General features: G+C 45.6%; 1 protein-coding gene across 10 annotated transcripts; it reads right to left on the bottom strand.

Moving 5' to 3' along the window:
* Positions 1–1,866: 1,866 nt before the first annotated feature.
* LOC129463118 (uncharacterized) lies at positions 1,867–12,291 on the bottom strand. 10 transcript variants are annotated; one of them, XM_063616681.1, is made up of 4 exons: positions 11,221–11,405; positions 8,877–11,105; positions 8,523–8,613; positions 1,867–8,138 (listed from the first exon to the last, which is right to left on the bottom strand). In XM_063616681.1, the coding sequence occupies exon 4, from the start codon at positions 2,976–2,978 to the stop codon at positions 2,037–2,039; it is 942 nt and encodes a 313-aa protein (XP_063472751.1). In that variant the 5' UTR covers positions 2,979–8,138; positions 8,523–8,613; positions 8,877–11,105; positions 11,221–11,405; the 3' UTR covers positions 1,867–2,036. The 10 variants fall into 10 exon arrangements, 9 of the variants coding, with proteins under 9 accessions (XP_063472751.1, XP_063472754.1, XP_063472755.1 ...); XM_063616687.1 differs by having other exon boundaries at positions 7,438–8,138; positions 9,113–9,188; positions 10,946–11,405; XM_063616684.1 differs by lacking the exon at positions 11,221–11,405 and adding an exon at positions 11,414–12,291 and having other exon boundaries at positions 8,523–11,105.
* Between the last annotated feature and the right edge of the window lie 48,657 nt (positions 12,292–60,948).

The following is a 60,948-nucleotide window of genomic DNA, read 5'->3' as shown; positions in this document are numbered from 1 at the left end:
AAATGGATGCAACAAGTATTGGCACTGGATGCAGACTTGAAATTAATTATTTAAAAGGTGGACCTGATTGTTTTTTTAAGGCAGAAAGACAGAAATTAAAGAATTTTCTTCTTTCATGAAATGCACGTGGCTGGCTGCAACGATTAGAGCAGATGCTACGTTTCAGTGATAACCTAATACCTGACTGTGCTCAGACATCTACGTTGGGAAAGGGAGTGGTAATAAGTGTTGGGAGTTTGAGGTTATCAGTGACCCAGAAGCAAGGTGATGTGAAAAAAGAAGAGTTGTGCTAGACTGAAGAAAAAAACTTAGATGATCTATAAAATGACTGAGTGGAGAAGCCCTTTGTCCTAGTCCAGCTACTAACAGCATAAGCAATCAGCACAGGTGTTGTCGTTGTTGTTGCTGCTGCTGCTGTTGTTGTTGTTAAGAGTGATGCATTTGAGAAGTGTGGGGCAACCTCTCAGGCTCTCCAAGTTCTGTAGGTCGGTTGGTCATCTCAGCTCCTCAGGGCTGCTGGTCTGAGGGCCTGAAGTTCACCCATGTGACCTCCTGGGTGCGGGATCCCCACAGTAGGCTTGACGTTGATTTCAATAAGGAAAGCAGAAGGCTCTGCGTTTGCATCCTGAACTTTGCAGCCTAGGACAGGAAATAGTGCGCAGGCTGGGGGAGCTGGGGGTGGGGGCAGCGGAGATAGCAGGAGGGGTACTTGTGTAATCAGATTCTTTGATTTTGTTAGCCTGGCTCATGGCCTATTAATTAGATTACTCTCTCTTTCATTCTTGATTTCACATCCGTGTTTGTTCCTGTATCCTAAAATGTGGGCGCGAGCTTGGCGAGCAGGAGCCTATGATGTCACTGCCGGCCAGAGGCGGCCGCCTGGCCTTCTGGCGGGCTGTGGGCTGCGTTCTTGATGAGTCCGGTCTTCCTCAAGGAAGAGTTGGCTCTGGAAGTGACCTTAGAGGGGTCTGGGAAGAGGGTAACAGTCATTCTCGTGGCGGCACGATGTGTGCGCTAGTGTGTGCGCGCACGTGCCGTGTGCATATGGGTGCGCGTGAGGGGAGGGGGAAGCGGAAATTCGCAGTCTGGACCCCGAAGCCCTAGGGGTACAGGCGACTGGGTCAGGTGTAAGGCCTGCCTCCGGTGAAAACCCCGGATCAGAAGAGGCGGAGGGGGAGGGGACCCGAGGCAGCCGGGCGTCCAAAGCTCGCTTCTCTCCGGGAGGGAGGGCAGGGCTGGGCGCGGAGGTGGGGCGGTGGCGGTCGCGGTGGGGCGGCCGGGTCCCTGCTCGGCCCGGCACGGCCGGGCGGCCAGACTGTGGCAGCTGCTGCGGGTCCCACAAGTTGTTTTCCTCGTGGCGACCATTCAGCAAAACGCACGAACCTTTCTCAAAGATTTAAATTTCGCGGATGAATTACCATACACCGGTTGCTTAGCAACTAAATTCAAGCAGGGCTGAGAATATGCAAGCTTTTTGTATTCTCATTAATAAAAATGCCACTCTGACACAGCAACCCGACTTTGGATCACTGCAACTTCTGTAAAAGCCGTAGGAGAATACAAACCGATCCTGCCTTTCAATTACAGATCAAAATGGCTTGAAACGCGATGTTTTGTTCATCTATCTTCCTAAAAAGCGATGTAAAAAATAACGGCTTTCAAGAGCAATAGTAAATTCTTCTTTTTTTTTTAATGGAGTTGTCTATCGGGGTTACTGATAATTGTCAACTGAACCCTTTTGAAGCACAGGTTTAAATAAACCTTTCCATAAACATTTCCACTCTCTCCCTCAGTCCCTTCAACCCTCTGATCCTGTTCTTCCCCAGCCTCATAATAACAATTATTATTATTATTATTATTATTATTATTCTGGAAACACTCAGGCCTGTGGAGCCCTAGAGACTAAACGGCAGTCAGCAGAGTAATGAGCAAACCTGGGGGCTGGAGAAAGTCCAAGGAATTGAGGAGCGAAGGAAAGGGAAACTTCTGAAAGTTTCCCTGGAAGGTTGAGGGAGTTGCTGGAGGCTGGATTCGGATCAGGTTCCAGAGGTTCTGGCGATAACTTTCTGGAGGGCTTGTGGAGGGAAAGGTAGAAATGCCTGTGGGTCTCTGCGCGACGTTTGCGGATTTTCCGTTCTGGGGGTGCAGCCTCCTCGCGGGAGAATTGAGTTGCCGCCCCCGCTGCTGACAGTGGAGTTCAGAGGGGCTGAGTTCAAGGCCTGGCTGACCAGGGCTTTCTCTGAAATCCACCTCTCTGCCGTCCAGGGCCCTGGAGCCCTGGAGCGGAGGACAAAGTAAAGACGGATCTGGACCCGTGACCCCTTGGGTCTTCCAGGACTGTGGCCCAGCCCACAGACCAGGGCCTGAAATTGACGTGGGGGGCGTACTCTGTCTTCCCGAAGGATGCTGCGCGTGGAAGGAGATGCGCTGACTTGTTCTAACCCGTAACCTTTGGCTCGGGTCCCCATGTGCGGGCAGAAGTCAGAGCGGAACAGCCTAGTGCACTGGCAGGGCTCGTTGTGTGGGAAGACACCGAAGTCTAGGCAGCTGGGACTGCGGAGTGGAGGCAAGGCCGGAGGCGGCCGGCGGCTTTGTGAAAGTTTCGCGCCGCCAGGCCCTGCGCGCCTCACTGGGCGGTGGAGTTTTTGGGCAGCCCCCGGCGCTTGGCCCACGCCTCCGCTTCCCGCGTGTGGGAAACTCGAGCACCCTACAGGCACCAGGGTAGACTGCCTGTGCCTGGCCTGCTGACGGTCGCTCCCCCAGGCCCCGTCTCGGCCCGAGAACTGCAGGCCTAGGCCTACGGGGAGATCCTGAGACCGCGGTGTGCGGGCGCCGGCAGCAGGGCAAGGCAGGGACTGTGTCCAGTCCGCCCGCCAAGGAGATCGCGCGCCGGCTTCTCTTCTGAAGCTGCAGACGGAGGTCGTGGTGAGCCTTAGAAAGATCCCGGGACAAAGGCGAAACCCCAGATTAATCCCCATAAGATTCCTAGGGAGCCATTCCCCCTTCCCCCCGCACTTCGGCAAACATGAGAACTTTAGAGGTGCCGCGTCCCCAAGTCAGCCTGGACGCTTAAACCCCACAATTGACTCCATTTAACCCGATTTCTTTCTAGTGAGTACCAAGAAACAGTGGAACTTAAACCGTAAGTGGAAGTATTTGCTGTATTATAACACGCTCAGAGGCATTAGAGTTCGTTTTTTTTTCCAGTAAAACATACATAATAAACAGGGAGCCATTTATTTACAAATACAAATGTCCTAGACAAGCCACATTCCACGTATGTAATTCATTAATGGAATTTGTTCCTTTTTCTTCCTTTGGAAACAGAAATTTTTGCTTTTAAAAATGGCTTGGTCTTGGGGAGGGGCTGGGTAGGAGAGTAGTTTACCTGTTCTTTGAAAAGGGAGAAGTGTCCAGCCAATTCCTGTTTCGAAAGAATGCTAAACAATATAAAATAACCTTTTAAAATAGATGGAGAGGCTTTTGTTTTCTTTTTTACTCTTCAGAAAAGAAGTTTGTTAATTGTAGCTGCTGTCACCAGAATTGCCCAGTGGAAATGGACTGTTAATATCACCCTAGTTGACACGTGCGTGTGTGTATGTGTGCACGCACATGCGTGTGAACAAAATTGCATTTTAAGTGCCTTAAGCTGGATGGGAATATATCAAAATTGTGTCTGTAAAATGTACTCAGTTGCCACAGTTTTAGAAATGTCTGTGGAAATGTGCCCACCAGCCTGCCTCCTTCCTGAGAGTTTATATCTAGGTAGAGTGTTAGGTGATGACTTCCTAGTCACCGGTATGGCCAGGATCAGTTACCTGGTGAAACTGAGTCTGGTCTTTAATTCAATAAGTTTTCTCTAAGTGAATCTCCTTTCCCTATAAGTTGATAGAGGGGTGTTGTTTGAGGGAGAGTTGTCCAGAGGAAGGTGGAATCAAGTGTGAATTATCTGTGTGACCCAGTGAGCAGTGAACAGATATGAAAAGTGCAGAATACACCTGAGGTATGTCTGGGGCTTTGTAAGGTCCTAACACTAGACATGAGTACATAGGACAAAAAGAATGATCACTACTGTCCATGTTTCATTATTGTAGCTAAAAAATAATGGAATGGACATTGAGAGGGAAGCAAAAACTTTTTTAATTTTTTTTTTTTTTTAAAGAAAAGGGACAAGAGGTGTTCTGATGAGCTTCCTGGGAGACCACACATTAGCTCTGTCCTCCAGGACTGCCTCTCCACATAAGGCAAGCCCATTAAGTCTGCTGGAACATTGCACACTGAAGTAGTATAGACGTTCATTTCAAAGAATTTTCCTTGAGCCAGCAATAAAATAAAAGGTGTCAAAACCCACCACCCTCATTGTACCCAGGTTTAGACAGGGATACTTCCAGGTGTGAGTGGTGATAGCCAGATTTGTTCCTTTCTGCCCCTATCAAGGTCTCACAAGGAGGGTGATTCTGTGTTTCACTTACATTTCCAAGGTTGAAAACTCTCCTGCAGAATTAAAAAATAAATTAAATAGGTCTAATCAGAAAGCATAGTATCACCCAGAAACTAACCAAATGAAAACAAATGTCTTAGTAGCTTGGTCTTCAGAATCCTTAGGTGACAATAGTGAAAAAGCCATCATAGAACAAAACAACATCTACGAACTATTTTAAATTACCATTTCATGGGGAGAAATCTTTCAAATTTCAAAATCGCTCAGGCAAGTCTACTGATTCTACTTTGTACGCCTTAAAGACTTCTGCCAAGCACAGCTTTAAAAACGTTTCACTCCTGAAAGAAGGTCTTTTAACTCTTCCAAGAACTATTTAATAGTTGTCCTGAATGTTTTTAACAAGAGAAGGATGTTAAGTGAGTGGCCTTGAGTCCCAAGCAGTCTGAGGGAATAGAAGTGGTGGACACTCAAAGGCACGGAGCAGCCTGCACCTGAAACGGGCTTTCTGCTTTTCAGTGAGGAGGGCTGGCCGAGCTCAGCAGTATTTACATATGTATCTGATCCCACGGGCTTTCCTCTATTTATCAAAGAGGAGGGCCTGCAGGTGAAGGGGTGGAAGTGAGGGGAGAGAAAGACCAAAAGAGAGATCAGTTACCTTTCCCCTTTGTTCCTGGGCCTTGAACTGGGGCTTCAAGGGGAGGAATAAAAGCCCCCAGGGAATGAAGCTTCCACCTCCATTTGCATCATCCTGACGCCCCCGCCAGAAAACCAAGTGCTGGCTGATTTGGGGCAAAATGGTAACTTGAGGAATCCCAGTGTGAGTGTGTTACATAACATACAGAATCCTCTGTGGGGAGAGGTGCACTCACTTGATTTTCTCCAAATGACTGTGTGCAGGCAGAAAGCCCTAGAAAGGAGGAATGAAGACAAGTCCAATAGGAAGACTGTGGGGAAATGGGGAAACGTGTAGCCATATATGACAGGGCACATGTAAGCTTGTGTGCAGGTAAAGTCATACCTGCACCCTCTGTGTGCCAGAGCATCCTTCAGAGATCCTGCCTAGAGCTGCACCTTGGCTAAGCAGGAGTCCATACTTTACAATGGTGGTATGGTGGGGGCAGTGGTACCCAAGACTACTGGGATCTGGTTGCCCTGTGGGGTGGTAGGAGCCAGGTTAGTTCACAACTGTGTCATCCTCAACCAGCTCTTTTTGTCAGAACCCTCAAATCCTTAGCCTGGGCGGGCAGATTACCCCCTCCTCTGTGCGCCCTGTTGTGCCCACCGCAGTCGCCCTGCGGTGGCAGGAGAGCTACTCATTCAGCAGTAGCAGTATTGCGCCGCTGCAGCATCCCGAGGTCACATTCAGAAAGCCCGTTCTTCCAGGACAGCATTGCCCCAATACTGCAGGCAGGGCGACCCGTGTTTATCTGCCCTAGGCACGGAGGGGAGATTGTAACCAACGGAAAAGAATCTCGCAGAAGGGGAGCTGGAAGAGGGCAGTTGATCCTGGGCAGATCCTCTGCGCCAGGCCCTCTCCGCTGGGGGCGAGCCCGGAGGGAACCGAGGGGCCCGGGAGGGGGAGCTGCTGAAGGCGCGCAGGCTGACAAAGCTGTAACAAAGGCTCCCTACAAAACTAGTACTAAGGATCTTTAAAGGATCACACACCTTGCAGGCGTGTCCCCAGCTCCCGGGACGCAGAGCCCGCTGATTGTTCCCCCGGGCTCCGCAGACGTGCCCGGGTTGTCAGAGGTATGGGGCTGGAAGTCCAGCGTCTCGGCCTCGGCCCCTGCGCTCCCACAGGCCTGCGCGGGTAGGGGTAGGTGCCCGCGCCTGGGCCCGCGGAGCTTTGGTCATGGCTGTTTCCCGGGAGGCTCAGTTAGGCGGCAGCCTTGCTGGGCAACATGCCTCGCCCTTGGTTGATCCGGGAAGGTCGCGGGCTGCAATCTGGCCTGACGAGGCAGGCCCTGAAGTCTCCCCGCTGGGCGAGCAGAAGAGCGTTCGAGAAGCCGGGAGCTGATGGGGTTGGCGGGGCGTCTGAGTCACCCGAGCTGCAGAACGGACGCCCCCACGACGCGCTGTGGGCACTCACAGCAGCTAGTTGGGCATTTCCCAGCAGCCAAGGCTGCGCACTCCGCCCCCGCTGAGGTCCCCTTTGGTTCCCGAGGACCCAGCTCCTCCCGCCCCTCTACTTGGCGCCCCCTGCCACCATAGAACTCTGGGGCGACCCTAGGCCCCGACCTCCAGCTGGTGGGTAGGAATTGGTGGGAAAGGATTGGCGCCCCAGCACCGGGAGACTGGAAAAGTTGAAATCAACGCAGGAGAACAATTGGGAAAAAGTTAAGAAAAAATCACGCGGAGGACCTCCAACTTCACCCCCACACCCCCACGGGGTTCTGAAGGCTCCGGCACAGCTCCTACAGGCGTCTAGGAGTTGGTGGGAGAGGCGCTGCTCTGGCACCTCGCGGTCTCAGGAGTGGGGCTCAGCGCAGAGCAGGCGGCAGTGAGGAGCTCAGGGCCCGAGTTCAGGGCTGGGAACAGGTGCAGGAACCGATCAGGCAGGAGTGTTTCTCCTCCCCTGACAAAGTGGGTGGTGAGAACACAACTCCGGGAAAGGGGTAGGCGTGGATGTAAAATATAGTCAGTGACTGTTCCCCTACTTCTTGGTGTCCCCTTTCTTGAACTCAACCCAGGAGAAGCTCAGAAGCATCGCTGCAGACCTCCAACTTCCAGCTGCGGGCACCAACCGGCCAAGCCTCCCAGAGCCCAGGTCTGCCAAAGCTGGTCCAAGCCCTCAGGCCAGACCTCCAGACACCTTCTCTATCCACCCCCCACCCCCGCTGGCCTGGGGTAGGCTAGGGCTTCCACTTCCCAAATGGCTGCTGCCTTGGGGCCTGCTCTGAAATTCCAGCCTGCTGGTCTGGCTTGGGCAGAGGAGGGGGAGGCAATGAGTGACACAAGCCCCCACCCCTGGTTACAAACAGTGCAAATGAGATGCATTTAGGCTGATCACGCTACTGTATTTTATGCAACTTAATGTGTCTATGTCTTGTCAACTCTTCTAGTCAGGAAGAATAGCAGAAAAAAATCTTCAAAGATTTTCTATGTGTGTGTGGTTTCCAACTATAATTCCAAATAGGACAGTGGGGTGAGGGTGGGGCAGGGAGACTTGCTGACATGAACAACATTATATAAACCCTCCTAAAATGCAATCTTAAGCCACAAAGAAAGAACGGAAAACAGGTGGGGATGGTGGTGGTATTACCTTAGACACCTAGGGGTTCAAAAAGCTCAGTGAAATGAAATGGGCCTGGGGTATTCTCCCTTTGGTGCCTCCCTAGGGACAAGCCCCTTTGGCCTGGGTTATGGCTGCTAGCAAGAGACCTTGATGAAATTAGGTGGATTCCGGCTGGGAAAAGTTCAAGGCTGTAATATTTCTTTTAAAGAAATAAACTCATTTATATTTATTTGGGTACAGGGGACAGGTCCTGAACAATGTGTACACCCACCTAGGGGAGTGTCAAGGGTGCCCTAGGAGGGGATAGGTTTTGTGACACAAAGGAGGCCCTGAAGGGGCGATGGAGTGTCTGTTCTCCTCTTTATGTCCATTTTCAAACAAGTTGTAAGTAGAGGAAGTCTGCCTCCAACTCTCACCAGACTCTCCCACCAGATGTCCTGGGAACTGAGTGATGTGGGTCTCCTGTAAGGTAAGTGGAGGGGGTGCCAGGTTCTAGGAGACAAATAGCTTCTGGTATTGTGCCCCAGTCCTACTTGTGCAGTTCCCCATGCACTTTGGGAGAGCTCTGGAACTCCCTGTAGGACAGCTGGACAGGATCACAGAGTCAATAAACCCAGAGCCAGCACCACCGCCAGCCCTTCAGGCTTCTTTGCCTCTGACACCAGAAAAGGGAACAACTGATTGTCTTTTCCCTGTTCAGGGACTCTGCCTCTCCACCGCACCCCCCACCCCACCCCCCTGCACCCACTCCGAGCCAGGCTTAGTGGTGGGCAGATCCCAAGCTGAACTTGTTTGCTGGGAGTCCTTGCTGGAAGTTATAAGACGAGCCTTGTGGCAGCCTCTTACCCCCTCTTTCAAGGGGTGTCCAGGGTCAGCAGAGAATTTGCTTGAGGGGAGCCTGTGGGTCCTCTGAGTTCTCAGGGTGCCTCTTGGTGCCCTGGAACAGAAAAGAAATTGTTGTGGACACCTCAGGCTCTCCTCTTTAGAACTGCCTCTGGGGTCAACTGTCCATTTACAGAAAGTGACTAGCTGCACCTTCAGGACTCAGGGCCATGATATATAAGCTGCCCACAGTCTAGGCCAGGCCAAAGAGGCTTGTCCCTAGGGAGGCACCAAAGGGAGAATACCCCAGGCCCATTTCATTCCACTGAGGTTTTTGAACCCCTGGTTGTCTGAGGTAATACCACGCCATCCTGTTACCTGTGCAGGATTCCTTCCCTGCTGTATTTCTTGGCACTGCCTGAGGTGTGAGCTGCCCCACTGCAGGGCAATTAACTCTGACAAATAGAAATGGGGAGGGGGGATCATGTGCTTCACATCAACAGAAGAGGCCACCCAGTGCTCAAACAGTATCGAAACTTTTTGCTGCTTAGCAGAGGAGTGTGCTTGTCACTAGCAGCTCAGGTTTCTGCCATGCACCCTGGGCATTTCCATACCAGCCTGGTAAACACATCAGAACCAGATGCTGCTGCTGCTGCTGCTGCTGCTGCTGCTGCTGCTGTAGGCTTCCACCTAGGAGGGAGGTGAAGGGGAAATACTCCAAGCCAGGGACTTGAAGTTCATTGTTCCAAAACCTGCTTGTGTCCTGAAGAGCTAAACTACGGGACAATGAGCAGAGATGACTTACACCAAGATGAACTGCTGGCTCCTCCAAGTGCCCAGCTGCCTAGCCTGCCTGCTTCATAGCGACTAAAGAATCCCTACTAACTGCCCCCTCCTTTCTGCTCATGGACTCCAGCAGAAATTTATTCCCTTCCTCCCTCCAGGCCTCCTCCTCCTATCCCAGAATGAACAGGGACTTCCATTTGGGATAAGAAGGGGTGTCAATCAAGAGGCAAGGAGGGTTGGCAAATCATCTTCAGTAATAAATAAACCCAGCTACACAGTAGCCTTTACACCAATATACTGTTCTCAGTAACCTTTTCAGTCACTTAGCCTATGACAAGCTAAAGGCATTTCAACCCATGAGCAAAAACAAAATTCAAAACATAGGCCTAATTCCTTCTTTCTCTTTGCTGTCTGAGTTCCCCATTCTTCATTTCCTCACCTTCCAAACATCCCAATAGCCATTACCCCATCTGAAGAATTGAAACACTTGTTCCTTAAAATCTTCTAGGGTCTGCCGGATTATCAGAGTAATTGAAGAGAGAAAGCACCCCTGCTCCACCCCAATTCTGCATCCAAACTAAGTACCATGTATTGTGTAACCACCATCATCAATTACACTTTGCGTAACTTGGCAAAGCCGGAAAGGAAGACTCCATTATTTACCAGCAGTAGCAATAAACTTTACTGAGAAAAGTAAGTTCAACACTGACCATGAATACCTACTGGAGAACTTTTTGAAAACATAACCTCTGTTTTTTTTAACCTCCTATTTTGGGGAAGGAGTGCGGTAAAAATGTTAGGTAGCAGAATTTTAAAACAGCTTGATTACGTCAATCGGGTTTGGAGTTCTCAACTCCAGTCATTAGTAATAAAGTCATTAATAGTCATAATTGGTATTTAATTGCTTGATCTGATTGGTGTTTTATTCCTGATTCCATTTAGTTTCATGGAGAGGTACAGGTGGTGCAGTCAGTAAACGGAAGCCAGCCATTTGCAGGCAACTTTTCAAGCATAAGGGAAAGTACTTTTGTTATATTTGCAGACATGTGTCTCACACATTTCCCCCCTGCTTTTGGTAAACTATCTAAGAATAAACATTACAGATCTGGGTTTTAATTTCTCCAGATGGGATCATAAAGTACCTAGGAAGTGTGTGTGTATATAGATATGATATAGAATTGAGGTCACATGGCTGCTGTTCACACTGCAAGTCAAAAAGAAACTCAATGCTCAATGCGAACGCAGAAAGAACTGAACAACTGAACCGCCAGTGGAATCCAGTATCTGGGCAAGTTCACTTTATTCCTTCGCAGGAAGAGGGTCAGCGGCGGCCAGCCAATGTTTCCCCCGCTGTTTGAAGAGGGAGGTGAGGAGACTTGCCAGACCTTCCCACGCGCGGGCCGCCTGGGTTCTGGGGCTTTCGTGACGTCTTCCCTCATCGCGCTCCCCACCCCCGAACACACACACACACACACACACACACACACACACACACACACACACACAATCTTCCTTGCTAAGGAAACTTGGTTTCAACCTGGCTCCCCCTTTCAAAACCCCCCGGAGAACTTCCCCTGCATGGATGCCCTGCGCCCGCCGGCTGCGCCCTCTCTCTCCTCAGCCCTGCGCCTCCTGTCCGCTCCCGGGCGCTCTGGACTCACCCGGCACGGTCCTTCCATTCCACGTACAGACAGGAAAACGGCCTCTTCGGGACAACATTTGAAACCACATTTTATCAACATCATCAAAGACCAGAGCACGCACTTCGGGCTCTGAGCTCCGGAGCCCGCTTCTTGCAGAAGACCGGGTATGGGGGAAGGGCTGCAGGGGCGAGAAATCCTGCTTCCAACTGCGATTTCAGCTTTCTTATGGAAATGAACGCGACGGCTCGTTCGCCCCGAGCCCCCCTCCCGTTCCCAGCCCCTCTTCAGCTTACCCTTTCCTCCCGCTAACCCCCGCCCTCCCGGTCCCCGAGTTCCCGCGGCGGCCAGGCTGGTGGGGACGCACTCTCTCTGCGCCCGGGTCTCGGCGCGCGCGGAAACCCGGGCCGTGGTCTCCCCTCCGCCCCGCCGGCCCGCGCACCGCATTAAATATTCATAGGGATGCTACTTTCTTAAAGGAGAACCTACCGCGCGGGAAAGTTCACAGCCAAGGAGAGGCACAAAAGGTCTCCGCGCTGGTTCTCGAGGGCGAGGAGACGCATCCCTTCTTGACAGTGCGCCTCCAGACTGGCATTAAGGAGAGGACTAGGGGATGGGATCACCTATCGTCAAGTGACTTATTTTAGAGGGGGTGGGAGAAGAGGTGAACTTGGTGGTGGAGAGAAAGCGCGCTCCCTAATCACCTGTTAAATAGTTATTTTAAAATTAGCTATCGCATCTGACGCCCTAGGGTCCCCAAGGGCCTTTTCATAGGGGAGTCTGTTTAACTTCACTGGCTTTGGGAGCGAGAAAGTTTGCCCTTTGTTTCTGGAAACACGCCCACTCAGTATGCTTAGGAAACCTTACATTGAACAATTTCCTTGGAGCGGCTAAAACCGCAACAACCAAACTTGCACCTGCCCTATTCTCTTAAAAACAGAGCAGCGGCTGTGAGCGCTGGGGCGGTAAGTAAGGGCAGAGAAAGGGGCTGTCGTCTGCGTTCCAGCTCTCCTACCCGCACGTCCGGGACGTCTTTCCGCCCGCGCACCGCGGTCACTTGCAGCCGGCGCTGGCTGCTTGAGCCCGCGGCCGGGTCGCCCGGCTTCTCTCCGGGAGAGTGGCCAGGGCCTAGGCGCGAGCTCAAGAGGGAGAGAGAAGGGAAAAGAAGAAAGTTCTCCGCCGGCCGCGCGCAGCTCCTCCCGTGAGCGCGCCCCAGCCCTGGGCCGGCCCGACCCGCGATGGGGCCACGCGTAGTGCCAGGCGACTCCCGTGCCCTGTGGCCAGCCCCGCGCGCGCACTCGCACTCACACACACACATACTCACACCCCACGGTTCTTTTTGTTCCGGGCCAGGAGCACTTTCACAAGTGGTTAGAAAGTCTTGGGCGCCATCTAACGGGAGCAGCAAAAAGCTGACGCTGGGTGGAGGTTAGGACCGACAGGAGCCCAGGATGGGCGGAGGACGTCCTGTCTCCCACTCTCTGCGCTCCTGGGTCTTGACCCCCTGCCTCCCAATTACCAGCACCAAAAACATACACACACACTCGAGAACTGCGAAGCCTCCGGAAACCTCCTTGCCCAGGGCCTGAGGGCAGCTCTGATTGCCTGCTCAGGGACCCTCCCCTGAGCCCCAGCCTTGCCTGCCTTCGGGCGTTCCCTAAGGCGCACAGAAGAGGAAGGATCGTTTTGCGCCTGTCTTAATACGGCCCTGGTGCCCTGCAAGCTCTTGCTGGTTTTCCTTTGGCCTGTGATGGAAAGTCCGAAGAAGCCCGAGGCAGGCGCACCTGCTTTTGGAAAGGAACAGCCACGCAATTAAGGCGTTTGCAGCCAGAGGGGCTTTCAGAGGAGAGAGAGGGAGTTCAAAGAGGACAATGGCAAGGAAGCAATTGAGGACTTGGTCTAGCAGTGGCCCCAGGAGAGCTGAAACCTGCGGGTCTCCTGGGAGGAAGGGGTGGTGTCCTGAAGAGCTGTCCTGGGAATTGGGAGCTGCTGTTTGGAAGAGCATGACCAGTGGTGAAGCCCAGGAGGGACCTCTGGAGAGGACAAAGGAAGCTGGACACAGGACAGAGGCACCGGAGGGACTCGCCCATCCAGAGGGGCTGGAGCTTGAGGAGGCGCAGGCCTCCCCGCCAGGGTTCCCAGCCACACCGTGAGGGCCAGTGGTCATGGGAGATAATCGGGAACATGCACTCCTGTTGGGTCAGGAGAACTGGGTGGAGTCTGAGAAGCTAGCAGAATGGGAGTGCCCCTGGCCAGATGTGAAAGCAGGAGAAGGGAAGAGAGGTGCCAGTAAGGCCCAAACCTCTTCTCCTCGGAACCCACAGCTACCACTGGCCCTGGAGTTGAACAGTGTGAGGGACCTATCTTTATGCCTTCAAGCAAAGGGTGAGGCATCCGGAGGTAGCTGGGCAGGTGGCTGATTCCCAGGGAAGATGATAGATCTCACCAGTCCAGGCTCAAAGCTGTTAGAGGACTGAGGCCTTCTATCTGTCTTCCTGTGTTTATACGCAGATTAGAATACCTATTCTTCCTCTGTCACAAATGTTACGGAGGTAGAACACGATGTCAGATGTTCAAAACACTTTTTTATAGTAGTAAAATACGTATGACATATAGTTTACCATTTTTACCCTTTCACGTGCATAGTTCAGGGGCATCAAGTACATTTACACTGTTGTGCAACCATCACCATCATCCGTCTCCAGAACATTTTTTATCTTATAGATCTGAAACTCACTACTCATTAACTAATAATTATAATTCCTATTTTCCCCTGCCCCCAGCCCTTGGCAACCACCATTCTACTTTCTGTCTCTATGAATCTGACTACTCTAGGGACCCCCTATTAGTGGAATCACACAATACTCATCTTTTTGTGACTGGCTTCTTTCACTTAACATCTTCCAGGTTCATCCATGTTGTAGCATGTAGCAGAATTTCCTTCCCTTTCAAGGCTGAATAAGACCCCATTGTGTGTATTTACTACATTTGGTTTACCCATTCATCTGTCCATGGACACTTGAGTTACTTCCACCTTTTGGCCATTGTGAATGATGCCGCTGTGAATATGGGAGTGCAAATATCTCTTGAAGTTCTTGCTTTCCATTCTTTTCAGCATATACCCAGAAGTAGAACTGCTGAATCATAAGGTAATTTTCTTTTTTGTTTTTTGAGGAACTTCCATAGTTTCCCCCAGAAGCAGCACCATTTTTCATTACCATCAGCTATGCACAGAAGTTTTAATTTCTCCACATTTTCACCAACACTTGTTATTTTTTATTTCTTTAGTAACAGCCATCCCAGTTGGTGTGAAGTGATATCTCATTGTGGTTTTGAAACATTTTTTTTTAAAGAGCAAATATTCAAATACAATGAAATAAGACTTGGCAAATTAGCTACAAGTTTTAGCAAGAATGGAAATATCCCAATACTTATTTTAAATCTCTTTTAACTTTCATTTTGTTGTGTTGTGTTTTTGTTTTGTTTTGTTTTTTGTTTTTTGTTTTTTGTTTTTTTGAGATGGAATTTCGCTCTGTCGCCCAGGCTGGAGTGCATTGGTGCAATCTCGGCTCATTGCAACCTCTGCCTCCCAGGTTCAAGTGATTCTCCTGCCTCAGCCTCCCAAGTAGCAGGGACTACAGGCATGCACCACCATGCCCAGCTAATTTTTTGTATTTTTAGTAGAGATGGGGTTTCACTATGTTGGCCAGGCTGGTCTGGAACTCCTGACCTCAGGTGATCCGCCCACCTCAGCCTCCTAAAGTGCTGGGATTACAGGCATGAGCCACCATGCCCAGCCTCTTTTAACTTTTGAATCTAGCTTTAGAAACAGGAAGAAGAGAAATGACAAAAATGGAGAGGTACACAGAACGAACACTATTGGATGATTATGTTTAGGCCCCTGGTTCTAATCAGAAGCTGGAAGCTCAAAGGGCTATATTATTAGTGAGTGCTCTTCCTTTCTTTATTTCTAGAAAGTAACCAGAGATTCACCCTCTCTTAAGTGTAGAAGACAGAAAAAAAATGTTCCTTGTCTTCTTCCTGGATTCCTTGCTGTATTCAAATTGAAATGGAAAGAAATACTAGTGCCTTAGACATTGGCCATGTGGGTGATTGGTGGAAATCTTTGAAGTCCTTTTTCCTAGAAAAGGGCCAAGTAATAGCCACTGTGCAAGCAGGAAGGCTGTCATTCCACGCCTGGAATTCCCTGGTTTTGGAGCTCTCTCAGGGACAAAGTGCCCCTCTATCTCCTCACATGGCTGTATTTGCCATTACCCCACGCCAGGCTTACTTAGGATTTATGTGTAGTGTATCTACAAAATGCTCTATGATCCTTTTTTCCCCTTTTTTATATTAGTCATTCCTTTTTATAGCCTGGGGAGACAGGTTTGTGTTTTTATTTCCCACATTTTAAGTGAAAGTATCCAGAGTGGGCACAAAATAATAAATGTAAACGACTGTGGAGACAGGGTCGTGGCTGCGGCTCCCAGCCTGAGCTTTGACTTGGCGCATCGAACCACACTGTTTCTTTCATCTGACAGGACGATTGGCACAGACCAGAGATGAGAGAAACCAGAGCAGCAAGCCTTGGCAGAGACCTCGACCTCCCTTCTGCCACCAGGCCAGCTTTGCCACTTGCTGAACCGCTAGAGCTCTATGCTGCCTTCACTCTTCAGGGTTCAGGGGGCTTGAAGGAAGGGGATTGGGAACACCCAGCATCTCAGTCTGGCTCTCCCCTGTAATTGCTGCAACTGCCCCCAAGGGAGAAGGGTGAACTGCACATCAGGAATGCCATAACTTAAGACAAAAGGAAAAATCATGACTGTGGTATACACACACACACACAGACACACACACACACACAGAGAGTCATTGCCTCTTCCCTTGTTAAAGCTACTTCCACAAGAAAGAGAACCACACAAAAGGGTTACATTTGGGGGTGCTGGGACCCGGAGACCCTCTCAGCTTTCTGAAAGGGCTTTGTAGTGCTTGGATCCAAGCCATTTGTTTCTAGAGTGAATCACCGTGGGTAGGAGCTTGCTTTTTCCATTTGCAATGGCTTATTAAGTATAAGCATCTCTCTTCTCTCTGTTTACTGAGCGATTAGCTCTCCCTCCAACTGACCCTGCCAGGGGAGATAGCCAAAGTGTATCCTTAACACACAGTTACCCTGCAAAATGCCCTTTCCGTAAACCCAGAGATCACAGGCAGGACTCTGCAGTTCATTTTGGTGTCTTGTTTTTATATCAGTGGAGGATCTCCACTGATGGTGGAGTGTGCACTAATGCCACCCATATTTACACAGCTCCATTCTAGTCACAGTGCAGAGAGAGTGGGACCTAGCTGAGACACAGCCAAGAGAGTGATGTGCGCAGTGTGTGTGGCCTGGCTGGGAGGCCACAGTCTCTGGGCTCAGTTGCCATCACTGATTCTTTTATTTTCTTATTCTTTTTTCTTTTTTTTCTTTTCTTTTTTTTTTTTTTTTTTTTTTTTTTTTGAGATGGAGTCTCACTCTGTCGCCAGGCTGGAGTGCAGTGGCACAATCCCGGCCCACTGCAACCTCTGACTCCCTGATTCCAGGGATTCTTCTGCATCAGCCTCCTGAGTAGCTGGGATTACAGGCACACACCACCATGCCCAGCTAATTTTTTTATTTTTAGTAGAGACGGGGTTTCACCATGTTGTCCAGGATGGTCTCAATCTCCTGACCTCGTGATCCATCCGCCTCGGCCTCCCAAAGTGTTGGGATTACAGGCATGAGCCACCGCGCCCGGCCACTGATTCTTTTCTAAGTTGTACAGTGATCCTTCTTCCCACAGAATACTGTCCTTCCTGTCCTCATGGGAAGGACAGGTTCCTTCACCCCCCTGGATGCTGGCAGTTAAGTAATCTGGGAACTTGTAAGCAGTACAGATTAACCAGAAACTGGCTGATTAGTAGCTGGTTGCCTGGCTGAACTGGCTGGTTTCTAGTAGGTCAGCTTGGTGGAAGGACAGATCCGCTGTGCTAGCAGACCCAGCCTTAATCAGCCAGATTCCAAAGGTCAGAGTGGAAACAAAATCACGCAATTTACCCAAATTTTAGAGGCTGAATTCAATTGTAGAGTTTGGTCTGGAAATAAGAATGAATTATTTCCAATGGAGTGGATCCTTTTATCCTCCCTGCCAGTTTCTCTACTATGCTATAGAGAAAGCCTAAGATATAGCATTGATATTGTTATGTAAATATTGTCTACCTGCATGGACTACAGTATAGGCTGTAATGAAATAATTAAATTGAACTACTTTTAACCTCTGCGTATTCTCAGTAGAAGCTTGGTGCTTTTATTCCACATTACGCTTTTGTGTAAAGGCTGCACTCTTACTATTCTAGTTAGAATTACTGTGTGACTGTTATATTTATTGTATGAATTTAGTGTTATTTAACACTTGGTAGACTACAAGGCTGAGGCAAATCCTGCATATAGAAGTTGGCATCTTGCCTGAGGGTTGGGATTATTTAATCTTCCAGTCACTCCATCCTTACCACCTCCTGGTGAAGAATAAACTCCGGTGGAATTACTGAGGGTGGTGTTTCTGGGTGGGTGGCAAAGATAGGTTTGGTCCTGAGAGTCACTGCACTATGTCCAGATTTGTGTATGTGTGTCTCACACAATACACAGCACACAACCCAGCACACAAATGCAACACACACACAGCACACAACACACAACATGCACAAGCACACAAATGCAACACACGAATACAACACATAGCACACTCACACAACACGGCACACACAACACACAACATACACAACACAAAACATATACAGCAGACACAACATATACATACAACCCACATACAACACACAGCACACCCAGCACACACTATACACACACACCACACAGAGCACACAACACACTCAAAATACTCATAATCTTCAGTACACACTCACACAATACACACATGGCACACAACACATGCATACAACGTATGCAGTACACACACCACATACATATAGATGGAGAGAGAGAGAGAAGAAACCGAGAGACGAGCCTGTGTCTTAATCCGTGATTGAGCTCTGACCACAGTTCGTTCTCGGGGTGTCCGGGAGACCAGCCCTGGCAGGGGTACGTGAGCTGGTGCTGGGTAAAACAGCTGCACAGCCTTGCAGTCATCTGAGGTAATGTGTGGCTGTCACAGGGGAGGGTACATGGAAAGGGAAGAAAGCTGGTTTTTTATTTTCTTTGTACTTGTTTTCCTATTTCTCTTTATTTTTTTCCCAATTTCTTTGAGAAAAAAAATTACCTGTCTCAGCTAGGTTAAGAGAAACCACCAGAAGTAAGTTGTTTCCACATTTGGGCTGGGGTGTGTAAAGGTGGCTGGTGATTGAGTCCTCTGTTGAGCAGAACGGGGTGGCCCTGAAGTGGGGTGCCCTGAGGGGCAGGGCGCTGGCTGCATTTATCTCCCCTCTTTCCTTGCTGTGTGACCTCCTTCTGCCCCTGTGGCCTCTCTCTTTGTTTCAGGAGCAGAACTCCTGTTCCCTAGCTGTGCTTGTGAAATTCATACCTACCAAGAGGTGCAGGGGATGTATCCAGGTTGCAGAAACCAAGTCACAGAACAAGTGTAGGGTGTCTTCCTGTCTTCCTGGAGCATCTCTTTACCACGTGGTTCTTTGGGGAACAAGCTAAGTAACTTAACTGAGAACTTCAAACTATACATTTATATTAAAACAATCACAGATCTACTATACAATAGAATACAAAATCATCATACCATTTAAAAACAAAAGCTAAGACTTCAAATGCATTTTGTGACTATAGAGGGTGGCTTTGGGCCAATACCTGCTCCTTCTTATTCAAGCATAAGCAGTTTCTTCTGATATTTCGGTGGAAATTTTTGGGAGTGATACCTTAGAGCTTATTCTTTCTCCTTTATGTGGTTCAAATTTAAGTTTCAGGACATTATATTTTCAGATTCATCCTCTCCCTACCCGCCTCCGCCCCCAACCACATAGACAGATTTGGGGCCACCTGTTCACTCCACAGCCAGGAGGATGGAAAGATTCCTCGTGCCAGATTCTCCTTCATTCACGTAGTCTACAACAATGCCCTCTCCAACGTTAGTGGAGGATAAAACCCTCCCTTGGCTCCACTTCCAGCTTCTGTGCTTGGACAGAGTGCAGTCTGTACAAAGATGAGCTCAGCTGGGGCCAGTTGGAGTGGAGACGGTGAGACCTGTTCTTCTAGGGGAGCAGCCTAGGGGACCCCAACATGCTCACAAATCCTACCTGATCCCAGACCTGCCCTGTGCCCAACCATGCTGCAGTGGAGATCCTTGGCCGCATCTGCAAGTGTTGCTGGTGACTGCCTCCCTGCAAGTGTCCATGTCAGTCCACACTTATTTTCTCAAGTCCATTCTGATTTGTTTGTCTTTCCATGCCAACGGATAGGTGCCAGAGCACAGAAAAGAGAAACACCTCTTCACTCCATTTTCCTCTTTTGTCCTAAAGGTCAGGGTGTGTTTGTTGGCCCAGTCCTCTGGGGGTTCTATGCTGTCCCTGTGTTCTCTCAGCAATGCCCGAGAGCACCACGTCACGTCTTCTGTGGGCCAAGAGCTTGGGACAGGTTTTCTTTATCCTGGGCAGGAATGGGTTAGGAATGGTGGGCTATTCCACTAGATAAACCCATTGAAGGCTGCCCTGTACCCCTAGGCAGAGATTGTGGAATTAGACTCAACTTATCACCTAAATGCTCTAAAGAGTCCATAAGACAGTGTATCAAAAATAACTTATTACATTCATAAAGTGAACATATTTCTTATAGACTTTAGACCCTTAGAGGGATGAATAACATACAGTTTATCTCACATATAACCTTCTATTCATATATATTTCTTTCTTCTTTTCTTTCTTTCTTTCTTTCTTTCTTTCTTTCTTTCTTTCTTTCTTTCTTTCTTTCTTTCTTTCTTTCTTTTCTTCTTTCTTGAGAGATAAGGTCACTCTCTGTTGCCCAGGCTGGAGGGAGTGGTGCAATCGTGGCTCACTGCAGCTTTGAACTCCTGTGCTCAAGCAATCCTCTTACCTCCACCCCCTGAGTGACTGGGACCTCAGGTGTACACCACCACACTCACCTAACTAAAACAAGATTTTATTTTTTGTAGAGATGGGGGTATCACTGAGTTGCCTGGGCTGTTCTTGAACTCCTGGCCTCAAGCAGTCCTCTTGCCTCAGCCTCCCAAAGTGTTGGGATTACAGGCATGAGCCCCCACACCCATCCTAATCTTTTTCATATGCAATGGTTACACAGATGTTCAATGCATCCTCTCTCTTTCTGTCCTCTCTCTTTCTCTCTCTTGCTGTCTCTCTGTCTCCGTTTCTCTCCCTCTCTCTCTACACACATACGCACACATAGGTATTCTTTCAAATTGGCTTTTCAATGGCTTTTCTTGATTTTCATTAGACATAGACATAGGTGTATCTATAAAAACTAATACGTTTACCTAAATTCAGGAAAATAATCTTGATTAAAGTTTTAAACGATGGTGATTTGTTGGGAGGGTTCTGATGGAGGGTTTCGTGTGGCTCACCGGAACCCATGTGCTTTCCTGCAGCTTGAGCTGGTGCTGCATGAACACGTAGCGGGCTGAGAACTGTCCCTCGGCCTCAGACATGGGCGATCCAACTCTTCTATCTGGATGTCTGTCAATAGATGATTATCATTGTTCCCACTCCACCGCATCTCTTGGTTGCTCTTCTTTTCTTCTGTCTTTGAAAATGGAGAAAGAAGGATGAGTAAAACCTGGACTTTAAAGAAAATAATGAAGCAAGTTGTTATTTTGCTTATTGCCTAGTTGGTAGAGTTATTGACTCACTAAAAGATTATTACAGCAGATAAAATCTGTTAAGGAATAGGTTTCTAAAAATATATACAGAGTATTTCAAAGTGAAAGGTTGTTTATATGTTTTTTAAGTCTTATCTGAGTTTAAAATTTCAGGTATTGGCCTGACAAAATCAGCTTTCTGATTGGAAAAATCTTTCTGGTTGGAAAGAAAACCTGGATTTTTTTTTTTTTTTTTTTTTTTTTTTTTGAGATGGAGTCTCACTCTGTTGCACAGGCTGGAGTGCAGTGGCATGATCTCGGCTCACTGCGACCTTCACCTCCTGGGTTCAAGCAATTTCTCCTGTCTCAGCCTCCTGAGTAGCTGGGACTATAGGCGCCTACCACCATGCCCAGCTAATTTTTGTAATTTTAGTAGAGACGGGCTTTCACCTTGTGGGTCAGGCTGGTCTCAAACACCTGAGCTCAGGTGATCCACTGGCCTCAGCCTCCAAAAGTGCTGGGATTACAGGCGTGAGCCACCGCGCCCTGGATATTTTTAACTGCGCTTTTCTTCCTTCAGCCTCACCTAGGCTCTCCAGAGAGTGGATGTTGGAATTAAATAAATATCCACAGAGTGAATATTGGAATTAAACGCTGTCCTGACTTTTAAGATCTCAAACATTGATGGTCAGAGTAATCCATGAATTCTATCATCTTCGTATCTGACACTGTGTGACTAAAACACTTGAAATCTGAATTCAGAAACAAATTCACACTCTTAAGTGTTCGAGAGTTATGTACACCTTCCCACATGATTATTTTCTTTCCTCTTTAAATTTTAATTTAACTTTCTTCATCTAAAAAGAACCAAGAAATATCACAGAACAAAGCGGAAGCTTTGCAAAGAGTATTAGGATTAGAATTCAATACCAGAACAACAGGTGAAAATGACAGGTGGTAGTAAGAGAAATATTGAGTATGAGAAAGTAATAGCCATCTAAATGTAATTCTGCACCTAGATAGGTCCTGGGGGAAAGTCATTCCCCAGCAGTTTGCAAGGCAAACTCTCCTGGCAGAGAGAGATGACCAGCTTGGTTTTCTTGTGGAAAACTAGTCTTTGCTATGGAGAGTTGCTGGGATTAAGGAGAAGTACTGCAGAAAAGGAGCCTGCATTTCTGATCTGTGTTCAGGGAGAAGCCCACTACAAGTGCCCAGGGCCATTAGCAGGGCAGAGTCATCCTGGTGGGTAACACAGCAGCACAGCATCATGTGTGAGCTACACCCCTCCCCCAGACACATCGCAGCCTTGACCTTGGGGCTTCATGAAACAGCTTAAGACTCTGGATTCGCTTTGGGCAATAGAAGCCGCACAATTACAGTCTTGGTTTTGTTTTGTTTTTTCCCCCCTTCTTCTTCAAATTGGCCATGCACACACGTTGGTCTCTCATTAGACAGGGCTGAAACCAGCAGGTCTTTCCTCTGTAGGAGCTCTGTGCACAATGTGCTATCATACATGGAGGAGCTGGCCGAGGAAGAGTCGGAGAGATTACACAGCAGCTTTGGACTCTGTCCAGCTCACCATTCTCAGCCCATTTCTCTTCTTTTAGCACCTGGGAGACTCTAACAAGTGCAATTCCCTACTCCCAGTACAGAGGGGGAAACATATTTCTAGGACTCTCCCATAGCTGTTGGTGTGTTTAATGTCAGAAAATCAGCATGTTGTGTTCCAAAGTTGCAAACATCCAGAATAAATATTATTATGGTTCTGAATGCTGGGAGGCTATAGAGGATAGGAGTGAGGGGATGTTTGTAAAAGGCTCCTTCACTGGTAGGAAGTCAGCATGTGCTTGGGGTAGTGGGAAGGTTGGTTCCTAGAGAGATCCCTTCTCAGAATGGCTGAGCTTGCCAGTAGCTTATGGACAGAACTGGGAAAGGGCAGGAAATGGGAGGAAGATGGAAAAAAGAACGTTTCTGTAACTCTCACTTCCCTAGGTGAGTTCCAGTGGTCCCTTTCAAATTGTTGCAGATGAGGTAGAATTGCTCTTACCTGTGGGGACTGATGAGACTAGAGACCACGCTCATTAAGTTACAGATGACACTAATCTGGCATGATCTGTAGAGTGGACTATGGAAGGGGTGACAGGGAAGAGTGTGACTCTACCAGATAGAATGTGATTAGAATTCAGAATTACTTTGGAGTAGTGGTGAAATTCAAACACATTTGGTATCAAAAGAAGTCTTTCAGAACAAACACAGGGTAATATCAGAGGTTAGATGCACCCAGCAGCAGAAGATGTCTGGTCCAGTGTAGGATGAGAATTTGTGGAACTGGAGCTACTGGCAGAGGAGCCCTTCCCTCAGCCCTGCACTGATTCTCTAAGAAGGCTGGGCTCACATGGACACCGCAGGGGACCACTGTGATCTCCCCAGGCATCCAACTAATGGCTGTATATCAATTTAAGAAAAGCTTCTCAGTGAATCTCAAGCCAACTCAAGAAGAAACCTGGAAGCTGGTTTTCTGAGGAAGCCAGAATGCACCACTCCACTTCAACACATCTGGCACTGCAGCTAACAGGGATAATTGCAGGGCACCCATGTCTCAGCTGAATTAGGCAAAACCCTGTAGCCCTGTAAAAACCCACAAAGGGTGTCGTGTTGTAAACTTATAAGGACTCTTCTCTAACTCAGAAGGGCCAATAGCAGTCAGCCATGTAGTCTTGTATTGTGGCAGAAACACCAAGCCCCATCGTGGGATGAGTTGGGCTTGCAGGTTGGATGTCTTAGTGATCCTTTTATTGGGGAGGGACTTCTGTTTTGGAAAACCTAGGTGTTCCAAGGGACAAATAAGGAGAGAAGGAGAGGTTATTTCATAGGGAATGTGGAAGTGTGGGGTCATTGAAAACAGAGCCACTCAAGGTGTCTGATATGGCTCCTCACAAACTTAGTGTGCACTGAGACCTGTTTGGTGGGATGGGCAAGGGGCAGGAGGGCAGCATGTTTACACAAAATGTAGGACACACATCCCAGTCTGTGACAAAAAAACATGATCGTCCATTCCTTAACCAGGGTAGGAAGGGGGAAATTGACTTAAACATTAAGCATATGGATTTTAGGTTAAACTCTGTGTTACTGAAAAAATGTCTGTCCAATGATCTCAACAGTAGAATACTCTCAGCTGTGCAATCAATTCAAGCATTTTTTTGTGAATACCACATTTTATGTGACTGAAAAATGTCTGCCGACTTTCCTTCCTGCTACTAATGGTATAAACAGTTGTCAGAGGTGTTTGAACCAGAGTGACTCCATCTTGAATACAGGCTGGGTAAAGTAAGGCTGAGACCTACACTGCTGCATTCCCAGAAGGTTAGACATTCTAGGTCACAAGATGAGATAGGAGATCAGCACAAGGTACAAGTCACAAAGACCTTGCTGATAAATGATGCAGTAAAGAAGCCAGCCCAAACCTGCCAAAACCAATATGGCGATGAAAGTGACCTCTGGTCCTCCTCACTACCCGCTATACAGTAATTATAATGCATTCACATGCTAAAAGGCACTCCCACCAGCACCATGATGGTTTACAAATGCCATGGAAATGCAAGGAAGTTACCTATATGGTGTAAAATGAGAAGGAACCCTCAGTTCTGGGCTCACCGCTCTCCTGGAAAACTCATGAATGATCCACCCCTTGTTTAGCATATAATCAAGAAATAACCACAAAAATAGCCAACCAGCAGCCCTCAGGGCTGCTCTGCCTACGAATTGGCCATTCTTTCCTTTTTTTTTTTGGTGGGGTGGGGGCGAAGTCTCACTGTTGTCCCCCAGGCTGGAGTGCAATGTTGCAATCTCTGATCACTGCAACCTCTGCCTCCCAGGTTCAAGCGATTCTCCTGCCTTGGCTCCGCAGGTAGTTGGGATTACAGTCTCCTGCCACCACGCCTGGCTAATTTTTGTATTTTTAGTTGAGACGGGGTTTCACCATGTTGACCAGGCTGGTCTCGAACTCCAGACCTCAGTTGATCCACCCACCTTGGCTTCCCAAAGTGTTGGGATTACAGGCATGAGCCACTGCGCCCAGCCTGTTCCTTTACTTTCTTAATAAACTTGCTTTCACTTTACTCTAAGGACTCACCCTGAATTCTTTCTTGCACGATGTCCAAGAATCCTCTCTTGGGGTCTGGATCGGGACCCCTTTCCGGTAACACAGTCATGTGCTGCGTAACAACATTTTGGTCAATGTCAGGCCACAAATACAATAGTGATTGTATAAGATTATAGTATATCTTTATGGTACTTTTTCTGTGTTTCGATATCTGTAGATAAACCCTTTTGTTACTATGGCCTACAGTATTCAGTACAGTGACATGTCATACAGGTCTGCAGCCTAGGAGCAACAGGCCATTCCATAGAGCCTAGGTGTGTAACAGGCTATACCATCTAGGTTTGTGTAAGTCCACTCTGTGATGTTTGCACAAAAAGAAAATCACATAACTGTTACAGGAAAGGGGTCCCGATCCAGACCCCAAGAGAGAGTTCTTGGGTCTCATGCAAGAAAGAATTCAGGGCAAGTTTGTAAAGTGAAAGCAAGTTTATGAAAAAAGTTAAGAAACAGGCCGGGCACAGTGGCTCACACCTGTAATCCCAGCACTTTTGGAGGCTGAGGTAGGTGGATCACCTGAGGTCAGGAGTTCGAGATCAGCCTGGCCAACACGGTGAAACCCCATTTCGACTAAAAAATACAAAATTAGCTGGACGTGGTGGTGCATGCCTGTAATCCCAGGTACTCTGGAGGCTGAGGCAGGAGAATCACTTGAACCTGGGAGGCAGAGGTTGCGGTGAGCTGAGATCACGCTATTGCACTCCAGACTGGTTGACAAGAGTGCAACTCCGTCCCAAAAAATAAAAAAAGAAAAAATTTTAAAAATTTTTAAAAAAAGAAAGCAAAGGAAAAAAATGGCTACTCTATAGACAGAGCAGCCCCAAGGGCTGCTGGTTTCCCATTTTCATGGTTGTTTCTTGATGATATGCTAAACGAGGCATGGATTATCTGTGCTTTCCCTTTTTAGACCATATAGGGTAACTTCCTGACATTGCCATGGCATTTGTAAATTGTCATGGCACTGGTGGGAGTGTAGCAGCGAGGGTGGACAGAGGTCACTCTCATCACCATCTTGGTTTTGGTGGGTTTTAGCTGGCTTCTTTACTGCAACTTGTTTTTTTTTTTTTTTTTTTGAGACGGAGCCTTGCTCTGTCGCCCAGGCTGGAGTGCAGTGGCGCAATCTCGGCTCACTGCAAGCTCCGCCTCCCGGGTTCATGCCATTCTCCTGCCTCAGCCTCTCCGAGTAGCTGGGACTACAGGCGCCCGCCACCACGCCCGGCTAATTTTTTTTGTATTTTTAGTAGAGAGGGGGTTTCACCGTGGTCTCGATCTCCTGACCTCATGATCCGCCCGCCTCGGCCTCCCAAAGTGCTGGGATTACAAGCATGAGCCACCGCGCCCGGCCAACTGCAACTTGTTTTATCAGCAAGATCTTTATGACCTATATCTTGTGCCAACCTTCTATCTCATCCTGTGACGTAAAACACCTTAACTGTCTGGGAATGCAGCCCAGTAGGTTTCAGCCTAATTTTACCCAGCCCTTACTCAAGATGGAGTTGTTCTGGTTTACATGCCTCTGACATAACGACACATGTCTTAGAATGCATCTCCATCATTTGATCAAGACATGACTTTAGTTGCGTAGATAAGACTTAAAGGAAGAATCATGGAATAGTGCAGGATCTCTGGAAACTTTCTTCCGAGAGGACTTTAAACTTACCCTGGTGTCTACCAGTGTGGGATGATTTTAGATGTGGAATTGCTCGTTGTCCCCAGCTCAGAGCAGGGGACACATGGATGGAATGGATCTACCTCCCAAAAAGACTTTAAATTTCTAAAGTTTGGGCAGAAAATCTCATTCATTTGTGACCTCTAGAGAGCCGTGAAGCATGCTAGCTCATAAGGCCTTGCCTAGTCCCAGGTGCATTCCAAGGAGAGTAGTGCAAGCTGTGCTCCAGAGCCCATGCCCAGCCACAAGGATGGATGGGTCCATGGTCCATGAACTTACAGCAACCCATTCACATGCAAAAGCATTTTATTTTCAGGCTTTAAATGGAGGTACTAAAAACAGTGTTAAAAGCGGAGAACACTTAAGAAGTGCACCTTTTATTCTGAATGACAATTAGGAGCAGTTAGGTATTTAAATCATCTAAAATTTTTCTTTTGTAGGAACACTGCAAATGCTATACAGCACGTGCTTTTAAGAAGAGTGATGGGTGGGTACCAACAATAAGGAAGTGCTATCATTCAGTATCTTTCAAGAGTGCATCCATTTCAGATATAATGCGCCTGTAGTAACAATGCTGCACTTTAAAAAGACATCTTTCATCTGAAAAACACACACCTCGCTCTTTCTGTAGGCTGCCTTGCTCTGTGTGCGAAATGGACATATTTTTACAGGTTCTTGCGGGGCAAACATTAGATGCTCTTTAAAGGGTTAACGTTTATTACAAAGGTCTAACAGATTAGTTTCTGTTGTGCAAGAAATAGAGAAGCTAGTGTGGGTTTTGAAAAGGGTGCATGTGAAGCTCCGTGTGGTGAGATGAAAACATTTCTGGATAAAAGGGCAGCTGGGACCCCAGGCTGGTGGTAGGGTTTGCCATCTCCTCGTTCTTCATTCTGCCATGCTTTGGAAGGCTTTCAGAACATGGTGAGGACATTTTCTGTTGTTGTTGATCGAGGATCTCTGAATCTTGGAAGGTACCAGCCTTGATTATGGGCAGAAAAAGTGAAATGTCTTTCAAGGCATGGTTTTGTTATCTGGACTCAAGAAAATGCTTATGTAAATCCCACCCCCATGAGAAGGAAGGAAACTTGAGGGAGTATCTGTTAAGATGCATCATATGGAGTCCTTGGTTTCGGGCCTGATTTTGCCACTCCTACCCCACCCATCCACCCACCCACTTCCTTCCCCACTCTCAGGAGAGTCACAGTAACCAATTTGAGGTTTGTATTTAACACCTGCAAATCTTGGCTAACAGGCCTCCCTCTTTTCTCCTTCACCACCAACCTCCCTCTCATCGATCCAAACACTTTAGTCAGTGCTTCCCAAATCATACCACTGAAAAGAGGGGAAACCCTTTTTGCATCCATACTGCAAAGATCTAAAATATTTGTTTTCAGCTGTCCTGCTTGTAACCTTTCATAGAATCTTGATGATGCTTTTTAAAATAAGCTGAACCTAGCCTCTCACAAATGTGTTGAGGCCTTGCTCTGCCACGCATGAGCGGAATTCCATGTAGAAGGCCCATCTCCTTAGCTGTAATAACAATGAGAGCCTACTAGGAGCCAGAGGCTGCGCTACTGAATGTTTTCCACGATGCGATTTAATCTTCAAATGTACTCGCAAAAAAGAGACAGTATTGTAGGATTTTCTCCTTAGTTCAGCTAAGAGCTGGGTCCTTGCCACATGGCCATGAAATATTAGGCTCACAGACACTTTGAAGGGTGAGAATAATGAAATTTACAGAGCAGAAAAGAAAAAAGGGAAACAGGGACTCTCTGCAATGCCAAGGTCCTGCTAGTGAGGCTTCCCGCCTCGCAGATTGAATGCCAGGTTCCACCCAAGAAGAGAAGGGGCCAGGTTCCTCCCAGCTGCAAACGGGGAACTTCCCCATGCTCCACCCCAGTGTGCATTCCTCCCAGTGTGCAGGTCGGTTGCAGGTTCTGCCACGGAGCCCCTCCTACCTGGTTGTCTCAGTAGTATTTATATACTTTACAAATGGGAACACCAAAGGTCAGAGGAACTGAGTAACCCAGCCAAGGTCCCGGAGCTGTCCAGCACCTCCAGAGCCTACTCTTCCCCTCTGATAAGGGCCACCTCTTTAAGATGACACAGAATGTCCAACCCTGAGACCCACAGTAGAAGGGGCACTATCGTAGTTAAATTGTCAGGTAACTGTTCTTCATGTTCCTACCTGGCATCGTTCAAGAAGGCACATGGCAAGTGCCAGGCAAACGCTTGTTAACTTGAATGGGTTTACAACTTTCATAAACATTATGAAGTCTGGCATGAGGAAGAAGTTCAACATGCCTAATTAACAGCTGTTTCTGATATATAGCAAATCTATTTTTAAATAATGTTTCTTGTAAGTTTTTGTTTTTACTCATTGGCTTATCAGAACCCAAAGGGCAAGGAATAAATTGAACCTGGGTGTCCTGCCTGGATGACAGGAAGGCAGCGCATGGCAGTGCTTTTCCTCCCTCACCCTGCAGCTGGCAACCTCAAGGTTTAACCCTTGGTGTCTTACTGTGGCTGACTGTCACGGGACTCTCAGGCCTCAAGTGAGATAGCCAAGTAAAAAGGGCTCCCCGGAGAATCTCTGACCAGCGTGCACACCAGGAGGACAGGGTGGAGCCATGAGAAGTTTGCACCGTTTGCAGTGGGGAGGAGCCCGGCCTCTCATGTTCCTGGCTGGGGACCTGGGATTCAGTCTGTGAGGTGCAGAGCCTGTTAGCAGGACTCCATCTCACTCTGCTGAATTGTTTTTCCTTTTTCCTTTTTGCCCAATAAATTCTACTCCTCACCTTTCTAGGTGTCCGCGAGCCTGATCTTTCTTGGTTGTGTGACAAGAACCTGACTTTTTCTGCAACACAAGGTTTGTCCTTCCTTTATTCTCTTTCCTCTTCATGGCCACAATAACATCTCAGAGGAGAGCGACCTCATTAGCTCAACTCCCTGTGCGAGGAGCAGCCTGCGTCTAATAAGAGAGGGGAAGTGGCATCAAGCATTCTTGTGCACAAGAAAAAATGCCACCCCGTGAATGTTTCCAAGTATATAACTGTTTGGTGAAAAACACCTGGGTTGTTCACTCCGCCTTCTCTCTGGCTATCCTGGGTCTCCTGGCCCCTGAGTCAGTGCTTTTCAATTACGGTGGGAGGTGAGGGTCCTATCATGTCAAACCTGCTGTGCCTTAGCAGGCATGCAAGGGCATAGTCAGCCCATCCGATATGTTCCTCCACACTTGGGTAAAAGAGGCAGAAAGATTCCTACCCCACCTGTTCCACCACGGGCCACATGGGTGCATGTTCATCACGGACTTTTGGAGTTCTGCTTTCTAATCTTGCCGAGTGCACACAGTGGTAGAATTTTCCAGGCAGAGTCGGGATGACTACTGGAACCCTGTAAGGGAGCAGGTTCGAGGGAGCAAAAAGGGGTGAAGCCACGGCCTATGGAACCAGACTGGCATAGATTAACTTTCAAGCTGCTCTGGCTACTAGCTGTGCAGCCCTGAGCGAGTTCCCTCACTTATCTGAAACTTGAGGCTTCCTATCTGTAAGTTGGAGAAAGTAGGCTCTACCCCCTGGGTTTCTGTGAAGATTAAATGAGATCGTTTAGGAAGCAACCAGCACCACACCTAGCACCTACTTCATATTCAGTAAATAGTAGCTCCTCTTTCCATCCAGGGTCTTGTAGCTCTTTGAATCAGATCATTTTACTTACCTATATATATTAGCCTTGAGGGATATCATTCAATTCAATATATTTTACATTCTTAATTATACATTCATTTTATCAATATTTTATTACTATATAACATATAGTAATTATATGGTAATATTTTAGTATATTAAAATTAATAAATATTTAATATTGATAGAATATATACCTAATGAATATATATTGGGTGTCTTATGAACAAGTCATGAAATCAGTCTGGCTATATGTTTTGCAACTCAGGTGACTTAAGCATTTTGGCCAAATATTCAGGCTTGTTTATTCAAAATTACAGCAGCCAGATAGCACAAATCAATCGGAAGAGTAATTCTAAAATGTGATAGAAGGGTTCAAAGGCAACTGAATCCTGAAGAGGGGCTTCAGTGGGCAGGTTCCCAGTTGGCAGAGCGTGGCCATGAGTTTGGAAATGGGCCTTTGGTTGGTGTGGGGGCAGAGAAGGCGCTTCCCTTCCATCACCGAATTTCTGTTCATAGTAATTCAGTGAAACATAAAATATTTATGGGATAAAACTTTTATAGAAATCTTCTTTCCTCAGAGGATTTTAAAGGCGCAGTCTCCCCGACATCAAACATTCCTGTGAAAAATTAAAAATCCAGTCAATCAACCAGCTGTTTCTAAATATACAAAAATATGGCACAAACCATCTGAGTTTTTGCTTTTTGGTTGGAGAAATACATTATTTAGACACAGCCTAAAGCGCATTATGCTTATAGCTCACTGAAGAAGCAACATTCTTGAGGTATAAACAGGGAGATATTCGTAGCAAAATTTTTCCAACAGGCAACACAAGCGCACACCTGGGCTCCGATCAAACCCCCGATGATGTGAGCTGGACACAGTGCCTGAGACGGAGACCTGAAGACCTGAAGACCTGAGCAGGATGCCCTGAGCCTTCTGCACACTGCTGGGCCAGGCACCCTTCACCTAGCAAGTGACAGGATGGGACAGAGTGAGGCATACTTTCTAACTCCTTGATTTTGTCCTGTGGTGAAGATGGCCCATCATGGAGAGAGCAAGAGCTTGGGAATACCTGTTGGCCTGCATGTGGGACAAGGACAGCCAACTGCATTGCCCCAGGGTGATGCCCTCAGGCTTATTCACTTCCTTAGTGGCAGAATTAGTGAGAATCTGCAGCTTTCCAGCAACCGAGTCACTTTGGTATTTAATAATCTCAGTCATGAACATGTGGCCATGTGAGATATTCATGCTTATTTATTTATTTACTTCTGTATTTATTTATTTATTTTGAGACAGAGTCTCACTCTGTCACCCAGGCTGGAGTGCAGTGGTGTGATCACAGCTCACTGCAGCCTCAACCTCCCAGACTCAAGCAATCCTCCTGCCTCAGCCTCCCAAGTAACTGGGACTACAAGTGCATGCAACCACACCTGGCTGATATATATATATATGTACATATGTGTACATATATATGTACATGTGTGTGTATATATATGTATATGTATATACGCATATGGAGAGAGAGAGAGAAAGAGAGACGGAGTCTCAATTTGTTCCCCTTTGAACTGCCTGGTTTGAAACTTCTGGGCTTCAATTATCTTCTGGCCTTAGCCTCCCACAGTGCTGGGATTACAGACGTGAGCCACTGGGGCTGGCCGATTCATGCTCTAGATTGAGAGGATGGAAGATGAGTGAGAAGATTGAAGAGGACAGCTCTCTTTGAGAGGTTTACCTGTACCAAGGCCTGTATAATTCGACGCAGGGGTTGGCTAAGGGCATTCATGTTATTTCACTAGATTTGAATGGCGGGTTTATTCACAGAAAACCCCAAATGTGTAAGGAGAGGGCGGCTCTGCAAAATTAAATTTTAAGGACGATTAGCAACATATATATATGTGTATATATATATATATGTGTATATATATGTATATATATGTGTATATATATGTATATATATGTGTATATATGTGTATATATATGTATATATATGTGTATATATATATGTGTATATATATGTATATATATGTGTATATATATATGTGTATATATATGTATATATATGTGTATATATATATGTGTATATATATGTATATATATGTGTATATATATGTATATATATGTGTATATATGTATATATGTGTATATATGTATATATATGTGTATATATGTATATATGTGTATATATGTATATATATGTGTATATATATGTATATATATGTGTATATGTATATATATGTGTATATATATGTGTGTGTATATATATATATATGTATATATATACAACTTTCATGTGCACGAACAGAAAGTTAGAATTTCAGAACCCTCCAAGTCACTCAATCACTCAATGGTGTGCTCAGGGCCCCAGCTAACACTCTTCTGAAAACAAAATAAACACAGGTTGACAAAGATGAGTTAGAAACTCTCCAATGGTGAGGACGGTCCCCAGTGTGATGGGTCCCTCATCATTGGGCCAGCTTCCTCTTGTACTCACCCTGGGTCTGGATGTCACCTTGAAAAAGCCTGGGCCAGTGTCCTGAGCAGTGAGCTACTTGGATCAGTTCTTTGGACTTCAGAGAAGGCAAAACCCACCACTGGGTTCTGTGGCCACACAAGGGAAAGGAAGCAGTCTCTGGGTATGTCTCTGGTATTGTTGACCTACCTAAGGAAAAGAAACGTCTTGGACCAGAACTATCTATACGGACGCTGCATTGTTTTCAATGAGGATGATGATTGCACTGATTTCACTGAGTTGGATGATGATTAAAAGATGCAGCTGGGCTCAGTGGCACATGCCTGTAATCCCAGCACTTTGGGAGGCTGAGGCAGGCAGATCACCTGAGGTCAGGAATTTGAGACCAGCCTGCCCAACATGGCGAAACCCCGTCTCTACTAAAAATACAAAAGATGAGCTGGGCGTAGTGGCGGGCGCCTGTAATCCCAGCTACTCAGGAGGCTGAGGCAGGAGAATTGCTTGAACCCTGGAGGCGGAGGTTGCAGTGAGCCGAGATCCCACCATTGCACTCCAGCCTGGGCAACAAGAGAAAAACTCTGTCTCAAAAAAAAAAAAAAAAAAAAATGTAGTGCGCACCAAGGGATTGGTACTAAGTACAAGCAGGTGCTTCAATCCTGTTAGCTCCTATGGCACAGCCATGTACACACCATATTGTATGAAATTACATAAATATAGGAGGATGGAGGATGAGCCGTGGGCTCCAGAATCTGGCTGTTGCAGTTAAGATCCTTGCTCTGCTAGTCAGCTCCATGGGCTTGGCCCATTCCTCAGCCTCTCCGTGCCTCAGTATCCTTGTGTGTCCAGTGGGGTTTTGTGAAAGTCTCTGTGAGGACTAAACAGGATCAGATACGCATCGCACACGAGTTGTACCTGGTGCACAGCACATGTTAGGCATTATCACTATTAAATTAAGAATTTTATGTAGAATGGCCTTTTTCTGCATTGGCCACACTGACATATCACTTTAATCTAATGATCTGACTTTAAAAACTGCTTCCACATCATTATATGGAAGGATTAGTTAAGCTTTTTCCTATGATTCCTGTGAGATATACGTTGACAAGAACTCCCATTTATAGGTGAAAAAAACAAGATGGTGAGTTCTGGAGGGTTCCTGGTCACAGCTCCACGGGTGATGGGTCTGCGCCTAACCGTTCAGCCCATGCTTCCCCTTCCTCTCCTGTAGCCTGCACGGGTGCTGGGTCTGCATCCACCATGAGGTGAGGAAAGGGGATTAGTCCAACTGAGCGGTGTGGTCACCTCCTGACCCAGGCGCCTCATGGAGTCAACTGGTGGCCAGGCTGTGCCTTTCAGGACAGAATTCAAAAAACACAGATAGACAGTAAGAGTTCCTTTACCAAGATCATCGCTATTTCAGTGAAAAGCAGACTGTCCAAAAAATCTGCATAGAGATCATTATAAATGACCCTACAATGTAGACACGCTAAGGGGAGCTGGTCTTCCTCCTGTGTTGTTCTGGAGACTCAGCCTCAGCCCTGCTCCCTGCACCCACAGCGGTCAGAACAAGCAGGAGCTCCCAGGTCTCCCCTAGGGCTGCCTTATCTATTTCTGGGCCTGGTGTTCTCTTTTTTTTCTGTGCATGTGCTCATCTTTTCCTTAACTGTACTATTTTCCTGAGGGATTTTATTTAGAGCTTTACAAAAAATCCAAATAAATCCGACCTCCGAGCCCAGACTGGGGCATCTTCACCATGTGTGTGCGCAGGTACGTGTGTGTGTGTGTGTGTGTGTGTGTGTTTTCTCACTGGCCCTATCCCTCAAGCGTCATCCACACTTCACATACAGCTGCACTTTTTTGTGCTGAGTGGTCCTCAAAGCCTTTGCTATGTTTATTTCTCTAGAGGGCCCGACAATTTCAAAGCCAATCAAACTTGATGAAAACTCGAAGGGTATTTTTTTTTTAAATCTTCACTACCAATTGCCCACATATTTTAGGTAAACAACAAAATACAAGCAGGCGCTGTGACTCTCTTCACTTGGTTCAGTTCCTTCGGATGCTGTAATTTACAGGACTTTGCTTTCTACCTTATGGTTGTTTATTTTCCTTAATAGCCTTTTAGGAGGGGCCTTATCAGAAGCTTTCTGAAAAGTACACTAAATTATGTCTACTGGGTCAACTTTGTCTCCAGTTTTATTAATCTAGAAATTATAACTGTAATATTTCCTGAAAGTGTCTGATACTACGGAAGCCACAAATGCAGTAATTAACATGCAATTTGAAAAATTTATTCCCAGAGATCCAAAAACAGTGAAAAACAGAAGAGCCACAAGAGACAAACAAATGCAAATGAGAAATAATTCTGCACCCTATTCCTGCTGCTGCTTAAGTTACTTTCCACTTCCTATGCCCCAATTTTTCTTTTTCTTTTTTTTTTTTTTTTTTTTTTTTTTGAGACGGAGTCTCGCTGTCGCCCAGGCTGGAGTGCAGTGGCGCGATCTCGGCTCACTGCAAGCTCCGCCTCCCGGGTTCACGCCATTCTCCTGCCTCAGCCTCCCGAGTAGCTGGGACTACGGGCGCCCGCCACTGCGCCCAGCTAATTTTTTGTATTTTTAGTAGAGACGGGGTTTCACCGTGGTCTCGATCTCCTGACCTCGTGATCTGCCCGCCTCAGCCTCCCAAAGTGCTGAGATTACAGGCGTGAGCCACTGCGCCTGGCCCAATTTTTCTATTTAACCTCAGAGGTAATCATTGGGTCTACTGGATAAAAATATTGAGGAGAAACTTTGTTCATCTGGGGTTTTTGAGCATTTCTGTAACTACTTAGGATTTGTTTGCTGGTTCAGAAATGGGCATAATTGAGCAAAGAAGCATCTGACCTGGAAGGCCACGAGCTGAAGGCCAGCTAGCCCTGGGGAGTATGAGTTCTCTCCAGGAAGCTTCTAGAGTCATCTCCAAGAAGGGCCAGCACTTCCTTGCAGGTGGGCAGCTGGGGCACATGAGCAGGGAGTCTGTTTCAGCACACAAGGGCTCGGTAGCTGGGCAGTCAGCACCAGGAAGCCTGAGCGGCAGGGAGCAAGAACTCGAACTTGGAGACCAGGGTTTAGGATCCAAGAATAAGGCAGGATTGAGTAATGGGATGTGGTGCTGGAAGCTTCCTCCCAGCTCCAAGGAAGCCAGAAGGACTCCAGAGTCTCTAGCTGTGTGTTGCTTGTTCCTCTCATCCCCATACCTGTTAGACCCAAACCTGGCTGGGTAGGGGTCCCTGCATGGACCTTCTGCCCTCAGCCCTCTGTCTTGGGGGAATGATGGCCCCAGCCACCTGCACCCCCAGGCCACATGGTGCAATCCAAAGGATGTGGACTTGAGGCCAGACTGGGATCTAATTCCAGATGGACTAAAGAGCCCTGCAGGATCCTAAGCCAAAAGTTCCTGAAACTCCAGAAGCTTGTGAGGGAGGTTCTACGAGATAACACGGCATCTTTCAAAGTTCAGTCCAGTTCTATCTAACACCTGCATTGTTCCCCCATACTTTTGTAATAATTCTATTTTAAGTAGGTTTTTAAAATCCCCTCACAACTTCTTCCACAAGTAGCACATGAGGCATCCTCAGGAAAGGCTGAGGTTGTGCAGCTGAATCATGTGGCTGAGAGCCTGGCTTGCAGCCAGACCATCCCCTCTGCTCAGTTTCCTCATGACACTCCACTTCCTGGTTCCTTTCTCCTCCTCATTCTCTCGTCGAACCTTGGTGAAGCCTGAGTGCTGGCCCCTGTGCCCAGCATCTCCTGGAGAAGCCTGTTTGAGTGAAGATGGACTGATGTGGGATCACGATGGTCTCATATCCTGCTGTGGTGTTCCCTTCATCTGTGGGATCTGGATGCCTGCTTGGGTCACCAGGTCAGGCCCCCTGACATGGGTGCAACACAGATTGGTCCTCGGAGCTTCAAATCCAGGGACTCTGGCTGTTGGATGCCCTTTTTCAGGGGCAGTCCTACACTGGCATTTCACCTTTGAGTCCCTGCCCTAAATAGTCCAGTTTCCTCCTCTCTCCTTAAAATCCCAGCACACCCGTGTCAGGAATATCTGATAGTCCAGAAGTAGAGGAATTGGGAAGGGGAGTTAACTCCAGATCGGGTGTGAGATGCCAAGGTTGGCATTGCATTTTAGAGTTGAAAGGACCTGACTTCAGAGCTGAAGAAGGAGAAGCCAGCAGCATAAAGTAAGCTGGCTAAGACCACACAGCTACTAAGAGTCAGAATGAAGAACCAGACCCTCAATTGTACTGAGTCTTTATTCCTACAGAAGCTGCCCGGAGCTCCTCCACCCAGAGCTGGGGACCTGAGTCTCTTCTCCCCAACCCTGGCAGGACTTTAGGAATTGTTCATTTTGGTAGAACCACACCTGGGAGAAAGGAAAACAGAGCATCCCTTTGCTCATCCATTTTTACCTTCCCACCTGGAATAGGGAGAAGAAGGAAGGGGAAAAAACCCCCCTCCCCCTACAGCCCACTCAGCCAATCCCCAGGAGCACTGCCAGCCAGCACACAAGCCCACTTAGTGGTGAGTGGCACAAACACCCACTCCAAGGCCCAGGACGAACCCCAACCCCACCCAAGCGGGGAACACAGATATCCTTGCTCTCAGGCAAAGGAATCATCAGTGCTGGAAAGGAATGGAGAATCAGTCAGTGATGACTCAGAAGTCGATCTTTTTGTCTGCACACTGCTGAAATGTTTAGATAAAAAGTGAGACATCAAGACATCACCTCAAACCAGATGTTTATATGCATTTCAACCAAGGTTTAGATATTTGGAAATTCTGGGTGGATATGGCATTTCAGTATCCCTTCAAAGACCAACACATGGAAGCCAAGAAAGGCTTTCTTTCTAGGGCCTTATTGAGATAGATTAAGAGATAAGCTTGGCTAGGTTCAAAACCACAACTCATGTGGCTACTGAAATACCTGAGAAAAAATTGTTTTCCTAAGTGATAAGAGGGACTGAATGTTCTTGTCCCCCCAGAGTTTCTATGTTGAAATCAAATCCCCAAGGCAATGAAATTTGGAAGTGGGGCCTTTGGGAGGTGATTAGTCACAAGGGTGGAGCCCTCGTGAGTGTCGTGAATGGGATTAGTGCCCGCTTAAGAAGAGGCCAGAGAGCCAGCTCAATCTCTCTCCACCCATTGAGGACACATGGAGAGGTAGGCAGTCTGCAGCCTGGAAGGAGCACCTCACCGGGTCCCAGCCATGCTGGTCCTCTGATTTCAGACTTCTAGCTTCCAGAACTGTGAGAAATAAATTTCTGTTCGTATGTCACCCAGTCTATAATGCTTTGTCATAGCGGCCTGAACTAAGATGCTTAAATGAAGATACCTTTTCCTGGGGATATTATTGTTTAGATTAGGGGCGCAAAAATATGATTATAGAATAAAATAAAACAAGTCTTCAAACCAGTGTGATCAATTATGCTATCAAGTTTAATGGCAATAATTATTAAGTAAAATTCCCATGTAGAATAGAAATTCTAATGTCAAAAATGTAAAATATTTGGTACTAGAGTTTCTATTACATATAAAGAATTAATTAAAGACAGTCATATTTTATGACTATGAAGTAAAGCATACCATAGTGGTCCTTTGGTAAGCCTTACTAACAAAATGTACAGATAAAAAGTATTTTTAAAAAATAAGACACTTTGAATTTTTCTGCTTGAATTTTTGAATATTTTCCTTAGATGCTAGCTTTAGAATGAGATCATTTCCCAATCTTTTCATACCTTTTTCTGCCTGAGTTAAAATGTTCACTAAAAGGTAAGCATTTTGAAGGCGATTACCCACAGGATAAGGAAAGAATGTATTCCAGTAGTCCACTTTGGGGAATCAACAATTTTTTTCCTGTTAAATTTTTCATGGAATTCCTGCTAATAGTATGACAGGTATCTGACAGCAGAAGCAGAAGATAAAATAGATACAGAAAGTTGTTCGATCAGTGATTGGAAGCAAGGAGGCCAGAGAGTATTCAGTGACTCCTGAAATTCTCCCTATATAGTGAATGCCAGCGAGATGAAACCAATAAACTTTGACCAAATGAAGAAATCTGAATTCTAATCCAAGGAGCGTGGTGAGCATGAAGTGCCACGGAGATTCTCAAAAGGATGACTTCTCCCTGACACAGGAAAAGTCACAGAACCAGCACATAAGCAACGGATCGGCAGTATGGGTTGTGTGTGCCTGGTGTGCCTGGGTTGTGTGTTTCCACACCCACAGAGGAACTCCGGGGCTGCAGCACGAGTGCAGTGTGAGCCCAGAGTAGAGCTTTGGGACAGCCTTGATTCTCTCCTTTCCCCTTTCCGGTAAAGCAGAGAAACTAGAAAGAGACCCATTTTTCCCCTCTGTGCCTGAGGATATGGTATTTCTGGCACAATAGAGAGGATCAGATCCTTAAGCCTGAAACACAGCTCTCTCTATAGAATTTATCTATATGTGGTATGTCATAGTCTATTATGGGTTTGTGTGGGGCTGGATCAGATTAATACCCTGAATCCAAGTCATCTTTCCAAATGAATCCAAATGAAAATATTGGCCTGGAGAAGATTTCTCAGTAATGAATATAATGCAGAATAATGAACAGTAGCCAAAAAGAGAGAGGATGTAGAGTAGAACCAATCAAAGGAAGGGCAGATGTTTAAAATGTCTTTTGCTGTTCGGGCCTGTGATCCAACAGAAGCAATTATGTCTGTGTTTTCTCAATTTCCACACAGGAGAGAGGCACTTTGAGGTTTTCCAACCTCTTGTCCTATCTACACTTTGGGCACTGAACAGGGAGGGGACCGTGATGCCATGTGTGGCCAACAGCAACGGATGCCAAGCAGGGCTCGCAGCATAAGACAGACTCGAGGTGAGGGCACTCCTGACCACACAGGTGAAATACACACATTTGAAGACTGCTCTTGTAGGTGTGTGTCCAAGTGGAGAAGCACATAGCAGGGAGCCCGCTTAAATCCTGCTCTCCAGGATCTCAAGAATCACAAGATGCCATAGTTCCAAACTGAAATGGAGATGATGTCAGGTAGCTTGTCTACACGCTGAGGGAGGGAGGTGGCGTAGGCCTTTGTTGAAAATGGGCAGAGCAGCAAGATAGAGTTTCTAGTGACTCTATGATGGGAGACCGAGTGACCTCCAATTCTTTTCACCAATGGAGGGCCAGATAAAATAAAAATGCTATGGTTTGAGTGTATCTCAGACAAAGGCCATAAACGATGTACACTGCCCATGGTTAGGTGACACTTTAACAACTGACACTTGCACATCAAGTGAAGGTGTCCTTATGCTGCACCGCTACGTAGAAAAATATGGAAAGGTAAAGAAGAAAGAAGAACCGTGAGCAGGAGAACCATTCCATTTTATTCCTTATATGTACAAACATGAATAATTTGACATGATGTTTAGACAGTTTCCCCCTAACTTAAGTCTTTTAATTAAAATGAAAGGAAGAAAATACACTTTAAATATGAATGCGAGAAGGTGTGAGTTGACAGTCCCCAGCCTTCCTACTCTTCTCTCTCTGTTGTTAGCGAGCACAATAAAATCTCATCTTCTCCTGTCGTCTTTTCATAATGTTTATGGTTGTTTTAGGTAACACATAAACCATACTGAATGTGATATTCCCCTTATTGCATGTCAGGGGCACATATTAAACTAGAGCCTGTCCCTTATTCTGCTATTTACTTTTGTGGCAAATCAATGTATTTTCCTTGACTCACCAGGCAATATTGCAGGGCTGCCTGTGGCAGGGAAGGTAAATGCTAACTTTTCAGCCTGCGCCAAGTGGCACACCCTCGGCTCACTACCGAGTGAATGAGAGCAGTATATTCTGGACTGAAAAATGGGCTCGGATGTTGGCCCTAATAAATTACATGATTATTAAAATGCTGCGCAGTTCCTGCCCTTATTATTTTATTTTACCTCTTGCTGTCTCCCCCTCAGTTGCCTGCTCCACTATACCTCTGTTTTCTGTGTGCTTAACTTGCAAAATGCTAAACAAGTTTTGATATTTACCTGTTTATGATTAAATTGCAAAATGATCTGCTTAGTTCTGTTCTAAATTAAGGTCTGTATTAAATGTCATAGCATTTATCTTTCATAAAATGAGACAGCAAGGACACTAATTTCCTAGGTATTCAATCACTGCCCTGTGCCACTGGAGAGACAGCCCAGGAGCAAGCCTGCCCACAGTTCACAGCTCACTGACAGCCCTGAGATGGAATCATAAAAGTCAATTAATCATTAAAAGCTGTTACAAGCACATATCGAACCAGTCTGGCACAAAATGTTAATCAGTCCAATATCAATATAATAAATTCCTGCAAATTGGAGCGATCGATATGTTTAGGGCCTAATGAATCAATTTGAGGGCACTGAGCTGCTCCTCGGGGTCCCCATGACACGGCAGCCGGGTGAGTGCTACATCTCTAGGCGCACTGCCAACAGAGGTCACCTATCCTAACAGGCTGTTCACTTCAGCCGCAGTTACCACGGTGACAGCATGTCACCGTTGCCCTAGTGTCCTTCTAGGTAAGGTGGAAACCAATGCATCACTGCCCTTGATGGATTTGTCAATAATACTTAGCAGGGGAGGGGGACTGCTCACATAGCACTCGCAGGTCTCCAGTCCCCGAGCAGTTTGGTGTGATTTAATTGTCTGAAGAGGTGTGTGCTTCTGCATATATGCAGGAACTAAGCAGTGGTCACGGGCAGAGGGAGTTAGCAGTGGAGCTGACTGCATTTGAAAGCCTTGGGAAAACAGTACAGAAAATAACAGGCAGCCAGAGCCATGGCCAGGTTGGTGTTCCATTAACCAAGTCGCTGTGTAAGTAAGAAATAACCTGGAGCTTCTCAGATTAAGAATTTATTAGCTACAAAATTTTAATACATTACTCATGAGTGGAAATGGAGTTGCGTATTAACGCCCCAAGGCTTAGACTTAGCAGCAACATTTCTAGACACCTGCTTACAGACTGTAGATGTTCACCAGGAAAAGTCCATCAGGGGAAATTTGGGGAGTCAGGAATGATTGGCGAGGCTCCCTCCCTCTTTCTCTCCTCCTACCTCCCTCTCCCTATCTCTCCCTCTCTTCCCTCTCTCGCCCCCTCTCATCACTCCCTATTACCTGCAACCTTCTCCTTGCCCAACAGAACCACAACCCCAAAAGTGTGAAGCAAATAGGACACTCAGAAGGGGGATTTTAATCCAGTCTCTTCATCATCTGTTTTTAAAAACCAGAGTTTTCATGTTTTAAAACGTTTTATCTTTTGTTGCACCTATTAAAACTGACCAGTGAAGAGGGAGCCAAGAGAATTTCGGCATAGAAGAGTGGAATGAAGCCTCTTTAGAGATCAAAGAAATCTCAGCTCCCGAGACTCTGGGGAATCACCGTGTTCCAGAACCTTCACTGTCATTTAACATAAAACATAAAGGTTAACACTGAATTAAAAAAATACCCTGGCTGATTATTTTAATAGTCCCAAAGTACAACTTTTTCCCCTGGGTTGCTGTTATAAAACATGTGGACTGTACACGCTTTGCCTGCTGTACCGATAGGAGAGTAGCAGTCAGTCAAATCCCCAGCAGTGACTGTGTGCATCTCCCTGGCAGTCATTCATTCCCTTATAGCAAAAAAAATGGCAGCTATGGCCATCTGAAGAAATGTTAATTTCTACTAGCTAGTTATGTTTAATGATTTTTTTTCTTACCTAAAAAAAGGGAGAAAAAAATAATTTTTATAGTGGTGGTCTGAATTATAAGAAACATCAAAATAAATTACAAATTCTCCACTAAAGAAATAACTATTCACCACACTGAGACAGGGTGATGTTAAGGGTGTGAAGACAAAGGTAATGCAGGGCCTCCGCTTAATTGCCCTGACATCGCGCTTAGTTCCTCCAGCGACACTCTGAGAGCTAAAAATCTCTCATTGTTATTAATTGTATTCCTTTTAGAATGTAATGTCATATCGCTGCAGGCTGAGCTAATGAAACATACCCATATTACCAAAATAGGCATATTTCTTTTTGTTCAACGCGTTCTATCAAAACTGTCTGCTAAAGACATTGTGTTAAAGATCCTTTCATAGTGTAATATAAAGAATATCTCAACTACCTCAACATTTCTATCACACAATTACTAAAATGCCCAGGAGGACTAAACAATATAGTGTGAATTCAGTTATCCTATAAGACTTTAGAAATATTGCTAATTCTTGCCTCTGATTTATGTTAATATTAATGCTAGATTACATGCTATGGCTTCTGAACAGCCACTGCATACCAATTCATACAAAGGCAGGGTGCTCCCATGCACCGGTGCTATATGCCTCTATTATAATGAGAATCTGAATTATTTATCTCTATTTACCCTACAGGAGTTCACCTGACCCCAGTCCCGTTTTCTTTTCCTACTGCACATCAATGCGTGTAAACATGACTTCAGAGCTGCTGCACGCTTTATATGTGCTGTTCTGTTTCAGCCACAAGGCACAGTAATAGGCAGTAGACAAAATGTTACACCACTAAGAGAATTCATTTAAGCATTTATTTGAGGTAAACGCTCCTAATTAAGTCAACTTTAACACAGACACGCAAATGGCACCAGGCATATGTGTCTGGCGCCTAAACATTGTCTGGTGAGCCCAAAGGAAGTCAGGCAGTGGCAGGACAAGGAGACGGTTAATAAATTCAGCCTCTCCTCCCTATAACCTTTCTGTTAGAAAAACGTTTGTCTGTGGGGGTTAAGAGGCTCTTCCAGTTCTCTCAGGAAGATGGGCTCTTCATTCTTTGGCTTGTACATACATCAGCTACATTAAGATTCGGTTCTGATTTTGCTTTGATACTTACTCAAGCTGGTCTGCTGAATGACCAGCAAGTTCCTTTCCTTGCTCAAGGAAAGGCCAAGGCGAGTTGGAATGATTGGAAGTCGTAGGTAAGATTCAGATTCTTAGCTGAATGGCTTTAAGCTTTTTGAGATGGGGAAGGTTCCAGAGGGCCTAGAGTATGAAAGAGGACTTTCATGGTAGGTATTGTGGGGATGAAACATTTGCAAAGCACTACAAAGCCAGAATTTCCATCAGAAGAAGAGCAAGTTGCCAGCAATTGGATTTGCAATATTTTAGGTAGCCCAAAGTAGCACATTAAAGTGGCACCCTCTCCTCCGTAGCTGTGGGGAACGGTTTGAGGGTCAACTACTTAGAGCTAATTATCAGAGAGTGAACCATTAAAACCCTCTTAGGTGATCGAATGATGTACCTTTAGTTCATCTGAACCTATTACAGTATAGTCTATCATATGTCACCAACAGGGCCACTGTAAAGTGTACATAAAGTAGGAGTGAAATGGGTATGGCAAAAAGTCCTGGAAATGTGAGTTTGTATTTATATAAAAAATCAACCAAAAAATCAAGAAATAAAGTATTAATGAGTATATACTGCAAAGGGCAATCCAGTGGAACGAATCCAGTTAATAACCAATAATCTGTGAAATGTGAATCTCAAACCAGAATATGAAAACATTAGGATGGTGAGACTGGGGCTTTGAGTCATGTAAGATACAATAACATCATTTATAGTGTTCCTTATCTAAATCGTGGTATAATATATGGTATGGCACACACACTTCTTTGACACCCTTGTAGAAAGGCAAAGTCAAATGTATACTGAGGTACATCAGTTCCTGTCCTTTACACGTCTGTTGTATAGGATGATGTATATCAGTTCCTGTCCTTTACACATTCCAAGCCCTCCAAGACTGAAGCTCTTAAGACTATGGTACCTGGGGTGCAAGAGAGGAGCACAGAGGGGATGAGAACCAGGCAGATGAATAATGCAGTTTGGGAAGAGAAAGGCAGAGAATGAGTCTCTGGGTCCGCTGAATTCCTCAGGCCAGACTTCCCAGTGAGCTCATGAAACAGGTAGGAAATGGAGCCATTATTCCAGAGATCCTAGCCAGCCCTAAGACCTGGTATCAACCCCATGGGTATTTAACCAGCACAGACAACTGCCATCGCAGTGACAAGGTCCAACTGGGATGAGGATGGATTTGGAAACGAGCATCTGGACACCTGGAACTCCTAGCTGGCTGGCTGCTCATGTGCATCCTGGTCTGTTAGCTCAATAACACGACCTTTCATCTCACACGATTGATTTTGTTGGATTCCACTCATAGCATCATGACAGACCTTTACTACCTATTTTCTTTCTTTTAAAATTTCATTCTATTATAAGAGTAATACATGCAATTTTTTAAATAGACCACAGTATTTAGTATATAGACTATTTTACAAACTGCATACTTCCACTTTATGCATATAGTGAAAGTCCCTTTATTCTTACCCTCCAGGGTTAACTACTATAACTGTCTGCTGAATGGTATGTCAGATTTTACTTACATATGTATTAATATGTAACTGAAGAAGAGTTTTGTTTTAACAAAGTTAAGTTCAGTGTCCTATTAGACATTAATGTGTGTATTAGTTTTCTGGGACTGCTGTAACAAATTACCACAAACTGGGTGGTTTAAAACCACAGAAATATATTCTGCAAGCCAGAAGTTCAAAATCAAGGTGTCGGCAGGGCCATGCCTCTGAGGTTTTAAGAGGGAATGTGTTCCAGCCCTCTTTTCTAGTTTCTAATGGCTTCCAGCGATCCTCAGCCTCCTTAGCTTGTAGCTTCATTGCTCCAATTTCTGCTTTCCTCTGCAGGACGCCATCTTCTCTGTGTGTGTGTCTGTGTCCAAAATATTCTCTTATAAAAACACTGGCTCTTGGATTAGGGCCCACTCTAATTCAGTATGACCATCTTAACTTGATTGCATCTGCAAATATCCTGTTTCCAAATATGGTCACATTCTCAGGTTTTGGGGGTTTGAACTTGAACATACCTTTTGAGGGGACACAATTCAACCCACAGCAATGGGAACATATTTTGCTGGTGATAGCCTTTGAAAGTCATGAACAAATAGACGGGACAGTTTTTGGTTGGCTTGCTTGCTTGCTTCATTGGCATACAAACAATTTTCTATATTCATGTAGTTCCAGTTGGCAATCATTCCTCACACAGCTTCTAATTTTTGTTTGATGCATAGAAAGGTCTTCCTCACTTTAAGATTATAGAAATACAGCATATTCATTTTATCCTGTTGCATCTTTGACCCATTTGAATTTATTCTGATGAGAAGTAAAACAGAGATCCAGCTTTATTTTTTCAAAGCGCTAGTTGACTAGTTCACAATCTGCATGTAATACCCCAGCTATTCTGCATGGAATGCCCTTTTTATAATATAGACAATGGATCAGTAGCTGGGTTTATTTCTAGACTGTCCATTGGATCTATTAATCTGCTTGTTAATTCCTGTCCTAGTACAATGTCTCCCAGTTTTTATTAGTGCAGCTTTATGTTGCATTTTAGTGTCTGGTAGAGAATGTTTTCTGTTGTTACTCTTCTTTTCTCCTTCTAGAATTGTCCTGGTTAATCCCAAGTAAATGTTTATTCTTCCAGATAAACCTTGGTGTCCTTTCTGTCGTGTTAAAACAGGAACTTCTATTGGGATTGCGCTGGAAAGGACTGACTTCTTCAACTTGTCGATATCTGCCCTGTCCCAGCAAAGTTGTTTCTCCATTATGCGATTTTTTAAAGTCCTTCAGCAGATTTTTATAGTTTTCATTATATAGATTTTGGACATTGCCCGTGTAATTTATTCTTAGGCATGTCGTGTTTTTGTTTGTTTTTCTATTGTGAATGGAATCTCCGAATTACACCCCATTTCTCCTCCTACTCATTCTCCATATCAGCCTGACAGCAAGTCCTGGTAGTTCTTTCCGCATCTGAAGTATACGTCTATGCATGTTTCCCTGTCGCCACCTCACCGCCATCTTTCTCTTGCCTGGGCCACAGCTTTCCACCAATACTTTTGACAATCTATTTCTGCATGTCTGCCGGGGTTGGCTTTCTCAGCAGTCCACAAAGTCATACCAACACCCCTACCTTCCTGCCCTTCAGTGACATATTGCATGCAAAAAAAGACCCAGCAGGCCTCCTGTGGGATTCTGCCCCAGCCCCTCATCATCATCCTATCTCCTTCCCGCATCTCTCTAACATGCCAAGCTCCTTTTCAGCAGCTCTTTCCCTGTTCCGTTTGTGCTTCCTTCTCTGCCTTCCTCTGGCTCTTTGCATGAGTGGATACTTCTCATCCATCACATCTCAGCTCCTATTCCATCTTCTAGGAGAGGCCTTCCTGGGCCACCCTACAGAATGCAGGACTTTCCTCAGCCATCTGTCCCTGACCTCTCTAATTCCAACATCCCATCCCCTTATTCTCCTGAATTCCTTCATAGCACTTGCCACTGCCTAAAAAGCCTTGTGTATCTACTTGTGTATTTGCTTTTTAGTGTATTTTGCTTATTTCCTTTAATTACAAAGCAAGCGATTGGAGAACAACTACTCTCCTATTTGAGCTACGTCCCTAGGGCTTGGCACAAAGGAGCCTCTCAAGTGAAAAAGCATTGAGCAAATAAGTGGATGTTGCCTCTGCTTTTTTCTCCTGTCTTATATTTGCAGAATAAGAAGCTATTATTATTATTATTTGAAGTAGCTATCTATTCCTTTTGCTTTTGACTAAGGCTTGGTTTAATCCTCATGGGATTTTCCAGGTATACAATCCTATTACATTATCTGCAAGTAATAAAAATTTTGCCTCCTTCTTTCCACTATTTATATTTCTTATTTGGTTATTTTAATTACTTTGACTAGTACTTCTAGAACAATTTTAAATAATATTGGTGATAACAGGGCCCCTTGACTTGCTATTGACTTTAGTAGAAATACTTCTCTTGTAGGGTTTTTCTATAAAGCATGATACTATGATACGGATACTGGAATGAATGTGTGAGTGTGTGTGTGTGTGTGTGTGCATGTGTGTGATTTTATCATGTTAAGAATGTATGCACCTAGACCTATTATAGAAAGTTTCTAAAAGTCAGGATTGGATATTGTCTTTATTAAGACACATTTCATTACCTGTTCAGGTTAACAAATGATTAATTTATTAACATGGCGAATTGCATGAATAGATTTCTTAATATTAAACTATTATTTCCTTCTGAGATGAAGTCCATTTGGTCTTTTTAAAGAGTGCCCTGCCATTTCTATTTACTAATATTTTATTCAGGATCTTTGCAGCAACATGCATAAGTACTCCCAGACACAGATGCTTCACTTTCCGGGACTGTCATTGATGAAAATGCTTTGGGATGAGTACATCTCTAGAAGCTAAGTTAAAAAAGAAAAGAGAAAAGAAACCAAGATTCAGAACTCATATCTTCACACAGGTTTATAACGTGGTAAAACTGATAATTTTGTAGAAATAGCTCTGGATGAGAACATGAGAGAGTACAATCATTCTTTAAGAGTAAGAAGTAAAGAATTGTAGAAGAAAGACGAGTGAATTTTCAAGAGCACACGACCACCTTGTCCAAGGAGAAAGGAGCAGCTGAGGAATCTCCCACTGTCCTCACTGATCAAGGAGTCCGCTGTGACCTCATGATCCTCTATGATCTAATCATACATAAGCAGAGTAGGAGAAGCTGAGATTAACTCTATTTGAGCAAGAGTGAGGAAGATTTCCCTGTCTCCCAGCTGAGTAACCACTCAGGTTTCTTTAAATCCAGTTTAAATATGGTTTCAGTAATGATTTTCCAATGGTCGACAGCAAAGAATGTAAGAATCAATCCTTAAGCTAGGCAATGCATGGAGACATCGATTATGCTAAAATATTTAAATTATTTCATAAGAGTAGATAATGATGCATAGTAAATTTTGTCCTTCTGATAATACTAGAAAATACTTAGGCAAGATGGACATACATGTATATTTTAAAACAATTCTTTTTCTTTCTTTCTTTTTTACTCTTTTCTTTTTTTAAGTACTTGCACTTTTTAAAGATTCCTAGAGAACCAGACGGGTGATGAAAAGTCTCAAAATACCAGGTTTTGCACGTGACACTAATATTGGGAGAAAAAAGTGACACTAGAAATTATTCAGTTATTCTGAAATCTGTCACTTCTTGAAAACAGCACCAGAATTAAGAAATAAAATTAATCGTGTAACATTGTGTTCTCACATTTTCAATTCAACTAGTGAATCATGAGGCCAAAATCCCTTAAGACAATTACTCCAGGGCCTTAGTTGGCACCCAAGCCTCTGCCTTTCACCTGAGAAAGAATTTCCAAACTGCCTGATGAGGGAGAAAACCATGTCCATGGTCCCAACGGGGTCCAGAGGATCCCCTGAGAATCTGGATGGGAATCCAGAAGATATGCCAGAAAAGACCCACAGATGGTACCCTGGGATACAAAAGGAAGACTCCTTCGGAGCCAGCCAAGGGATGTGTGTGTTACTGTAAGAAGCCAGTGTCATCAGCTGAAGCTCTAACTTTCCTGTGATCCATTAGTCTCACCTGGTGCTTGCCGCTGCCCCTGTTCCGGCTGGTCATGGCCCTCTGTGTCTGTGCCTGCCAATCAGCCTCTGCCCATGCCTGGCTGTGCCCCTCACAGCTGCCTGTGCCAGGGCACTGGCTGCGGGCTGGGCCAGGTCAGGCTGCTTCCCAGCTGGGCTCCCCACAGCCACAGTCAACTCCCATTTTGACATGAAGCCATTTAAATGGAAATCCAGTTTTACAAAGCGCAAGTGACTGGTAATGAAGACGTGACTGATGCTTATGCGAATTTTATTTAATTTTAAATCAATTGTGGATTCTAATTCATTAATAAGGGGGAAAAAGCATGCAGGAATGCCTAATCTCTTGTCATTATTCAAATACAAGAGAGTACTTCTTCATATATAATTCTTAGGGAAATTGTCAATTTCCCATTTTCCCTGAAAATCTATTTTTATAGAAAAATGTGGGCCCAACTCATTCTGTAAAAAATTAGATTTGGCTTTATTGGACATTACATAAACAAGGAAAAAAAGGTCCACCCAAGCACTTGACTGAATTTTTCACCATTTCATCATTTTTGTTATTATATAGATGGTCTAAAAATCACGTTATGATCAACCAGCAACTTGGCTTTGGTGATAATTAAGTATCTGAGGAAAATATGGTAGCCCTTATGACAGACTCAATCACTAAAAATGGGCTACAATAGAGGGACTTGGGGGTTCTTTATGGGGTTCAAGCTCTTCAGCCCATGTCTTCTTTGGGCTGCTCAATTTTCCCTGGGGTCAAATGAAGGTCAAGTTTGGGCGACAGTGATTGTTATAGCTCCCTTTGGCTCCCCTAAGACATAGAAGTGCAAAATATCTACAAGCGGCTTCTTCTCTACTCTACAAATTAAGTGGAAAGGAAAGAAATGCTATGTCTGAATTCTCTTTTCCTCCACTCAATGGATCCTTGCATTCTCCTTATTCCACCGATAGCCATGCAACTACAGGCAGATCGTGTAAACTCTCCAGGTCTTATTTCACTCATCTGTAAAATAACAATACCTACCTCACAGGACTAATGTGAGAGTTAATTGAGAGATGATATATCAACTATTGTGACAGTGAAGTGCTGAGTAGGCTGCTAAAGACATAGTAAGTACTCCAAAAATGTTTGCTAATTCTACTATTGTACCTGAAGGAGATCATGAAGCTCTCCAAATGGAAGAATGGTTTCGAATTTATTGACAGTTTTTGCAAAATGAGATTAAGTTGACGTTAAGAAAGAGGATAACTGTATACAGTTGGCCCTGTGTATTCATGGGTTCCACATCCATGGATTAAACCAACTATGGATGTAAAATACTCAGGAAAAAAAGAAAGAAAAAAAGAACAATAAAAAGATAAATACAACAATAAAAACAATAAAAAATATAAATTTAAAAATACAGTATAACAACTACTTACATAGTATTTACATTGTATTAGGTATTACAAGTAATCTAGAGACGATTTAAAGTATATGGGAGGATGTGAGTAGGTCATACACATACCTGGCCATTTTATATCAGGGACTTGAGCATTCATGGATTTTGATAGCCCAAGGAGTCCTGGACCTAAATACCCATGGATACTGAGGGACAACCGTATGGTCAAAATGTGCTACATGGGCCGGGCATGATGGCTCACACCTGTAATCCCAGCACTTTGGGAGGCCAAGGTGTCATGTGAGATCAGGAGTTCAAGACCAGCCTGGCCAACATGGCAAATCCCATCTCTACTAAAAAGTACAAAAAAAAAAAAAAATAGCCAGGTGTGGTGGCAGGCATCTGTAATACCAGCAACTAGGGAGGCTGAGGCAGACAGAATTGCTTGAACCTGGAAGGTGGAGGTTGCAGTGAGCTGAGATCACGCCACTGCACTCCAGCCTGGGAGACAGAGTGAGACTCCATCTCAAAAAAAAAAAAAAAAAAAAAAGTGCTACAGGGCCACACAGAGTCATAAGACATTGCAAGGGATGTGCTGAAAGGGAGATGCTGCCTGTGATGACCCAGGCAGCAGACAGAATGGAACATAAAAGAAGTGTGGTGGGAACCATGTCTTGAAAGCCTGGGAGAAGAGCATCTCCCAGCAGGTTCATGGCTGGCTTTGAGGACTTGAAAAGCCCTACATACCCCTGACACGGAGAAAATAAAAAACATGAATTTATCCATGAGTGTTTCAGGTCAAGTTAAAAAACAAAGGTAAGGAGGAGACTGGAAGAAAAGACGTGGAAGAGAAAGGGCAACTACAAAGAGAGGAACCATCCGAGACTGGGAAGCATGAAAAGCTGATTCAAGAAACTCCACCTACCCCAGACCCAAACAAGTGGTCTTGAGAGAGAGAGAGATGGGAGAGAGGGGGAGAAGCTGTAAGTGACACAAAAAAGTATATTGTGTAAATAAATATGCAAATACAAGCTGACATATAGTGTTACTATATTAAAAATTTAAGAGCCAATTTTCAAAAAGTCTTTATCCTGAAATCAAGCCTATCAATAAAAGTGTACCTCTGACTGCAGCGCACCCGTTGATAGCTTTTTGGGTGTTCATGCCACTCACAGGCCCAAGCCCGGAGCCCCACAGGCCCTCTCCGCCTCCAGCACCCAGGGCGTCATCATGGGAGCCATCCCCTCCAGGGATTTGGAGCAGTGTGTTTGATTGCTGTCACTACACAGAACAGTGCCGAGTTTGTTCATGCTGGTCGGGCAAGCATCAAGCACATAACCTAGCGGACTGTAGGTGCTTGACAAGTGTTTCTTGAATAAACAAAGGAAAGGGGGAGGAGGGAGTTTGGGGCTGGGGAAGCCTCCATCATAGCTGAGATCACTCACCGGCGTCATTGGCCACTCCGCCCTCACGAAAGCCAGCTCTGGTTCTACTCTTGACTGCTCTTTGCATTCCCACGCCAAAGCTGTTGAGCACCATTTAAAAGCATGCTTAAAAAATCACTATGTGGTGTGGGGGGCCCCCGCAGGAGTTGCTAACAGATGGATAAGGATAATCTGCTCAGATTCAATACCTGAGTAGCTTGACTATTTTCTCTTTCACACTTCCAAAGAGCCATTTTTTCTCCCTTATCTTTAGGGTTTGAAGAGAAGACTCAAGATGTGTACTTTATTTATTTTCTTATTTTCTCTTATTTTATTTCGATGTAAGTGTGCTCCAAGCCTGAACATTGAGCACGACCCAGGTCATATGCACAACAGGACAGGCTGAGCATCCATGTGTGGCTACTGGGTTTGCTGGGGATGCCTCTTGCCTGCCAGGGTGAGCACACACGGCAGTGAGCAGCCCCGTGAGACCCCACAGGATGAGGATGCCATGATGTCAGCGTCCCTTCTGACTCAGAGGTGTGTGACATCCATGGTGCCAATGCCACTGTCACCTTGCAGATCAGTCTGGATTTGCTTCAGACAGAAGATCCTGGAATGTGTTCAAGCATTACTCATCTCCAGACTTTTTCAACCCAATAAATTTTCATACTACTTGAATTATTACTCTCAAGATGCGTGTTTTTATTTCATTTACCTAGATTGAAAAGAAAAACATGTAGTGGGCTTTACTGGGTAAATGGCCACGGGATTGGAAACCACTTGGATGCGGGGCAATTGAAACGCAGCTTTGTTGGGCCTTGTTCTCCAGCCTGCAGCCAGAGGCAACGCTTGTGACTGTGACAGGTCATGCAGACGTGGGCCTGTTGGCTTCTTTTTTTTTTTAAAAGAATAGAATCCCCAGCTGGCTTCTTGCAGTAACACACACATCCCTTGGCTGGTGTTGAAGGAGTCTTCCTTTTGTATCCCAGGGTACCACCTGTGGGTCTTTTCCGGCATATCTTCTGGATTCGCATCCAGATTCTCAGGGGATCCTCTGGACCCCATTGGGGCCATGGACATGGTTTTCTCCCTCATCAGGCAGTTTGGAAATTCTTTCTCAGGTGAAAGGCAGAGGCTTGGGTGCTGACTAAGGCCCTGGGATAACTGTCTTAATGTTCCTGACATCACCCTCTGTGTCTATCAGAGTTCAAAAAGCAGGTACTATCACAAGACTCAGGTGGCCAGTGCGGAAGTCACCACTCAGTCCAGGAATCACACAATCAAAGGCTCTGCTGTGGGATTTAACACTGGACAGAGCACTCAGTAAAATGTATGTGAATAAGGTTGGCTCACCAAGGCCCAGACAAGAGCTACGATCTTCAGCACTGGCATTTTTAAAACCTTTTCATTGAAGTATAACACACATACAGAAAACGTACCTGTACCTATGCACCCTGAATGTAGAGCCTGATAAACCTTCACATCGTTATTTTCACATTCTTGTTATTGGGATGAATAGCCCTGTATGTACTTTGAAAATAAACAAAAGCTAAGTACATTTGATTATCTGTGGTTAAAATAAAAAAAAAAAATACCTAGAAATATACATAGCTTTTGCCTTTTAGCGGAGGCTCATTCACAGTGAATGTCCAGTTTTTGGATGCGGGAAACCCCTGGAAGGTACAGAAACGGCAGCTAGCTTTTCTATGGTCTCTCACATTCTGCTTTCCTTCCAACTCTCTGTCAAAGCCACATACTTATTTATACTCTCTGCATATGTTCTCGGGATATTTCTATTTAGTAAGAAAGCAATATCAGTGAGCATCTCTGTTTTATTAAGTTTGTCAAACAACAGAATATCCGGTCTGTTGGCCAGAATTTGTTAATCTGTTATCACGGCTCCATCCCAATACATCTTGGAGAGGCTGTTTTCCAGCACATTCTTGGGTTCATACTTATAAATGGTGTTAATACACTTGTTAACAGAGGACTAATTGTTGAGGTAAAATGTTAGTGCCACTTTCTGCATGTTCTTACGTTTACCAGGAAAACATCCCTCCACCTTCCAGCTCCTCTGCTGGGTTGATTTAGGATAGGAGCTGATCATTTCTTCCCAAGCTGCAGAAGCCTAGACTGTGAGAGCTGCAGGAAGAAACTGAGGAGTAAGACTTCTTTTTTATGAGGACAGAGTGGGGAGAAAATTCCCTATATTTGCCCAACCAGAACCCTCTTGGACCTGATGTCTTTAAAGTATTGCTATGAAATTACATTAATTAAGTAGCCAAGATCCCAACTGGAGCCTGTCAGTGTCCGTGGTAAGGGTGTGGGTATATCTGGTGTGTCTGGTGATTGGAAGACTGGCTGACTCAGAACCAGACGGCTTAGGGACTTTTGCTTTAGCTGAAGGAGGAGGGAGAGGGTTATAGCATGATGTTCCTTGCAGAAGGGGATGTAGAGAGAAAAGGGAAAGAGACAGTGTTTATCTCCTGTCTCTTCTCCCCACAAGGAGATCTGACCCTGACAGTAGGTTTGCCATTGGCACAAGCTGCAAAGCAGAAGAGACTCCCTGAGACCATGGTAAAAGCAGGGACATTTCAGGGCTAGAGTGACAGAGGGTGACAAAGAGTTGCAGGGAGCAAGGACAGTCTGCTGACCTCTCTGTGAAGCCCTGAAGGCCTCACAGGTGCCTGCAGGACCTATATTCATAAGCAGCAGCAGACACAGCTGGGGATCTGAGGTAGTGCAGGGTCACTCGGAAGGTCACGCTTGTGACAAGCTGGAGACCTGCACAAAGGCATGGCAAGAGCCTGGAGACCTGAGTTATTTCTAGCAAATTGATTCCCATCAGAATTCTCCATCTGGGGAGACCTAGGGCAAATCGGATTAATTAAATAGCAATTGTATTAGTCTTTCTGAGTTTTGACAGAGTGCCCTGTTTCAGGTAGCAGACAATGTGGCCACAGTAAGTCCTGAAGTTCAGGAAACGCCTACAGATACTTGCTTTTGTGAGCTAGCCTGAGACAACTGAGAGGTTCAGCCACGTCAGATTGTTCGGCTGAATTTGAGTAGTGGCCATGGATTGAAGGTAGATGAATGCTATTCGTCTCCTGCCCCACAACCCTTTGTTACACATAGAGCAAGTCTCTGGCAAAATTACGCCACACAGACATTTATTAGCACAAGGAATGGAAAAAGAATCGTGGGGAACCATTCTGAGAAGTTTAGGGAAGTCCCACTCTGTCTTGCACTCTGAATGAAAGGCTGGCTCTGTGGCCCACACAGTGGTGTCTGTGGCAGGCTGGCAGGCCCCCTCCAGTGGAGACTGGGCCAAAACTACTCCAGCTCCTTACAGACATAAGCGGGGAAGGGATCCCCCAAATCCCTCAAGCCAACCACTGATCTTCAATGCCATTTCTTTCACCAATGAGAGGTGGTTTCTAACATCTCGGATGCAAATGGTTGGACTGTCTAGGGCACATTTCAAGAATGATACTTGAGGCACTTCCTTTGGAATGTGGGTTCCTGGTGAAAATCTTTCACCTTATAACTCATCACCCCTGAGGTATGGGTTCTGCTTAGGGTCTTTTAGATGCTAATTGCCATTCCTAGAACGTCCTTTAAAGCAAAGGTGAACACACACCTCACATCCATGGTTGATTGTGAAGTATTTAAAGTAAACAATATGACATGCTGTATGCACCTCCAGCAAGGGCGGCCCTTCATAGAAAATAAAACCATCAGTGCCCTCAGATCACTTCTAGAACACACAGCAAACATACATGATGAAACAATTTTAATATTTGTGCCATCTCTTATAGTTTATAAGATACTCTAACACAGAAGACTGTCTAATTCTCATTTAGAGATAAATATAACTCATTTTAATAATAAAGAGGTCAAGATTTACAGAGCCTGAGAGATTATGATTAGATAATCTATTAATTTATACGTTATCTATTTAACTAGATTTGTCAACAGCCTACTCTGTGCCAAACATTAAGATAGGTGCTTAGATGTAGTGATGTAGTGTATTTGTCACTTCTTGCTGGGTAAGAAATGAACCCAATGCTTAGCAGATTATTATCTCATGGTTCCTGTGGTTCAGGAGTCTGTGTGTGGCTTACCTGGGTGCCTCTGATTCAAAATCTCTCATGAGGTTACAGTCAAGCTGTCAGCTGAGGCTCCATTTGTCTCAAAACACAACAAGGGCTGGAGAATCTGCTCTCAAGCTCACCCCTGTGGGCCTCTTTCCACAGGGCTGCCTTATGACATGGTGTTTGACGTCCCCCAGCAGGAGGTATCCAAGAGGTATACCCAAGATAAAAGCCACAGCCTTTTCCTTAGTCTCACAAATAACCTCTGATTATCTCTCCCATATTCTAGCACAGCAAGACAATAAGGTGGGTCCACACTCAAGGGAAGGGGATGGGAGTCCCAGGTAGCAAGGATGATCTGGGGCCATCTTAGAGGCTGCCTAACAGAGAGAGCAAATCCTACACTGCTGTGAAGGTTAATCTTATGGATCAACTTGACTGCACTAAGGGATGCCCAGATAGTTGGTAAAACACCATTTCTGAGTGTGTCTGAGTGTGATCCAAAAGAGATTAGCATTTGGATCAGTAGACTGAGTAAACAAGATCAGCTGTCACCAATGTGGGTGGGCACCATCCAATCTGCTGAAGGCCCAGAAAGAATAAAATGACAGCAGAAAGATGATTTCACTCCCTCTCTTCTTGAGCTGAGACATCCATCTTCTTCTGCCCTCAGTCATCGGTGCTCCTGGTTGTCAGGCCTTCAGGCTCAAACCAGAACTCACACCACTGGCTTCCCTGGTTGAGATGAGACCCACACCACCAGCTTTCCTGAGCCAGCTTGCAGATAGCAGCTTGTGGGACTTTTCAGCCTTCATAATTGCATAAGCCAGTGTGCAATCTAAATCTCCTCTATAATCTGTGCATAGGTATGGCTCTATTTATCCTGTGGGTTCCGTTGCTTTGGAGAACCCTGACTAATGCAACTGCCCTGCTCCCAAGAGCTTGAGATGACTATTGTCATCGAGACAACAACTATCACTATAGAGACAATTTTTAATCAAATAATTCCACTATGTTGACTTAGAATTGATTGATATGCTATAGAGGCAAGGCATAGGATGCTACAAGGGTATATAAGAGAGGGGCCTGAGCAAGTCTGAAGGTAACAGGTTGTTTTGAAGAAGTGATGTTTGAATGAAATTTGGGGGGATGGGAGTTTGAGAAGGGGGCAGCAGGGAAGAGGAAGTGGGCGCAGTCTGTGCAAAGGCTCCAAAGTGCAAAGAAACTTGGCTTTGTAAGGAAGTGAGGGAAGGTCAGTGTCTTCATGAAACTATCCACTTGGTTTCAGGTAGCATAGAAGTCATTTTCTCTCCAGGAACACTACGTGAATAAGCAGCCCAAGTACTAGGGTGGTGATTCAGCTCCATCACCAGAATCCAGGATTCTTCTCTCTTATCCCTCCCTTGCTGGGGGGTTGCCCTTGTCCTCAGAGTTTACGTCAGCTGCCCCCATATCTATGTTCTAAGCAGCAGAGTTGGGGAATGGGGCAAGAGAAGGAGAAAGATACATTAGCCTCTTCCTTTCAGTATATGACCTAGAAGGTGCATCCTAGCCTGAGTTTAGTTACATAACCAGACCTAGCTGCAAGACAACCTGGAAATATGGTCTTTGTTCTGGGTATCCATGTATCTAGATAAAAACTGAAGATTCTGTTCTGATTATAGCATACGAATAACTTCTGCAATGGCTTGTTCCTTTGTCCCTGCAAAGAGCTGTGCATATCTCCCTTTGGAACACACTCACTGACTTCCCAAGTAGTAAAATCCTAAGCCTACATCTGGATACTGCATCTGGTAAAAGTCTCAGGATTTCTTGCCAGTAAAATTCTTTCAATTTGGAATTCCCTCCAGCAGGCCCGGATGTAGAATTCTATTGTGGTGACCCGTGAACTAAGGACAAATTATTTATCTTTGACATACTTATAGTACAATGGAAGAGAAGGAATCAAGTGTTATGGGTTGAACTGGGTCTCCCCAAAATTCATATGTTCAAGTTATAACCTTCAGTCACTCAGAACGTGACCTTATTTGGAAATAGAGTCATTGCAGCTGTAATTAGTTAAGATGAGGCCATACTGGTGGAGGGTGGGCCCTAATGCAAGGTGACTGGTGTCCTTATAACATGAGGATACCTGAATACAGGTACACATCATGTGAACAAGGAAGACAGACATGGTGTGATGCCACTACAAACCAGGGAACACCCAAGGTCACCAGCAAACCACCAGAAGCCAGGAGAGAGGCCTGGAGCAGATTCTCCCTCGCAGTCTCTGAAGGAGCCAATCCTGCCAACACCTGGATCTCAGGCTTCCAGCCTCCAGAACTGGGAGAGGACACTAAGCCACATAGTTTGTGGCACTTCATTAGGATAGGCCTAGTAGGCTAATACATAGAGTAATTATAACAATCTCCTGCCCCAATCTGTAAAGAGAAAGATGAAAAATTTCCAGTCACCGCTCATTCATGAAAACTTTTTTTTTTTTGAGATGGAGTTTTGAGCCCAGGCTGGAGTGCAATGGCGTGATCTCAGCTCACCGAAACCTCCGCCTCTGAGGTTCAAGCAATTCTCCTGCCTCAGCCTCGCAAGTAGCTGGGATTACAGGCATGCGCCACCATGCCCAGCTAATTTTGTATTTTTAGTAGAGACGGGGTTTCTCTGTGTTGGTCAGGCTGGTCTTGAACTCCTGACCTCAGGTGATCTACTCGCCTCGGCCTCCCAAAGTGCTGGGATTACAGGCGTGAGCTACCATGCCCGGTCCATGAAAACATTTTATGCTAGCTTCCTGCCTGTGGTGAACAGTGTGTGCTGCGTGTGTGCACATTAGATCATCTGGTAGCTCCACATCCTGCTCTCTGGGAGGAACTTCCCTGCACATTGTCTTCAGCGTTCCTGGACTTTGCCCTCTGGACTTAATCCATTCCCCTCTGTGGCAGCATCTGAGATGAGCACTGATGGGTTTGTCCTTCTTGGCAGCTGTCCAGCTTTCAGAGCCCATTCCTGCCAGCGCCACTTCAGAGGTCCAGGAGTGGCTTTAGGGGTTGAATGTTCACAGGCTTGGGCAGGCCAAACATCCGACTTATTTGGCAATGTAATTGCCTCAAAAACTCAGTCACCTCCTGGCTTATCAATCCCATGTACAAGTAACTTCTGCCAGTTAACAAAGTTTTTAAGCCTGCAGCTTTGGTTTTTTAATTTACTGGCCCTGTGTTGTATTTACTTCTCTTTCTCTCAGCTGAATGATAGCATTTGGAGACTCCTGAAACGATAGGCTTGAGAAAGGAAGCCACACAATGTATTTGACACTGGACTGCCATTTACCCTCTCCTCTCCTTCCCTTTCCCCTCGCCTCTTCTCCTGCCTTGTCTCCTTCCCTTCCTTCCTCTCCCCTCCTCTTCTCCTCTTCCTCTTCCTCCTCCTCCTCTCTGTCTCTTTCTCTCTCTCATTGTCTGGCAAAAAGGAAAAATCACTCACACACAGAGGTGGCCGAGAAGGACTTTGGATCACAAACTTTTATCTTCCTAAGCATGTAGCTTTATTTACAATGGCTTATTTTGGGGCACAGGAACAGCTGACTATTTATTTATTTATTTATTATTTGAGATGGAGTCTTGCTCTGTTGCTCAGGCTGGAGTGCAGTGGCACAATCTCAGCCCACTGAAACCTCTACCTCCTGGTTCAAGGGATTCTCCTGCCTCAGTCTCCCGAGCAGCTGGAATTACAGGCGCATGCCACCATGCCCAGCTAACTTTTGTATTTTTAGTAGAGACGGGGTCTCACCATGTTGGCCAGACTGGTCTTGAACTCCTGACCTCAGGTGATCCACCTGCCTCAGCCTCCCAAAGTACTGGGATTGAAGGCGTGAGCCACCGTGCCCAGCCACAGCTGACTTTTTAAAGCAGTCTCTCAGTCAACCTAGATTTTATGCTACAGACATTGAGTTCTGCCCTTTACAGCACAAAATCCCCTTCCATCCCTGCTTACCAACTGACTATCTCCAATGTGAATTTATCTCTCCCTTTTAGGCCTTTTGCAAAAAGCAGCAAGAAGCAGAAAACATCCAACAGAATTTTAAATTGACCCGACCAATTTTCCCTAGAGCTAAGATGTGGTCAGTATGTGATCTGGCTCCCAGGTTATTGCAGAAGATGGTTTTACCAAGCATTTTACTGTACCATAAAAAGGGGCAATTGCCTTCCAGCCTGCAATTTCTGAGTCTTTGAAACTGGCTTCCACCTTGAAGTCAATTTTAGGCACTTCTAGTGTCAGATTCTATTTTATTTGGGTATGCTATACATGTAGCTACATGTAGAAGGGTCCTAAAATAAATGTGACATAAAGTAAATAGGCATTCATTCTCACTTATATAACTGTCCAACAGTAGGTGATCTGGAGCTGCTATATAGCTCTGCACCATTAAGTCGTTTGCAGTTGTCTTACAATCTCTAAGGTGTTACTCTCAGCCCTAGGATCCAAGAAGTCTCCCCCCACATTCATGTTCCAAGCAGCAGGATCAGGAAGATCCTGATCCACACCTCCTCCCTTTAAGGACTTTATTCAAACTTACATCCATCTTTTTTGCATACATCTTCTAATACTTAGTCCAGAGCCACACCTGGTTGCTAGGGAGGATGAGAAATATCTTTACTCTATGAGACAGGGTCTCAGCTAATAATTGAGAGGTCTAGTACTAAGAGAAAGAAGAGGACCACACAATGGGAGCAACCAGCTGTGTATCTTGCCAGCAGTGACAGAGGCGAGAAGGCCATGATATGAGGCTGGTGGTGCAGGCTTCATAACCAGTGTCCAAACTGGATGCTCATGTGC

The sequence above is a fragment of the Symphalangus syndactylus genome, chromosome 14 (assembly GCF_028878055.3).
Source record: "Symphalangus syndactylus isolate Jambi chromosome 14, NHGRI_mSymSyn1-v2.1_pri, whole genome shotgun sequence".
In the NCBI taxonomy this organism is placed as follows: domain Eukaryota; kingdom Metazoa; phylum Chordata; class Mammalia; order Primates; family Hylobatidae; genus Symphalangus; species Symphalangus syndactylus.
This window is presented reverse-complemented; position numbering and strand designations above follow the sequence as displayed.

Coding starts and splice junctions, on each gene's coding strand:
- LOC129463118 (XM_063616684.1), bottom strand. CDS start 2,978: ATGGGGATTAATCTGGGGTTTCGCCTTTGTCCCGGGATCTTTCTAAGG.